The 62802-nt window shown below is 36.1% G+C and overlaps 3 protein-coding genes and 1 long non-coding RNA gene across 4 annotated transcripts; 3 read left to right on the forward strand and 1 right to left on the reverse strand.

Annotated features, from left to right (window-relative positions):
- The first annotated feature begins 44216 nt into the window (after positions 1 to 44216).
- LOC112004593 (NADH dehydrogenase [ubiquinone] 1 beta subcomplex subunit 3-B) lies at positions 44217 to 44556 on the forward strand. The gene has a single exon (XM_065779090.1). It carries the CDS (start codon positions 44331 to 44333, stop codon positions 44553 to 44555), a length of 225 nt encoding a protein of 74 aa, XP_065635162.1. The 5' UTR covers positions 44217 to 44330; the 3' UTR covers position 44556.
- Positions 44557 to 47914: 3358 nt separating this feature from the next.
- On the reverse strand, positions 47915 to 52351 carry LOC112036163 (uncharacterized). Its single transcript, XR_002885608.2, has 3 exons — positions 52013 to 52351; positions 50663 to 50739; positions 47915 to 48182 (listed from the first exon to the last, which is right to left on the reverse strand). It is a non-coding gene; the product is annotated as an uncharacterized LOC112036163 (long non-coding RNA).
- A 2257-nt stretch (positions 52352 to 54608) lies between these two features.
- On the forward strand, positions 54609 to 55436 carry LOC136069934 (probable 2' cyclic ADP-D-ribose synthase BdTIR). The gene is made up of 2 exons (XM_065779064.1): positions 54609 to 55093; positions 55227 to 55436. The coding sequence occupies exons 1-2, from the start codon at positions 54609 to 54611 to the stop codon at positions 55312 to 55314; spliced, it is 573 nt and encodes a 190-aa protein (XP_065635136.1). The 3' UTR covers positions 55315 to 55436.
- Positions 55437 to 58970: 3534 nt separating this feature from the next.
- Positions 58971 to 59701, forward strand: LOC112036177 (probable 2' cyclic ADP-D-ribose synthase BdTIR). The gene is made up of 2 exons (XM_065779065.1): positions 58971 to 59455; positions 59589 to 59701. Exons 1-2 carry the CDS (start codon positions 58971 to 58973, stop codon positions 59674 to 59676), a joined length of 573 nt encoding a protein of 190 aa, XP_065635137.1. The 3' UTR covers positions 59677 to 59701.
- The last annotated feature ends 3101 nt before the right edge of the window (positions 59702 to 62802 follow it).

Here is a 62802-nt window from a genome sequence, read left to right on the forward strand (position 1 = left end):
TACTTCAAATTCACATTATTGGGTATTCCATAGTCAACAATGAATTTGTTCATCATCTCATCGGACTCGACCAACTTTTTAAACTTACCCATTCCCCAAAGACAACTAAAAGTTCTAAAAGAGAAAAGGAAGAGTGAAATCAAGGAAATTTGGGGTCACTAGAAAAAGAAGACTTACAGAAATATGACGATACTCTTCAGATAGTGTGCAAGTCGAACCAGATTCAAACTATATGCATCGATAATTGTAAGCGCGAAAATGATGAAACCCTTAGGTTCAAACAGGTATTTATACTCCCCCTTAGGTTCCCCAAATGTAACCGTTTGCTCATAAAAGCAAAAGATCATGCCGTTGAAAGTGGGAAACGTGGTGCCGCCAAAATTTAATGTGGGCGCCCATTAAGTCTTGAAACGCTAAAAACGCGCATCGGGCAGTCAGAAAGCCGCCAGCATCAGTACAAACCGAAGTGGGGCAATTCGACCATGGACTCGCAGGTATCAAAACCCTCCTCCCCGTCCGAGGGAACGTGCAGCAGGGTTTTGAGGGGCTATTGTGGGGCCCATAGGCCTGATAGCCTCGGCCCATCATGTAGCAGGCCCGAGGCCCAGGCCGAGGAGCATAGGCTATTTGTGGCTAAGGTGGGGGAAAGCCTCTTTTCCCAATCCACGCCGAGGACCACCTTATTCTCGGTCTGATAAAGGTGATTTTGGGGAAAGACTGACCCCAAAGTAAGCTGTCGCTCTCACATTTAATGCACTCAACTAACCCCCCCTGGCCGCATTAATGGGGAGGTAACTCCTTGGCAGGATAACGTTGATCAGAGTGAACCACTCGAGTACCGATAAGGCCTCTGATGGGACGGACGGCCAGAAAAAAGGCAAATAGGTGATCAACAGATGGAAGGAGGAGATAGGAAGATGAAAACTATAAAAGAAAAGCTAGTAAAGTAAGAAAAGGGGGAGGGGGGAAAAAAGAAAAAGAGAGAGAACAATCAGGCCTCCTCGGCCACAGGCCGAGGAGCATTCCCCCATTTGTAAAGAAACTCTTAGCATTTTTTTATAAGAAAAGTTCATGCATGGTGATCGACGGCCAGCACCTAAACCTCTCAACCCACTCTCTATAAATTTATTGTTTGGGCTTATTGGGCTGAAAACCCATCACTCAGGGTCAACCCAAGTTGAGTCCCTACAATATCGATTATGAATAATCTGTAGTTAAACAAACAAACATCAATATCATACAGAGCAAAATAGTAAATAAGACAAAATATGATGATCTAGGAAAACCAATGAAACAAACTAGTTTCACAGTAAAAGACCTGAAAAAAAAAAAAAAAAAAAAAAAAATAAAAAAAAAAAAAACAAAAAAAAAAAAAAAAAAAAAAAAAAAAAAAAAAAAAAAACTACCCAAAAAGTAATTCACTATAGTAAAGAGAAGTTTTAAAATCTAATACAAAACTTTTATTCCTAGACTCTACAAACCCAGTAGATGAACTTACAGTAGAAATCTTCTATCGCATCAGAACTTCTGAACTCTCCAATATATAAATGCTCCACCCACAATCACAATTGGAACCTCCAATTGACTTCAAGAACCTCTTGAAGGTTTTCTTCACAATAGCAAGCCTGTGGTGGTTGCTATAACTTCAGCTTCTTCACCAATGAAATCTTTAGATCTACTTTGAAACTTTTTGGTTTAGTGAAATAAAGAAAACTTGGTTACAAAACCCTAGCTGCATAAACGTGTTAAGATCAGTGCTCTTAAATCTTATTGTATGATGCTATGTATAACATTATGTATGACTTAATGTTGTGATTAATAAAGTTATTTTATTATTGATAGGCCAAAAATGAATTGACCCTTTGTGATAAATTAACAAATTAATTTAGCAAGTGAATTAATTAAGTTAATTAATATGCAAATGCGTGGCAGCACAAACAAATCACCAATAAACTAATTATACAGTGGAAAATAAATAACGTGATGATTTGTTTATGAATAGGAAAAATCTAATGGCAAAAACCTCATCAGGTGATTTTCAAGTCACCACTCTTGAAACTCCACTATTATCACAACAAGTGGTTACAAGTAAAGGAATCCTAATAACTTATACCAACCTACAGTTGAACCCTTACCCCATTATCCAATTGGACTTGTTCTGTAGTGACAATTTCCCCTTTTGATGCACGACTCCTAAGTACGTAACTAACTAATGCGCGGATCCTAGTACGCAACTTCAATCACCAACTGTAGAAGATTGTTGGCTATAAAGTTCTTCAATTCATCCCAACAATGAAGATCAAGAATATGCTTGGTCACAAAATCCAAAGGTGCACATACACAGCAACTTCTTCAAGAATGATGAACTAGGGCAAAATTTTGTCTCCGGTTACAAATTGCCTGAACAGACTTTGCTCAATGCTTGTGCAACTTGTGTACACTTTGACAGCTTTTAAAACAATCATTTTATATGTTTAGGGTTAGGAGAAAAGAAGGCCCAAACACATAAACACAGATCCCAAGAAAACAGAACAGAAAAATTTGTTTTTCTTAAATCTCGACAGATAGGAGCTGTCAAGCAGCTGTCGAGCAGGTATCGAGCACACGGGACTAAACAACTTTCTTAAGCTCAATAGATACAGCTGTCGAGCTAGCTATCGAGCTTTAATGAACTTGCACTTTCTCAGCTCCTTTCTTGGACAAATTTGATGACTTCAACACTTGATCTTGAAACCTTGTTTCTTGAAGTATTAAAAACACCTAGATCTACCCAATTATAAGTAAAGTACATTTTGTCAAAGGATTAGTCAATAAAATCTATCTTAACACAAACTCTTGAAAAACTTTGTAAGAAGAGAGTTTATGGCAAGTAGACTTTAACAACCTGTATTTCTAAAACATTTTAAACAAAACTCAACAAGGTATCTTAGTGTGAAATAGAAATAATAGATTGCATACAATTATAAGAAGCATGCGTATAGAGAGAGAAAAGAAACAACACATGTAAGGGTTAGGTGAAAGAAAAACATACATCCACATATAAATAAGATAAGTACAATGTATGTGTAAAAATCTATCCTAATACAAACTCTTAAAAAACTTTGCAAGAAGAGAGTTTATAAAAAGTAGACTTTGACAACCTGTATATCTGAAACTCCTAGATAAGCACAAGAGGACAGGTAACCGGGACGTCACACAGTGACTCCCATCCGTGAATGACATAGGGAAGGTTGGTGTCGACAAAGCCTGCCAAAATGACTTGGCGTTCCGAATGAACACCTCTTTTAGAAAAGTTCTTCGAGAATGCCTTATGGGCATCATCATCACAGAACCAAAGAGAGAGAGAGGAGCAAAATCAGAAGATGAAAAAGCTTCGAAACGAAGAGGGTTCCGAGCCGGAATAGATTTACGCTTGCCATAGATACGACTAACGTAAACAGAAAGAGAGAGAAACGATCAAAAAAGCTCCAACAAAAATTCAAATATAGCAAGTATATTGAAAAGAATGTACGTATGCATGAAAAATGCATGAACATGTGACATGTAAAAGAAATTTCATCATGGGCTCAGCCCAATCTAATCCTACTAGCACATAAACAAATTGCACACATCTAAATGCATGAAAATACTGTTATAATGCGTATATGATGTAATGCATGAAGTTTTAAGATCATTGAAATGAAAACCCATCCCAAAATTTCAATAAACACTCATCAATTTTGAAAAACCCCAAAACCTAGGTTTCAAAACACAAAATGTATGAAGAATGAGAGAAAAGAAGCTTACCAAGTGAAGAAAATCTTGAGAAACCTTGAAGAAACCTTGAGGAACAAGATTGGAGTGAGATGAGAGTGTTTGGGAGAGAAAAGAGAGAGCTATCGAGAGAGAAATCGAGGAAAATGAGTTCCGGATTGCACGAGGAAGCTTAAATAGAACCATAGTAAATCTCGACAGATGAAGGTGTTGAGAGGAGTTGAGACATTTGTCGAGGAAGGTGTCGAGGAAATGGTCATCAACAAATGCAGGTGTCAAGAAGGTAACGAGGAACAAAACACCAGATACATAACAAAAGCTTGATCAATCGACCAGGTGTTGAGATGCTATCGAGGAGGCAGGAACTTTCTCGATCGATTCACCAGGTGTCGAGAAGCTGTCGAGATTGCGATAAGAAAAAGTTTAAGAAGCTCAACAGATAGCTAGGTATCAAGGAGGTGTCGAGCTAGCTTTAAAAAACAGTTTTTCAAGAGGAGAAACACACAGACATGAATGCAATTAGACATGCAACTCAACCAATAATCCAATCAACATATGAAGCTCTTAAAATCATCTCTCAACAAAATTTTAAGCACATGGATCTCAAAAAGACAAACACACACACTAAACAAGTCTAACCAATTTTATATTTCAAAAACAAGTCAAAACAGTTTAGTAAGCATATATTAACCCATGTAAAACCTTGTGATGACAAAATCACATTGTACCTACACATGTATTAAGAGTAGCAAAGAATATTGCATGTTGTGTGTAAAAAACATCACAAGATTGCATAAGTGTATACATATTATGATAATTTGAGATATGAGAAAATTACTTTAACTCACATACAATCATAACTGTTTGATGGGAACTATCACTTTTGAGGTACATCCTATAACTCCTACATCTCCTAGAATACAAGCTTACAATCATATTTAAAAGTATTTTTGATCTTTTTACTTTTTATTTTCTTTGCATTTTTCTTTTTAATTTAGCATATCATGCATAGGCATATAAGAGAGAGAAAAGAAAGACCTAATGATATTTGACATTTCAATTTTGCTATGCCGAAGCACACAAATGTCATTGACATTACACTTTTGCTATGCCGAAGCATACAGATGTCTTTAATGATTGGCGGGCAACAGTGGTGAAATGGCTATTTATGCCTTTCTCTTAAGATTTTCTAGTCCTTCCCAACAAAAAGAATGATACAATTGTTAAGTACAAGAAATAACTTAATCTTACTCATCACAAACAAAAGTCACAAAACTCACTTGCTTAGTTGTGCATAGAGATGCTCATCTAAGCTACAAGAGATACAAAGTTTAGAAAATTTTATTTCAATGGCTATCCAAGGTACACAAGTACCAATGTACATAAAATACGCATTGTTTTTTATTTTCTAATTTTTCAATTTTTTTTTATATGAAAAACAAAAATAAACAAAACTGAAAATAAACAAACAAAAACATGTTAAGCAAAGCATAAAACTAGACTCACTCAAAACAATAAAGCAAAACACACAGGTAATGCAACAAACAAAAACAAGAAGATAGAAGAAAGTGATATAATCACTTGGAACCATTTTCCTTCCACACCTTGGAAGAAACTTTCCGTTGATTAAACCCTTGAACCAGTGATGAGGGAGAAGAATTGAAACCGTTCAAGTTCGAAAGGAACATGAGGGTTTTGAGAAGATCTCCAAGAGGAGCAATAGATGATTGAAGCTGATTTTAGCTTCCAGATGCTATCATGCTATTACTCTGTTGAGTGGTTAACCACTTATAACAATTTGGTTGAGTATGAACAGCAGCTCCACAATGATAACAAAGATGCTGCTTCTTCTGTTTAGGCTTTTGAGAATTATCCTTCTTTGCCCTAGGGTTCTTAACATCTTTGATAGGCCACAAACTGAATGACCCATTGTGATTAAACCAATTAATTAATTAGCCAAGTTATTAATTAATCAATTTATCATGCAATTGCATGGAAGCACAAACAAATCACCAAATAACTAAATATGCAGCGAAAATTAAATGACACGGTGATTTGTTTACGAATAGGGAAAAATCTCGCGGCAAAAACCCCACCGGGTGATTTTCAGGTCACCACTCCCGAAATTTCACTATTATCAAATCAAGCAGTTACAAGTAAAGGAATCCCAAGTACCTTACCAACCTACAGTTGAACCCTTACCCCAATACCCAATTGGACTTGATCTGTAGTGACAATTTCTCTTTTGATGCACGGCTCCCAAGTACGTGACTAACCAATACGCGGATCCCAGTACGCGACTTCAAAACACCAACTAAGGAGGAAAGGTTGGCTGCAAAGTTCTTCAGTTCATCCTACACGATGTAGATCAGAAAGATGCTTGGTCACAAAACCCTTTAGTGCAAATACACAGCAACTTCTTCAGAGAAGATGAACTAGGTCAAGAATTTCGTCTTTTTTATCACAATTTGCTTGAACAGAGATTGCTCAATGCTTTTGCAACTTGTGTACAATTTGACGGCTCTTAAAACAATCCTTTTATATGTTTAGGGTTAGAAGAAAAGAAGGCCCAAAAGCATATTCACAGATCCCAAGGAAATCAGATCAGAAAATCTGAAATTATAAATCTTGACAGATAGCAGGTGTCGAGGTAGCTATCGAGCAGGTGTCGAGCTTTAATGAATTTGCACTTCAGCTTGCTTTTTCTTAGACAGACTTGATGACTTCAACACTTGACCTTGAAACCTTGTTTCTTGAAGTATTAAAAACACCTAGAACTGCCCAATTACAAGTAGAGTGCGTTTTGTCAAAGGATTTAGCCAATTTACATAAATAAGTGACATATGTTCTTAACAAGTGAAAACACATATGTCCTAACAATCTTTCTTATCTAGAGCAAAACCACCCATGGTCGCCTATCGTCGTGCAATATGACCAACACGAACATTCACCTGATACAACTCAGAGGAGAGTGCATCGAGGCGAGCATCCATGCGCTGCAGCTGCGCCATGATATCTCCAAGAGATACATCGCCCGTAAAGGAAGAAGGAGCAGATGTAGGTGGAGCAGAACTGGATGGAGCTGAACGAGAGGGAGGAGTGGAATCCATCTGTCGCGACCTAAACTGAGCCTCACTATGTTTTACCGTCGCGACATCTATAGCACAAATGTGTGTGAAGTGGTCGGACACAGGAAAGGGAATAGAAAAATGGGGTAAAATCCTCGTGATAACGGAAGGAAAGATGAGCTTATCATAGGACGCCGAATCAAGATGAACATCTATGATAGAAAGAATAAAATGAGAAGAAAAATCTATAGTAAGATGCTCAAGAAGAGATAACAAAAATCGAGCATGAGGCTCTGTGATGGAGTTGTAGTGAGAGAGTGGATGGAGTACAAACGTCATCACCATGTTTAGGAATCTAGGACCTTTAGCAAAAGGCCTACATGAGTGAAAAAGAGAGGTATTGAACGATCTATCCCGTGCATATTGGAGTAAAACTCCTAAATCAGCACGAGAGGACAAGTGACCGGGACGTCACATAGTGGCTCCCATCCCCTATTGTGAATGACAGAGGGAAGGTCAATGTCGGCGAAATCCGCTAAAATGACTTGGTGTTTTGAATGAACAATTCGTCGAGAAAAGTTCTCTGAAAATTACTTGTAGGCATCTCCATCACGAAACCGAAGGTTAAGAGGAGAAAAATCAGAGGAAGAGGAAGCTCCAGAACGCAGAGGGTTCTGAGCTGGAGTGGATTTACGTTTGGGTATCATAGACATTACAACGTAAAAGAATGAGAAAGAGATAAAGAGGAAGACAATCAGAAAAGACCTAACACAGTTCACATATATCAAATATATTGAACAAGAAGTACGTATGCATGGGAATGCATGAACATGTGACATACAAATTGAAAAACATCATGGGCTCAGCCCAATCCAATCCTACCAGCACACAAACATAGAGCACACATCTAAATGCATGTAAATATCATTCTAATGCACATGAAATGCAATGTATGACATTTTGAAAACATTTAAGTGAAAACCCAACCCAAAATTTCAAGAAAAACTCATTAATTTTGAAAAACCCTAAAAATTTCCAAAAATCCCAAAACCTAAGTTTCAAAACATGAAATGCATGAGAAAGGAAGGGACATAAGATCTTACCAAGTGATTGAAACCAAGGGAAGACCGAAAATAAAGTGGGTTTAAAGATTTTAGTGAGAAAAGGGTGTTTGGGAGAGGAACCGCCTCGGACAGATCGAGAGAGATCGAGTGAAATGAGAGAAAAAATCGTGACTGAGCTTATATAGAAACCTCAGTAAATCTCGACAGCTGAGGTGTCGAGAGGTACCGAGGATGCTGTCGAGGAAATGGCTGTTGACAGCTGAAGGTATAGAGAGGTGTCGAGGTATAAGAACCAGTTTCAAATAACAGAAGCTCGATCGATCGACCAGGTATCGAGAAGGTATCGAGGAGACAGGAATTTTCTCGATCGATCCATCAAGTGTCGAAGAGGTGTCGAGATTGCAATAAGAAAAAGGCTTGAGAATCTCGACAGATAACAAGGTATCGAGGAGGTGTCAAGGAGGTGTCGAACTAGCAGTTAAAAGCAATTTTTCGAGAAGTGAAAAACATAGCCATGAATGCAATCCAACATACACCTCAACCATTGATCCAATCAACATATAAAGCTCTCAAAATCATCTCTCAACAAAGAATTAAGCACATGGATCCTCAAAAACACACACACACATTAAACAAGTCTAACCAATTTTATTTTTAAAAACAAGTCAAGACAGTTTAGTGAGCATACATTAGCACATGTAAAACCTGTGATGGCCAAATCATATTGTACCTGCACATGTATCAAAAGTAGCAAAGAATATTGCGTGTTGTGTGTGAAAAACATCGCAAGATTGCATATGTGTATACATGTTATGACGATCTAAAATATTAGAAAATAACTTTAACTCACAAACAATCATAACTTTTTGATGGGGACTATCACCTTCGAGATACATCCTATAACTCCCACATCTCCTAGAATACACGCTTGCAACCATATTTGAAGCATTTTTTATCTTTTTACTTTTTATTTTCTTTGCATATTTTCTTTTATTTTTAGCATATCATACATAGGCATAAAAAGAGAGAAAAGAAATACCCAAGATGTTAAGTATTTGACATCACACTTTTACTGTGCCGAAGCATACAAATGTCTTTGACACTGCACTTTTACTATGCCGAAGCATACAGATGTCTTTGACACTGCACTTTTGCTATGCCGAAACATACAGGTGTCATATTATGATTGGCAGGCAACAGTGCTGAGATGGTTATTTATACCTTTCTCTTAGGATTTTCTAGTCCTACCCGTCAAAAAGAGTGATACGAGTGTTAAGTTTAAGAGATAACTTAATCTTACTCATCACAAACAAGAGCCACAAAGCTCACTTGCTTAGTTGTGCATAAAGATACTCATCTAAGTTACAAGAGATACAAAGTTTAGAAAACTCTGTTTCATTGGCCATCCAAGGTACACAAGTACCAAAGTACACAAAACACACACTGTTTTTGTATTTTTCTGATTTTTTTAATTTTTTTTATTTATTTTTTTATTAAAAAGAAAATAAACAAAACTGAAAGTAAACACACAAAAACATGTTAAACAAAACAAAGTATAAACCTAGACTGACTCAAAAAAAATACAAAACACACAACCAATGCAACAAACAAGAAAAATAAGAAGGGAAAAGAAAGTGATGAAATCACTTAGAGTCTTTTTTCTTCCACACCTTGGAAGAACCTTTCCTTTGATTGAACCCTTGAACCGGCGGTGAGGGGGAAGAATTGAAACCATTCAAGTTCGAAAGGAACATGAGGGCTTTCAGAAGATCTCCAAGAGGAACAAGAGAGGATTGAAGCTGATTTTGGCTTCTAGATGCTATCATGTCATTGCTCTGTTAAGTGGCTAGCCACTTATAGCAATTTGGTCGAGTATGACAAGCAGCTCCACAATGATGATAGAGATGTTGCTTCTTTTGTTTAGGCTTTTGAGAGTTAGCCTTCTTAGCTCTAGGGTTTTTAGCATCTTTCTTATCTTGCTTAGGGGGTGCTCCTAAGATAGATTTACCCTTGTCTAAGTTCTCACTAGCTAATTCAGTTTTAACATCAGTGTTCTCAATTTCAGTGTCATTAGCAGGAGAAACAAAAACAGTATTACTAGTAGAAGCAGTATTAGAGAAAGAAAGACCGTACCCTAAGCCTGTTCGATCCGAAGCAGATTTCTAATTTCTAAGCATCTCATCAAGATTTGCACTTGAAGTCCTCTCCAATTGAGCTCTGACTTGAGATAGCTCTGCTTCAAGCTTCTTGGTCTTCTCAGCCAAAAATTTGTTCTCAAATCTCAGTGCTCCAATAGTTTGATTTGCCTCATCAAACTTTGCAGACAACTCTTCACGATCAGGTTCTACATCACTGAGCTTCTTGGTGGCCAACCTATACAATTTCTCATGCTTCTCAGAGAGCTTGTAAAACTTCTCATAAGTTGAATGGATATCATCTTGATCATCCATCTTCTCAAATTTGGACTCCACTAGTTCATCTTCTTCATCCACTTCTTCAATAATCCCTTCAGTAGGATTGATTGTGGTAGTGAAGGCATTTAAGATTCCGTCATCCTCATTGTCGGAATCATCTTCTGGCTCAGTGTCACTCAAAGTTGCAGCAACTGCCTTACTCTTCCCAATGCTCTTGAGATATGTCGGGCATTCATGCTTCATGTGACCGAATCCATGACATCTAAAACACTTTGGTCCTACAGGAACAGTGTACTGACCGCCATCCTTAGCATCCTTCTTCCCTTTGTCTTAACTCTTAAATTGAGAAAAACTGGATTATCTACGGTCCTTGTCGAAGTTCCTCCCATTGGCATTGTTCATAAACTTCTTGAACTGCCTTGTAATGTAGGATTTCATCTTGGAATCTTCATCATCGGAAGACTCATCTGTATCACTGCTCTTTGCCTTCAAGGTCATGCTCTTGCTTTTACCCGTTTTGCCAATCCTAGATAGTCTTAGCTCGTAGGTCTGCAAGTTTCCAACCAGCTTAGTCAAAGGAATTTTGTCAATATCCTTTGATTCTTCTATTGCCGTAATCTTGGCATGGAATCTTTCAGGTAGAGATCTGAGCACCTTTCTTACAACCTTAGGTTCAGGGATGGTTTCCCCAAGATTGAAGGCTGAGTTCACTATGTCCTTGAGCTTGGCATAGAACTCATCAAACGACTCATCCTCTTCCATCTTAATTTCTTCAAAGCTTGTAGTGAGCCTCTAAAACTTTAACTCTTTGACAGCCTTTGTTCCTTCATAGGTTGTCTAGAGGATGGTCCAAGCCTCCTTAGTAGTTTCAGTTAAGGATATCTTCTTGAACTCCTCATTGGTGACTGCACTAAATAGGGCATTAAACACTCTGCTGTTGAAGTTAGCCACCTTGATCTTTGCGTCATCCCACTTAGTCCAGCCAATCTCTACAGCTTGCCACACATTTTCATCTAAAGACTGCAAGAAGCTCTCATGCGTACTTTCCAGTATGCATAGTTAGTGCCATCAAATAAAGGAGGTATGATTAATGACTGTCCTCTATCAATGACAAACAGGAGTCAATGGATCAACACAGCAAAGATTAAACCTAATTAGAGTGCGCCTGCTCTGATACCACTTGATAGGCCACAAACTGAATGACCCATTGTGATTAAACCAATTAATTAATTAGCCAAGTTATTAATTAATCAATTTATCATGCAATTGCGTGGAAGCACAACAAATCACCAAATAACTAAATATGCAGCGAAAATTAAGTGACACGGTGATTTGTTTACGAATGGGGAAAAATCTCGTGGCAAAACCCCCACCGAGTGATTTTCAGGTCACCGCTCCCGAAACTCCACTATTATCAAATCAAGCGGTTACAAGTAAAGGAATCCCAAATACCTTACCAACCTACAGTTGAACTCTTATCCCAATACCCAATTGGACTTGATCTGTAGTGACAATTTTCCTTTTAATGCACGGCTCCCAAGTACGTGACTAACCAATGCGCGGATCCCAGTACGCGACTTCAAAACACCAACTAAGGAGGAGAGGTTGGCTGCAAAGTTCTTCAGTTCATTGTACATAATGTAGATCAGGAAGATGTTTGGTCACAAAATTCTTTGGTGCAAATACACAGCAACTTCTTCAGAGAAGATGAAATAGGTCAAGAATTTTGTCTTTTTTATCACAATTTGCTTGAACAGAGATTGTTCAATGCTTTTGCAACTTGTGTACAATTTGACAGCTCTTAAAACAATCCTTTTATATGTTTAGGGTTAGAAGAAAAGAATGCCCAAAAGCATATTCACGGATCCTAAGGAAATCAGATCAAAAAATCTGAAATTATAAATCTTGACAGATAGCAGGTGTCGAGGTAGCTATCAAGCAGGTGTCGAGCTTTAATGAATTTGCACTTCAGTTTACTTTTTCTTGGACAGACTTGATGACTTCAACACTTGACCTTGAAACTTTGTTTCTTGAAGTATTAAAAACACCTAGAACTACCCAATTACAAGTAGAGTGCGTTTTGTCAAAGAATTTGTCCAATTTACATAAATAAGTGACATATGTTCTTAACAAGTGAAAACACATATGTCCTAACTCCTAACAATCTTTCTTATCATACTTAGGGGGTGCTCCAAGGATAGATTTACCCTTGTTTAAGTTCTCACTAGCTAATTCAGTTTTAATATCATTATTCTCAATTTCAGTATTATTAGTAGGAGAAACAAAAACAATAGCACCAGTAGAAGCAATATTAGAGGAAGAAATACCATACCCTAAACCTGTTCGATCCGAAGCATATTTCTAAATGTTGAGAATCTCATCAAGTTTTGCACTTGAAGTCCTCTCCAATTAAGCTCTAACTTGAAATAGCTCCGCTTCAAGCTTCTTAGTCTTCTCAGCCAAGAAATTGTTCTCAAATCTCAGTGCTCCAATAGTCTAATTAGCCTCATCAAACTTTGTGGACAACTTTTCATGGTCAAGTTCCACATCACTGAGTTTCTTGGTGGCCAGCCTATACAGTTTCTCATGCTTCTCAGAAAGCTTGTACAGTTTTTCACAGGCCGTATGGATATCATCTTGATCATCCATTTTTCCACACTTAGAATCCACCAATTTTTCTTCTTCGTCCACGTCTTCAACAATCCCTTCAGTAGAATTGACTGTGGCAGTGAAGGCATCCAAGATTCTGTTATCCTCATCATCGAAATCATCCTTAGGTTCAGTGTCACTCAATGTAGCAGCAAGTGCCTTGCTTTTCCCAATGCTCTTGAGATATGTAAGATACTCCTGTTTCATGTGTCTGAAACCATGACACTCAAAGCACTTAGATCCTGCGGGAACAGTGTACTGACCGTCATCCTTTACATCCTTCTTCCCTTTGTCTTGGCTCTTGAATTGAGAAGAAATAGATTGCCTACTGTCCTTGTCAAAGCCCTTTCCATTGGCATTCTTCATGAACTTCTTGAACTGCCTTATAATGTAGGACTTCATCTTAGAATCCTCATCATCTGAAGACTCATCAGTGTCACTACTCTGGGCCTTCAAAGCCATGCTCTTGCCTTTATTCGACTTGCCAATTCTTGATAACCCTGGCTCGTAGGTCTAAAATTTTCCATCCAGCTCAGTCAAAGGAATCTTGTCAATATCCTTTGATTCCTCTATCGTCGTGATCTTAGCATGGAATCTCTCGGGTAGAGATCTAAACACTTTCCTCAAAATATTAGGTTTAGGAATGGTTTCCCCAAGATTGAAGGCTAAGTTTACTATGTGCTTGAGCTTGGCATAGAACTCATCGAATGACTCATCCTCCTTTATTTTTATCTCTTTAAAGCTTGTAGTGAGCCTCTGAAACTTTGAATCTTTGACAACCTTTGTACCCTCATAGGTTGTCTGAAGGATGGTCCATGCTTCCTTAGCAGTTTCAGTGGAGGATATCTTTTTAAACTCCTCATTGGTGACCTCACTGAATAGAGCATTCAATGCCCTGGTGTTGAAGTATGCCGCCTTGATCTTTGTTTCATCCCAATCGGTCGGCACTTCCTTTGGCTTAGTCTAGCCAATCTCTACAGCTTGCCACACCTTCTCATCTAAAAACTGCAAGAAAACTCTCATGCGTACTTTTCAGTATGTATAGTTAGTGCCATCAAATAAAGGAGGTATAATTAACGACTATCCTCTATCCATGACAAACAAGGGTCAATGGATCAACACAGCAAAGATTAAACCTAATCAAAGTGTGCCTACTCTGATACCACTTGATAGGCCAAAAACGAATTAACCCATTGTGATAAATTAACCAATTGATTTAGCCAAGTGAATTAATTAAATTAATTAAAATGCAAACGCGGGGTAGCACAAACAAATCACCAATAAACTAATTATGAAGTGAAAAATAAATAACACGGTGATTTGTTTATGATTGGGGCAAACCTAAAGGCAAAAACTCCACCAGGTGATTTTCAGGTCACCACTCCCGAAACTCCACTATCATCACAACAAGCAGTTACAAGTAAAAAAATCCTAGTAACTTATACCAAGCTACAGTTGAACCCCTACCCCATTACTCAATTGGACTTGTTCTGTAGTAAAAAATTTTCCTTTTGATGCACAGCTCCCAAGTACATGACTAACCAATATGCAGATCCCAGTACGCATACTTCAATCACCAACTGTAGAAGATTATTAGCTGCAAAATTCTTCAGTTCATCTTAACGATGAAGATCAAGAAGATGCTTGGTCACAAAACTCAAAGGTGCACATACACAGTAACTTCTTCAAGAATGATGAACTAGGGCAAAATTTTGTGTTAGGTTCCAAAGACTTAGTATTTGATGTATTTAGAACTTTAATGTGTAATGTTGGCAAACCATGATCAAAACAGGTTGTTTAGTCTTGTTTAGACTTGCTTAAAGTTGTGCGTTTATGTAAAGTTGGAATCAAGTGGCTGCAGAAAGTATTAGTGACTTTCGGCCTGGCTTGATCAATCGAAACTTAGACTCGATTGATCGAATCTCGGGTAGAATGTTTTTTTCTGCAGAATTTCTAACTAAACCTAAGCCCATTAAGGATTAGGGTTTCAGATTTAATTCTCCTAGTATATAAAGAAAACCCTAGCCACGTTTTGGAGTGCAATCCTAGTTGCTCTGGTTGTATTGTTGCTCATACTTTGCGGTTTGTGTGAATCTCTTGTGAAATCTTTGAGGAGCTTTCCTTCACATAAACTTAGGATTTTCAAGGTAGAGATTACTTCAATACCTTAATGATCAACTCAGTTGCTGCTATTGAAGCTTAAAGAATAACAAGCGTGGATGCTTGTATCTTGTAGAGAATCCAAGAAAGAAGGAGTCCGGGGGTTCGGAGTTTGCACGTGATCGTGTCAGTAAGTTTTACTGGTGGGTAGAATTAGGAAGTCAAGCAAGGAGCTTATAAGTCCTTTTGTATGAATTTCGATTCTTTGAAGATAGTGGATTCAAGTTTACCTTGAGGATAGCTAGGTCAAATCCTCCCCAGATTTTTACCGTGTGGTTTCCTGGGTCATCATATCTTGTGTTATTTACTTTTTCGCTGCTTTATATTCTTGATATGATTGTGTGTTTATGATAACCTAGAATTGCATAAATTGACTAAGTTAATCACTTGGCTAATTAACTAGATTAATCTGGTTGGTTTAAGAGGTCTAAAATCATTCAAGTGGTATCAGAGCAGGTAGCTCTTTGCCTGTAGATCTTTTGATCTCTGAGCTGATCCTTGACCCCTGTTATCATGGATAATTTGAAGTGTCTTTCTACTCATGTTTGTGATGATTTGAATAAAAAGGACACTGTTGTTTTTATTGATTTTATTGATGCCTGTGAAACTCTCCGTAAGGAATTATTGAAATATATGAAAATTTCTAAGAAATTCAAGGAAGAGTTAAAATTAGCTAATCCTAAAAAAGAGGAATTGATTGTGTGATTGGATGAGTCTAATAGAAAGAATGAATTTTTGAGAAATCAAATTTCCTCTCAAGATGAGAAGATGAAAAGCTTGGAACAAGAGTTAGCTGAATCTAAAGCTAAAATTGAAAGTTTGACTAGTACCAAGCCTGTTGATGATAACAGAAGTGTTTCTGTTTCTCTTAAGCGTAAAGCTGAAAAAGTTTATATCTCCCCTTTCAAGAGAAATAATAAAGAAAAGGCTTATTTTGCTAGGTTAGACAAAGATATAAGTTCTTGATCCATCGAGATCTTTTTGCTGTGGACACCTCTCGACAGATCCTAGACAACTCTTCGACAGCTATTTCATGCATTTTAAATCTCGACACCAATCGATTTGTCGAGATTTATGATTTTTCTATATAAAGGGTCTACATGAATTTCTCTTCATTTCTCCCCGATCTCTCTTGACAAAATCTGTCTCTTCAACTCCCAAACACCCTCTTCTCTCTTTGAACCTCCAACCCACATGATTTTTGGCATATTCTAGTCTCAAATCACTTGGTATAATCTCTCTATCTCTCATTCTTCATGCATTTCACGCATTTAGACCTAGGTTTTGGGTTTTCTTGAAAGCTTTTGGGGTTTTCCAAAATTGATGAAGTTGTTGTGAAATTTTTGGGATGGATTTTGTGTAAATGATCTTAAATGTTCATGCATTGCATCACATTTACATTTTAACTATATGTTCATGCATTTTAGATGTGTGATTACTATGTTAAACTGTTGTGTGCTAGTAGGTTTGGATTAGATTGAGCCCATGATGCTTTTAAGTTTGCATGTCACACATTCATGCATTTTCATGTATACGTACCTTAAATTCTTTATATTCTTTTATATTGATTTGTTTGGTGCTTTTCTGCGTGTCTCTCTCTCTCTCTCTCTCTCTCTCTCTCTCTCTCTTATGTTAGTTTGCTCTATGGCACTTAAACGCAAATCCACTCTGTCCCAGAACCCTCTCCATTTTAGGGCATCCACTTCTTCTGACCCTACTCCTTCTCACGTACGGTTCCATGATGTAAAGCCCGAAAGGACTTTTTAGTGAACTTTTCTCAACGAGGCATTCATTCCAAACGCCAAGTCATCCTATCGAATTTTTTAGATACTAACCATCCCACTGTCATTTACAATCGAGATTGAGAGTCACTGTGTGGCATCCCGGTCACCTGTCTCTCTGTGATCATATAGAAGTTTTACTCCAATATGCACAGATTCGATACTTCAGTACCTCATTTTGTTACTCGCATTCGAGGTACACGCATTATAGTTACTCTGGGTACTGTATCCGAGGTACTACACATTCCTAGGGTAGCGCATCCTGACTACCCTAGTTGCGATTGTCTGAGGACTGTGTCCAAAGATGAACTATTGTCTCTATTTTGTGAGACACCTTCATCTTGGGGTGACCATCAAAACACCCCTTGCTTGGGCTCTGCAAAAGGTCCGAGATTCTTTAACATGGTGATGACATTCATTCTTCATCCTTTGTCTCACTATAACTCTATTACAGAGCCTCATGCTCGATATTTGTCATCTCTCTTAGAGGACATTTCCATTGACTTCCCTTCTCATTTTATTCTATTCCTTATAGATGTCTATAGGGATACGACAACTCGTGATAAGCTCATTTTTCCTTCCGCTATCACGAGGCTTCTTTGCCATTTTTCTGTCTCCTTTCCCAAGTCTTCTTATTTTAGCGACTCCTCCAGCTTCTACCGCTCCATCCACCTCCGCTCCTTCATCTTCTGCAAGTGAAGTGAGTCTCGAGGCCATTATAGCATAGCTTATGCACATGAATGCTCGTCTTGACACACTCAATGATGAGTTGTATTAGATGAACACCCGTATTGGTCGTATCGCATGTCGACAGGCTGTCATGGGTAGTTTCACTACTTATACCTCTCCATCTCCACCAGCTTCAGAGGATGAGAGTGATGATGGCTCCGGCAGTGATGATGCTGACGAGGACGATGATGCTAGCTCGCCCAACGATGATGAGATGTCTACTTGATGTACTTACCCTTTGTCACTTATGACAAAAAGGGGAAGTAGATTTGATCTGAGAGTAGTCATATACATAGAGGGAGAGTTAGCACATGAGATTTTTATGATAGAGGGAGTGTTTATGAGGGATGTAGTAAGGTTTTTAATTTTTATGTATTTTCTTTTCTTACATTTACCTTATGTACATTAGTCTTTGACCATTTGAAATACATTATACTTATATTTGGTTTATATCTACTGATGTATGTTATTCACCTATCTTTATATGTGTTGTTTCTTATCACTCTTTATGCACATAATTCTTATATATTGTATGCAATCTATTATTTTTATTTCACACTAAGATGTCGCAATGAGTTTTGTTTAAAGTATTTCAAAAATATAGGTTGTCAAAATCTTCTTGCCATAAACTCTCTTCTTGCAAAGTTTTTCAAGAGTTTGTGTTAGGATAAATTTTATTGTATTCAACAAGTGAGTATGAGTTGAGTGATTTATGACTTCTCTCATATGTTTATTTATTTGTTGTGGTTTTGTCACTAATTACCAAAGGGGGAGATTGTTAGGACATATGTGATTTAATGTTAAGAACATATGTCAATATAGAATTAGCTAATCCTTTGACAAAATACACTTTACTTGTAATTGGATAGATCTAAAATGTGTTTAATGCTTCAAGAAAAAAGGTTTCAAGATTAAGTGTTAAAGCCATGCAAGTCTGTCTAAGAAACAAGTGAAGAAGTGCTGGATTTTAAATCTCGACAACTAGTATCTTTCAAGGTTTAAAAAGCTGCTAAAGCCTAATACTTGACATCTATCTCGACAGATAAGCTATCTATCGAAATTTATAAAATTCAGTTTTTCAGAGCTGATTTCAATCCAATCTGTGAATATATATTTGGGCTTTCTTTTCTCATAACCCTAAACATATATAAGGATTTTTTTAAGGGCCATCAAAGGTTACGGAAGTGTGAAACAAAGTTGTGTTCATGCAAATTATGATCGGAAATAGAATTTGCCCTAGTTCATCTTTCTCTTGAAGAAACTGCTATATTTATACACCGTAGGGTTCTGTAACCAAGGAACTTCGTGATCTTTATCGTGTGATGAATTGAAAAACTTTATAGCCAATATATTTCTCAAGTTGGTGAGTAAGCCTCGTACTGAGATTCGTGCATCGAATTGGTTAGTCATATACTGGGAGTCGTGCATTACAAGGAGAGATTATCACTACAGAACAAGTCCAATTGGGTATTGGGGTAAGAGTTCAACTGTAGGTTGGTATAAGGTACTGGGATTCTTTTACTTGTAACCGCTTGTTGTGATAATAGTGAATTCTCAGAAGTGTTTACCTTAAAATCACCTGATGAGGTTTTTGCCGTGTAGGTTTTCCCCATTCGTAAACAAATCACCATGTTAATTTATTTTTCCATTGCATTTAGTTATTTGGTTATTTGTTTATGCTACCACACTTATTGCTTGCAAATTGAATTAATTAATTAACTTGGCTAATTAATTAGTTAATTCATCACAAGGGGTCAATATATTCTTGGCCTATAACGTTTGATTTTTTTTTTTTTTTAAGAACAAATTCAAACTTTGGAACAAATCAGAGACTTTTGATATAGATGAATTAGTGATATGAGACATTTTTTGAAAAAAAAAATTTAAGATAGAAAGCTTTATTGATTCATAATTGAGATACATACATGCATCATGGACTATATATAAAGAAAAAAAAAAAACACTAAGGGCCTGTTTGTTTTGGTGTTAACTCAATTTTCATAGCTCAACACTCAAACTCATTACTCAATTCCCATATCTCTAACTCAATTTTTCCATAACTCTATTGGTAGTGTGTTTGGCTAGAAATTCTCAGTGGTATTTCAATTCAAAAACTCAATCTCAAGAAAAGGTGTGGGACCCACAAAAATTAATGCTCAGCAAAATGCATCCTCTCCACTTCACATCTTCATCTCTTTAAACAAAACCCAACGGCTACAACCTGAAGATAAAAGAAGAATGCAAAGTGAAAAAAAAAAAAGAAGCTTTGATGTCATAAAATAAACCCAGAAAATGAAGCCAAAGGATCTCAGTTTTATGGGTTTGGTGTTGATATTTGAAGCTCTGATCATGTCATAAACCCAGTAGATGGCACAAACATCACAAACTTAGAAGATGCCCAAAAAAAACTAAAATAATCTAGTCCAAAAATCAAAGCCAAAAATGCCCAAAAAAGACCATAACAACCCATCAAGAAAAAAGAATGAAAAAAAAAAATCAGTGTGAAGAAAGAAAGGAAAAAATCGGTGTGAAGAGATGAAGAAAAAAAGAAGCAGCAGCTATGAAGAAAGAAAGAAAGAAAAGAGAAGAGAAGAATGGCGCTGGAGTGAAGAAGGAAGAAAGAAAAAAAAAATAGAAAGAAAGAGAGAACCAGGCATGTGACCTGAAGAAGAAAGGAAGAAAGAAAGAAAAATAAGAAAGAGAATTGATCTGACAAGACTTTAGGTGGGTCCCATTATTTTTATGTATTTACTAAAATGTCATGTAACTCATAACTCAGAAATGTGAAAACACCAAAATTGTGTTTTCAATTTCCATCATCCAAACTCAAAATTTTGAGTTTTTGAGTGATAGAAACAAACATCCAAAACCAAGCCAAACACTGCATCACTTCTGGGACCCGTGAGTTTTGGATGATGGATCATGAAAACTGAGTGATATCACTCAATTTTTGGACTATCCAAACAAGCCCTAAGGCATTGACGCACGGTATCTATAAAGACCTTGGACATAATTAGCTATAGTTGTTGCAACAAAATTCCCTAAGAATAGCTAACCGTGATTATCCAATAGAGACCAATTAACTTAAAACATCTTTTGCATTTGAGGAGGAGTAATGTTTCATCTACAAAATGTTTTACAACATTTTTATTAGTTCTTATCTTGACCCACCACTAGCTTCGCATTTTTATTTACTAAAAATTATTTGGAAAATGCTAAAACCACATTAGCTGTTTGTAAAAATGTTATAAAATAGTTTATGTCTAAATCATTACTCTTGGGAAAGAGAATGAAATCACATCCAAATCGTACATAGAGATCATATACACAACGAGAAGTGCTACATTTACAATATTTTCAAAACAAATCATAGATAGTAAGTTCTTATTGGTTTACATTTAAATCTACCACTGCAATTACATTTTTGCTTACTAATAATAACCTATATCAACCTACCACTTATAATTTATTGTGAAAGTATTGTGAAAACATTGTGAACATAGCATTTCTCATACGCAACAGATTGAACAACTTGGCATTGCAATCTATTAAGTAATTCAAAGAACCAAGAAAAATCAATAGAAACAAGATCCCCAAGCTCACACACACTTTCTCCATGAAAGGATAAAATTTGGTTGTAGGAACATAACCAAGAGTTTATCCTAAGGGGGCCAAATCATGAAAAAAAAATTCATAGTTTTAAGAATTAGAATTATACAAAAAAAAAAAAAAAAAAAAAAAAAAAAAAAAAAACAACAACAACAACAACAACCACTTAAGGTGGTCGATACCATACCGGTGACGGCTAGTATGTACCGGCCTGGTACGTATACTGGTATCAAAATGCCAACATTTCATACTGGTTTAAATACCAGCTATGTACCGGCCAATACAAAAATAGCTTCTTTTTTTTTTTTTTTGTAATTTTTGAATTTTTGTAAGGGTAGAATGGTAACTTACTAATTTTTTTTTTTTTAAGTATGCAATGAACAATTAAACTTTTTATTTTTTATATTGTTTTTTTTTTCTTTTAATTGATGCTAAAGTTTAAAACCATGAATAACTTGTTCTAAATTGAGGTCATGTTTTATAGTAAACTTTTTATTTATTATAATAAATATATTTATAAACATAGATTCTTTTTATAGAAAGATTAGAAAGGCTTTTATAATTTTAAACTTTAAAACGCTACTATACATACCACAAAATAACTAATTATAAATGATAAGGTGGTACAACAGATTCTATTGACTATCATTATTTTGTTGAAAGTGTCTGGCACAAATTTGTTATTCTTGGAATTAAACCCTTTAGGTTGATACCACTTAGTAATAGGCCACTTATACAGGAATTAGCTAATCATTTTGATACATCTTTAATTTATTTTTTTTTAATAGATACAATATTATTTGAATGTAGGACTCACTCTATGATGATTAAACTTTATCATCAATTAAAAAAATAACTCATTAATATTTTTTGTAAGCACAATTCAAAGTCAGATTTCCTACTCGAATTAATTGAATTAACGGAAACCCAATAAAACATTTTTAACTCGATTCTTGATATTTCAAAGTTCCTTAGATTATGGACTTTCTTTATTTTCCAAAAATATCCGATTATGGACTAACTCGAAAAACATTGTCACTTTGAAAGAAATTTTTTATATAACTTTGTAGAAATAGTACACGAGTTGGAGTTCATAAAATACATACTTTATATACACAAAGACAAATGATATTGGTATGGAAGAATATCCTTCCACCCAATAATCCAACACTAAACGTACACACATTGACTTGGCTACCCTTATAAGCTAATACTACCATTTTGGGGGATTATAACCTATCTAGATAGATAAAGGCAAGAAAAAAAAAAATCTAAGGTTGCGTTTATATATTTGAATGTAAATTTCTATAAATATTGGAGGTATATCTTATAAAGTTCTAAATTTTATGGATTTAGAACTTATTTTAAATTCAAGGATCTAAAATTCTTAGCGGTTTATTAAATCAAAATTTTTGACACTTTTTAAATTATCCAAAAATAAATATTTAAATTTTAATCATCCGAATCCAAATTTATGTGTTCAAACCCTGTCATCCAAACAGAGAAAAGAGAAAAACGATGGAGATGTTGAGCAACAAATGGGTAGCGACGGTGGCAAGCATGTGGATTCAGTGTAGCAGCGGTGTATACACCTTCAGCGTCTACTCCTCTGTTCTGAAATCAAGCCAAGGCTACGACCAATCTACTCTTGAAACCGTGGCAGTTTTAGAGTCAAAAAAAAAAAAAATGGCCAAAAAATTTTAAAAAAAAATTGAAAACCATCATCCTGGCATGATTTCAAGCCATTATGGGTCGGGTCAGGCCGAGAAACGGAAAAAAAAAAAGTTTTCGATCCGAGTAGTTTTTACCCGACCCCAACTAGAGAATTCCGAAAAAAATAGCAAAAAAATTCAAAAAATTGAAAAACATCATCCGGGTATCATTTAAAGCCAAAACGGGTCGGGACATGCTGGGAAAGGGAGAAAAAAAAAGTTTTCGATCCGAGCGGTTTTTCCCCAGCCCGAACTATAGAATTTCGAAAAAAATAGCAAAAAAATTCAAAAAATTGTAAAACATAATCGGGGCATCATTTAAAGCCAAAACGGGTTTGGGCATGTCGAGAAAGGGAGAAAAAAAAGTTTTCGATCCGAGCGGTTTTTCCCCGACCCGAACTAGAGAATTCCGAAAAAAAAAATAGCCACAAAATTAAAAAAATTGAAAAACATCATCCTGACATTATTTTAGGCCAAAACGGGCCGGGCCAGGCCGAAAAAGGGGAAAAAAAAGTTTTCAATCCGAGCGGTTTTTACCCAGCCCAAACTAGAGAATTCCGAAAAAAATAGCCAAAAAATTCAAAAAATTGAAAAGCATCTTGGCATCATTTGCAGCCAAAACGGGTCGGGATAAGCTGAGAAAGGAAGAAAAAAAAATTTTCGATCCGAGCGGATTTTACCCGACCCGAACTAGAGAATTCCAAAAAAAAATAGCAAAAAAATTTTAAAAAAAAATTGAAAACCATCTTCCTGGCATCATTTCAAGCCATAACGGGTCGGGCCAGGCCGGGAAAGGGAAAAAAAAAAAAATTTCGATCCGAGCAGTTTTTACCTGACCCCAAATAGAGAATTCCGAAAAAAATCGCAAAAAAATTCAAAAATTGAAAAACATTATCCGGGTATCATTTAAAGTCAAAACAAGTCGGGACATGCCGAGAAATGGAGAAAAAAAAGTTTTCGATCATAGCGGTTTTTCCCCGACCCGAACTAGAGAATTCCGAAAAAAATAGCAAAAAAATTCAAAAAATTGAAAAAAATCATCCGGTCATCATTTCAAGCCAAAACGGGTGCTTTATGATGAAGTCTTCATTTAATGTAATGGACACATGTTTGTGGTACCTTAATAGTGGATGCTCAAGACACACGACTGGAGACCATTCTCTCTTTAAGGTTTTCGAGTCTAAGAAAGGTGGAAATGTCACTTTTGGTGATGGGAGCAAATCACAAATAAAGGGAAGGGAACTATCTCTCTACCTAGATTGCCAGACATTACAAATGTGTTGTGTGTAGAAGGTTTAAAAGTGAACTTGTTAAGCATAAGTCAGATATGTGATCAAGACATGATGGTGCTGTTCTCAAAAGGGAAGTGTCTCGTTTTGAGTGAGTCTGGAAAGAAACTCATAAACGGAGTCCGCACTCTGGATAATTGCTATGGATTGGTACCTGACGCTGATGTTGTGTGCAATAGTATTCGTTTACCAAATAAAGACTTATGGAACCAAAGAATGGGACATGCTAGCTACAAACATCTATCAAGTGTATCTAAGAATGAATTAGTGTTGGGAATACCAAAGCTCAACAAGGTTAGCAATGTTGTGTGTGGACTGTGTCAGCTTGGGAAACAGACGAAAGCAAAATGTCTAGGAGATTCATTCCAAACCTCAGTCATTATTGCAAAAAACTTGCCTTTTTTATATCTCTGAAAACTTAGCTGCGTACGTAGGAGTGTGCCTGCATCCGCATGCTTTGGCCCACATATGCAAGCTATTGCCCACGTACGCAAGTCGAAGGCCACTTTAGTTATTTTATTTCTAAAAATAGATTTTTACTCATTTAACAAGTTATATTTTCCATTTTAACACTCCTTCAGTCAATTTGATATTTAATTGGGCTCTAAACTGGCCTTGGCCTTAGAGTTTAGGCATTAGTGGGGAACGGAGGCTTGAGTCGTAAGGGATATGAAATGCGATGTCTACACCAAGGATTGTAGAAACCAGGTGACATAATCAGTATCTACCATAACGAAACCCTCGAACGAGCCTGGCTCATAGGCAGGGTCGTCTAAAATGACCTCGTGACAGGATAACTAGGGAGGTGGATCCCTAGGCACTCTAAAAATTGGCATGACCTGATGGATGGTTCTCTCAGCTAAGAAAAACTTCAAGCTCAATAAAGCCCAGAACCAGCGCCGTACACGCGACTCAGTTATAGCAAGGGTGACCTCATGCCTAGCCAAAAACTGCCCATCATAGGGGTTGTTGAGTATCTCGCCCTAGGTGACACAATCTAGCGTAGCACTAATAGTAAACGACTGTGTCAAAACAACTCTGGTGATCGTGCAAAGGGAAAAGGCATATGCCCTAGGATATATTGTTAAAGACAGACTAAAATACAATGTACGCAGGGCCGAGATGTATTCATATGCCCACCACGTCAAAATCTTCTAACAACCTTCAAGGCTCTTGAAGCCCTGTCGTGAAACTTGCCTCAGGAAAGCAATAAAGAATCCATAAGAAAGGGACCCCCAATCATAGGCCCTTGTATCTGACACTACTCTCATGGTTCCCAACAGCCTACAAGTCAGCACTGACCAATTGTTGCCCAGCAGGCAACTATCGATGAAATAGAAAAAGAACCGCTTGAGATCATTGTTGTCTAGCTCCATCCTCCAAGGTATATTCATCTTCAGCCACTGCATGCGGATCTTAGGCTCATTGGTAGGCCCAAAATACCATCTCGTCTCCCAGGTAAGGGGATAATGGATGCCTATGCTCGCAACGTTAAAGTCCATAAACTTGGTTAGGACCGGATGCCCACCAAATCTAAGGCCCAAGATGGCCATCTAGTCAAAGGAAAGGTGCCAGTCTCTGCGTGGAACTACTACACCAAAGTCTCTGCAATTGCATGCCTCATGGAATAAGATGAAGTCCTTAAAGCCCTGCTCAATCAAAAATGCGCAGTAGCGTGCATTAGTCCTAGAGTTAAACAGGTGAATAAGGAATGAAGACCAAGCCCCTCGACCACGACTCCTCTCAGCAGCCTGCGCTCAAAATTAGAAAAGCTACCAGTTAGCATACATATCTACATATCCAAAATTGACAAGTGGAAGAGAAAAAGGAACATACCTAACCCTTCCAAGCCTGAGCAGAAGGATGCCTCTTCAAACCATGCTAAAGATGAGTATCATCTATGCTATCATCAGCTTCTCCAGCGTAGGCCTCGGCCCAGGCCTAACAAGGCAAAAATCTCGGCCTACAACTATTGCACCTCAGAGCGCCTGGACCCAGCCCGACCATGTTGTCGGCCTCCAAATCCACATCCAGATCGAATATGAGCTCATCCTCTAGCTCCACGCCCCTTGGGCCCTCTTCCTCCTCAATTCGAGGATATTACAAAGAACCGCCAGTAAAACCAGTACGGGACTAGGATGAAGCACTAGCCATCTCTACCAAGCGTCGACCCCTGGTATGATGCGCAATGGACACACCGCCAGAGGGCATAATGTCATCACACCCTCGATCGAAGTGACTCTAAAGAATTCGAGCCGCCTGCTCGCCAGCTAAAACGATGTCATTGTCACTGCTAGATGAATCTCCTCGAGATGGAACAATGGTGGGAGCCTTCTTGTGATCTTCGCTAGATCTCGCCCGTCGAGACATAATCTGCAAAAGAAAATTTAGATTTAATCAGTAAGCCTAAATCAAATGGTAATGTAAGCAAATAGACAAGTATGTCTAATCCTACTACCTAACACATATCATGCAGGTTCATACCAAGATGTCATGTTTCCTAAAATGTCAAAGTTTCCAAAATACCCCTATCTGAGATTTAAATTCGGCCACAACCGTTCATCTCATCGGGATTTCAATTCAGCCACAACCGTTCATCTCATCGGGATTTCAATTCGGCCACAACCATTTATCTCATAAGGATTTCAATTTGGCCATAACTGTTTAATCCTATGCCCTCTCCGAGATTCAGATTCGGCCATGACCATTCATCTCACCGAGATTTTGATTCGGCCACGACCATCTAATCTTATGCCCTCTTCGAGATTCAAATTCGGCCACGACAATTCATCTCACTGGGATTTTGATTTGGCCATGACCATCTAATCCTATATCCTCTCTGAGATTCAAATTCGACCACAACTGTTCATCTCATCAGGATTTCAATTCAGCCACAACCATTTAATCCGATGTCATCTCATCGGGATTTTGATTCAGCCACAACCATTTAATCCTATGCCCTCTCTGAGATTCAGGTTCGGCCATGGCTGTTCATCTTATAGGGATTTCAATTCAACCATGACCATTTAATCCTATATTCTTAAAGCTACTCACCCCTCAAAGTTATGTTATCGTTATGACTACAAGATCTCAAGGTTCCCAATCACTAAGCTTTTTCTCTTATGTCTACTTTGCATTTTATTTTGGTATCCATGGCATCCAACATTTTCATGTTCATCTATGTGGCCTAAAAATTAAGTTTCCTCACATGAATTGGTGTAAACGTAATTATGCATGTATGCAGTTCACACACACACACACGTATGTATATATATGAATGTGCACTCTTGTGCCTATGTTTATGTACATGTGAAAGCATGCAAGTATGATTATGCGAATACCCAACGTGTGAAAAAAAAAAATTCCAATAGCATCATGACATAAATAACCAATATATATATGCAAAATACCAAAAATAAAATAAATACTAGCATGATTTCCTAGTTGTTGTGCTACTAACTTATTTACAGAAAATAAAGAGTAGAAAAATGGACACAGACCTCAAAGTGCAAAAAAAAAAAAGGCTGAACTAGACCCGCTAGATCGTAACTCACCCTAGAGAAATTTTTAGAAGTGGGATTTCAGAAAAATAAAATGGACATGGCCAAAATGGGCCCTTAGGGCCCCTTTATAGGCCATTGTATGGCCTAGACAACCCAGCACACCTTATGTGGCCGCCAGGTCTACCCATTGTACATACAAAGGCCGTTGGTCAGCATTGATCCAATCAACGTTGAACGGTTGACCTTGCACCAAAAAAAAAAGAAAAAAAAAAAAGAAACAGAGTTTCTTGCCCAGTTCCAAGGACCAAGTCAAAAAATTTCTCCGAACCAGCTGTAGCAGCTCAACCTTGCCAGGTAAAACCGGTCTCAATTCACGAATAGCGGAGTTTTCGCACAGAATTTTGGGGCAACAAAATGTGGAATTACGTTCTTTATCCAATGCCTCTCACTACACTCAAGATATCAGATAAAGAAGCAGCTGAGATACCGTATTCTATCTGCCCTCAATTTGTGTGCCAGACCCTAAAAATTCCAAAAATATTACCTTTTCTCCATAAGGCCGTAGAAACATCTAGATTGACATGGTGCAACCTGTTTAGGCATCGGAGCACTCAACGTGCCTTTTTCGATCAAATTGAACAAAATGCCCCAAGTCAACCTTGAGTTGACCGAAAGTCAAACGAGGTCAAATTCCTCTCAAAATGACATTTTCATGATTTTACATCAAACCTAAGCCACTTATAGATTTTTGTCAACTTTGACCAAGTTTGACTTGACGTTGACTACCAGGCACCAGAAACCTTAACTTTTATTTGACCATCAGAATGGGTTGAGACTGGTGCCATTGCAAATATTATCAAATTCCCTTTCCAATGACTATTCATGGGTCAAAATCAGAGTTAAAACATTTGTGATATCTAGAAAACCATACAAAGCGCATTAGCATGCTTCTCGAGGCCATAACTTTTGATATGACCATCGGATTTCTAATTTCTTTAGTTTTTGGAAATTAGACATTCAGAGCTTTCCACGGACACCAAGATCAACTTAATCCAAGTTTAGGGAAGACCTTCAAATATGCATCTGAATCTAGACCAAAAAAAGCCAAAACTCCTAATGTCAGCAGAGGTGGCCGGCAGCCACTCAAGGACTGCTGGAAGTCGTAGGGTTAGATTTCAACTATAAATACTCCCAGACACCTCATTTTGTAAAAAAAGAGGATTTGGGGCAGTTTTTTGGGTAGATCCTTACTCTTTTCCCCTCTAACTTCTCTCCCAAACATATCTAAACACATCCAAACACCTTTGATTCTTCTCTTTTCTCTAGAATCACAAGATAATGTTCTTGTACCCAATATTTCTCTCTTTGGTTCCATATCTTGGATTTGAGATTTAGGGGTGTGGACGTTGCTTTTTAGCAACAATCCACACCCTTTTCTTTTCATAGCTTTTTCTAGTTTTTTTCTTGCTCAATAATATGCTTTATTGCTTTTCCTAGCATGTTCTTGCTTCTTCTACTTTCTTTCTTTCTTTCCTTCCTTTTTTTTTTTTTTTTTTTTTTTTTTTTTTTGGGTTCCTAGCATGTTTTATGTTTTTTTCTAGCATGTTTCCTTGCTTTTTGGCATGATTTATCGCTTTGATGTTCTTGGACTAGCCTTTTTGGGTTAGGATATGTCTAGATCTATATGTAATCTATATGTTTATGCTTAGATCTACACGCCTATGCTTTCTATGCCATGCTTGTGCTTAGATCTACACGCCTATGTGTTCTTTGCCATGTTTATGCTTAGATCTACATGCCTACGCTTTCTATGCCATGCATGCGCATAGATCTACATGCCTATGTGTTCTTTGTCGTGGTTATGCTTAGATCTACATGCCTATGTTTAGATCTATGTCTCTTTGGGCCCTATGTCATGCCTATGTTTAGATCTATGTGTTTATGTGCTCCATGCCATGTTTGTGTGCTTAGATCTATATGTTGGTTGCTAATGTCATGTGCTTCTATAGCCATTTTGTCTCTTGATATCTCTCTTTCTTGTGTTTTGGCCCTTATTGGCAGGGTGTAGATCTAGATCCCATGTTCTAGGCCTATATCCACACACCTAGGCCTATATCAAAGGGTTTGAATCATTTCTCTATATGCATGTGCATGTTTGTTTTCTTCTATGCTTTATGTCTATGCTTGCCTCTCTAGATCAAGCCTTTGCGATGCTTTATGCCTCCGGTGGGCTTATTCTTGTGTGGTTGCATTCATCCCCCTCGTAGCCTATTGGGGTGTAACCACTTATGAAAGGCATCCCCATGATGCCGGTTTTCTCGATGTGTACCCTTTCTCCACCCTATTCGATGTTGCTTGCCATGCCTACTTTGTGCCACCCGTTTGGCTTTCTTTGCTTCTATGCATTCTTTTTGCATGCTTGCCTATATGTTCATGCATGAGTCTTTGCTTTTTTGTGTCATCAAGCCTAATTCCTACTATCTCGTGCGGGTTCACACCTGTCTTTGATACACGAGACCCAGATTCCCTTTTAAGAATTTTGCTTAACGGCATGTGTATCACCCATATTGCAATCTAATAGAACTATGGACATTTGATCCAAACCTACATTTGTCCTTCTAGGACACCCCCTTTTGTTTGCTTCTTTGCTTTATTTGCCCTCGTTTGTCTCTCTTTGTTAGTATGTTCTTTGCATGCTCTCTCTATATCCTTTGTTTCTTTCTTTGCTTGTCTATTGGCTTGTTTCCTTTGTTTCTTTCTTCCACACTTGATCATTTCATCGTCCATCGTGGGAGGAAGCACTTGCAAGGCCAAGCCGTGCCACCTCTAGGCATACTTATAGAAAGATTCCCCATTCTTCTTTTCTGTCCTCTAAAGAACTGTGCGGTCGGGAACTATCTTAGTATTGAACCGATAATACTCCAAAAATGCATTGGCCATCTCTCTCTAACTGGAGGTTTTTTCCAATCTCACATGCCATGTGGCCGTAGGGCCAATCTAGCTATAAGGGAAAATCTAGCAGATTAAAGGATGATTGTCTCCATATGGTGCCATCTTTCTACAGAACATGCATAAATGGGCGCAAGGATCTCCAATTCCATAATACTTGACAAAGTCAGGTGACTTGAACTTGGGAGGCATAATGACCTGAGGAAAATTGGTCAGGTTATCTAAATTGACACTCCCTCGAGCACTGAAGCCCTTTATGATACGTATCTTCTCAATCAGGGTCTCCACTTGACTTTAGACCTAACCATAGCCAAACTCTGTAGTCTTATCCTTAGGAATATTCAATACCTAGTCACCCCCTTATAGGACGAATGGCGATGCGATTTAGCCTTGATTTGGTTCTATGGTGGCTGGGCCTCATTTTCAAACTTGGGTGCAAGGTCCTCTAGAGTGGGACCAAACGAATCTCAACCTCCTCCTACAACTAGCTGTTGCATCATGCACATCATTTCTGCCATCTGCTCTCCCAGAAGAGCGATCTCATTAATGTATTACCAATCCTAGGCTAAGAGAAATGGCATTTTTCCTAATCTAATATGGATGGGTAAAAAATCTTGATTCTTGAGTTTGGAAGTCTGGTTACGTGTGGGGAAGGTGTTAGGCGCCCCACAATGTCTGTCCGTAACCAACCTTTATTTTGGTAAAATCTTAATTTAAAGACATTGGAAATTAAAAATGAGCTATTGGCATTAGCTTTCGAGGCTTTAAATGAATTAGGCTTTGAGGTTTGATTTCAGAAAGGGTGTGGTCTTGAGCGATGCTTCCCTAGTGTGTTTGAGATTGGTGCCAAATTTCCATAATGAAAATCTGGTAGAATTTCACCTTATTTTTGTGGCAGAAAATCGGTAGCGCTTCACCTCAAGTGCGTCATTACACACAAAACGCTATTCTCATCAAGCTTTCACTGTGAGAATATAGCAATGGAGGTGCCTCATTTGCACAACGAAAATCTGGCGGAGTTTCATGTTTGGTGCGCTTTGGCGCACTGGCAGGATTTCACACCTTTGTATACGGCGCGTGCCAACATGCTCGTGCTAGGATGAGCCAGAGCCCTTCAAAGCATCAAGCATAGTAAGGCATGATGCATACATGGAGAAACCGATGTCACTCAAGTGACATGGATCAAGACAATCACACCACAATAATCATGCACACAATATAGCATGAGCATGCACCTACAACAATTGCCTTAAGCACATACCCACACTGCAAGATCAAAAGCAATCATGACTAGAGAGGGTCGCTCACATAGCCATGAGAGTCCATCATACAAAGTGCACGATCGCCCACATACAAGCATATATATATATATACACACACACACACACACATATCATGCACAATGCTATCACGTAGAGCAGGAAAGTAAAACACACATTCCAACGTTCTAAGGGTACAGCCCTGCAAGGTATAGGAAATATAAAATAGACATTGTCATACCTAAAGAACATGGCCCAAGCAAAGTGTAGGAAAGATAAAGTACACATGGAGAGGGAACCCTAATACATGATTCTAAGGAAAGGCTAAGAGAAAGGGAGAGAAAAACCACTCAAGGAGGCCAGGCCTCCTAATCTACTGAAGATTGTCCTTTTTGGGCTTGCGTCTTCTTGCTTGCATCCTTTACCCTTGTTGCTCACACCTAGGAAGTCACACCTTCACTCCAAGCATGTACATGCAACGAACAAAGAAATCAGCAAGCAGACGAGCAAAGGGGAGCATGCAAAGAGACACATTAGCAAAAAGGGCCAAACAGGGGGCAACAAACATGTTAAGCACACGAAAGCGCAAACAAACATGTTATTAGACAAAATGGAGTGTCCTAGGAGGACATATGTAGGTTTGGATCAGGTGTCCATAGTTCCATGAGATTGGAGTATGGACGACACACATACCATCAAAGAAAATTCCTAAAAGGGACTCGGGTCTTATGTATCAAAGACGGGTGTGAACTCAAATGAGATAGTAGGAATTAGGCTTGATGACACAAGCAAGCAAGGACTCATGCATGAACATGTAGGCAAGCGTACAAAAATGCAAAGAAGCAAAGAAAGCCAAACGAGTGGTATAAAGCAAGCAAGGCAAGTTGAACGTCACGCACGGAGCAAAGAAGGGGTGTGCATAAAGAAAACCAACATCATGAAGATGTTTTCTTACAAGTGGTTACACCCAAACAAGCCACAAATAGGACGGATGCAACCACACACAAGCAAATGGCCCCAAATACCAACAAGCACAAGCCCCCGAAGGGCACCAAGCATAGTAAAACCGAGATCTAGGGAGTCAAACATGGATATAAAGCATAGAAGCAAGCAAGCATACACATGCATAAAGGAAATGATCCAAACCTTTTGATACAGGCCTTGATGTATGGATGTAGGCCTAGACCACAAGATCTAGATCTACACCCTACTTAAAGGGCCAAAACATAAGAAAGAGATATAACAAGCGATAGAAAGGGCTACAGAAGCACATGGCATAGCAACCAACATGTAGATTTAGACACATAAACATGGCAAGGAGCACACCAACATATAGATCTAAGCATAAGCATGGTAAGGAGCACATAAGCATATAGATCTAAGCATAGACATGGCAAAAAGCATCTAGGCATAGGGATCTAAGCACAAACATAGTATTTAGACATATCCTAGCCCAAGAAGGCTAGGCCAACATCATCAAAATGATAAAATATGGCAAAAAGTAAGGAGACATGCTAGGAAGTAAGATAAAGCAAGAGATATACTAAGGAAAGCAATAAAACATGTTATAAAGCAAAGGGTCTAGATTGTAGCTAAAAAGCTACATCTACACCCTTAAAACCTCAAATCCAAGGTCCTAAGACCAAGGAGAAGAAAAATAGTACACGAACATTACCTCTTGATTGTTAAGAAAAAAGAGAAATCAAAAGTTTTTGGATGTGTTTGGGAGAGAATTTAGAAAGGAAAAGAGAGAGAATCTACCCAAAAAAGTGCTCCAAATTGCCCAAAATCTTTTTATTTTTTATTTTTTATTTTTTTATTTTCATTTTTATCTGAGGGGGGTCTAGGGATATTTATAGACGTTTTAGTGACTATTCGGCTTCCCGCAGCCACTTAATGGCTATCAAGTTTGATGCTGACATCAACAATCTCGACTTCTTCCCAGGTTTGACTTCGGATGCATATTTGAATGACTTCCCAAACTTCGATTGAGCTGATCTTGGTATCCCTGGAAAGATATGGATGTCTAGTTTCCAGAACACTAAAGATATTAATATTCCAATGGTTGAATCAAAGGTTATGGCATCAAGAAGCAAGCTAACACTCTTTGCATGGTTTTCAGGATATCTCAACCATTTTAACTCTGATTTCGACCTATGAATAGTCGTTGGAAAATGAATTCAATAATCTTTGCAATGAAGCTAGCACCAATCCGTTCTGAAGGTTAGATCAAAATTAGAGTTTTTGGGACCTTGGGAGTCAACTTCAGGTACACTTGGTCAAAGTAGACGAAAATCATCGAATAGCTTGGGTTTGATGTAGAAACAAGAAAAATGTTGTGTTTGGGATGATTTTGACCAACTTTTACCTTCGATCAACCCAAGGTTGACCAGGGACATTTGGTCAATTTGACCTGAAATGGCATTTCAAGTGCTCCAATGCCTGAACAAGTTGCGCCACTTCAAGCTAGGTGTTTCCGTGGCCCCATAAAAGAAAGTTAATATTTTTGAAATTTTCAGGATCCGTCACACAAATTGAGGGCAAACAAAATACAGTATCTACATAACTAAAAATAGTTCTTCAAAAAACAAAAAACAAAAAAACAAATATGTAAGAGAATTAAAGGATTCAATTGAAGGAAATTCTTTCCTGTTTTCATTTAGGGGTTCTTGTGTGTTATGATCTCACTTCAGGCAAGGTGGATAAAAAAATTATGAAATTGAAGGGCAAAATTAAAGGAAAAAAATTATATATAATTATAAATTAAAGTGTTATATATATATATATATATAATTATATATAATAGATACACGTTTTGGGGTCATCCACATATTTTACGAAAACAAAGGTCATTGAATGCAAAGAAAAATTTATAGAATTTCAAAAAGTTTAAGAAGCCATGGCCAAGTGGCCCTCCCGGGCTCCTATTAAAAAAAAAAGTGAAAAGAAAATTAACATGAAAATGGTCAGTCTTATAGTTCCTTGGTATTATTTGCTCTCCTTTATAAGTAAATCAAGAAATATTTGGGCTCAAATCCTCCTCTTTTTTTGTTGTAATTATCAAATTATACACAAAAAAAAAAAAAAAAATGCCACTCATTATCTCTATACAAGTATTTTTCCTATCCAAAAAAAGAATTAATTATTTGGTGAGAATTGGCTTGCTATGAGGCAGTAAAATAAAAGAAAAAAAAGAAAAAAAGAAAAAGAAAAAAAAGAAAAAAGAAAAAAGAAAAAGGAGTATCAAGGCCTGTTCCAGGTACAAAGTGCGTTGACCCACATCTGAAAGCAAGCGCGTTAAGTCCAACCCATTTTGTGCCTACTTTGCTCCAGAACGGACGATTTCATTTCGATATAAATATACGTCCAGAGAAATTTTGACTACTTTTGGAGAAATGATATATCTATAATATTTTTACAATAAATTTTATATGACAAATTGTTACAGATTGTTATTAATAGAGTAAAAAAGTAATTTCAATAATAAGTTCAAATTAGAGTAAAAAATAACTAACCACTTACAATTTATTGTGAAAATATTGAAAACATAACACTTTTCTTTCGCTCCATGGATTTTTAATGATACGCTCAATACATATTATGTATTGAACGTAGAACCAGACTGAATCTAAACTCGTTTCTCTTTACAAAATATAAAAATAAACGTAAAATTATTTATGACTAGAGACCGGAAGATTTTGGTTTCCACGCATTTCTTTTTTGGTATATCAAATTTGTTTTTGTTCAACCATACTCAAATTTTTGTGCTTATATATATATATTTTATTTGTAATACTTTGATGTCATCTGCATAGAGATATCTCACGTGGCATATCAAGATTTTTTTCTCAATTATTTCTTTTAACAAATATAATAATTCTAGTAACACGTAAAAATAAAACACTTGCAACAATTGTCTATATGAAAAAATTGCGAGTGATGAAGAAAAAAAAATGTGAGTCCATGTAAATGTAATAAACAACTATTCATAATCTGTTATATAAAATAGTTTGTAGAAAGTGATACTAAAACCTAGAATAAGTGAATAACCATTTTGCTTGTGAGACTGGGGCATCTTGAAAGTGGCAGCCATCATGTCAAAAAATATTAAATAATTAAAATTCATTATATTATACAACAAAGTATTCCACTTTTTTACCATCCTCTTGGAGCATGCACATGCTCTAAATTAAGAGTTTTAAAAATTTTAGCATTTAGTATCTAAAATACTAATTTTATAGCATTTAACACATCACTTTACAATATACTCCAAAATCAAAATTTTTATATTTTTTACTGCTTCATTTAAATATTTTTTCTTTATTATTTTTATTCTTCCTCTCTCTCCCTTTGTCTCTCTCTCTCTCTCTCTCTCAACCCACCACCCATACCACAACCACCACAAAACTACCACCCGTGCCACAACCAACAACATCTCTCTCTCTCTCTTTCTCAACCCACCACCCATACCACAACCACCACAAAACTACCACCCGTGCCACAACCAACAACAACCTACCGTCGCCTTCATTCACCACCACAAACCACAGCAAAAAAATTAAAAAAAAAAAAAAAAACCCACCATCACCTCCACCAGCCACATTCACTGTGTCTCTCTTTCTCTAAGGCAACCCCACTACTTCTCAACCCCTAGCCATTGCCAAGCCAACTACCCAAAAAAAAAAAAAAAAAAACCACCAAACAGCAACCACCACAGCTACAATAACTACTACTATCACCACCACCCACAACCACAGTCCCCAACCACCAAAATCACAAACCTTCAACCTCATCACCACCAACAACTGGAAAAAGAAAAATAACCCACTATCTGTGCCTCTCTATTCTCTGAAGTAACCCAACCAACAAACCTATTTCTTCTCAACCTAGAAAAACCCACATCCACACACCCACTACTAGCCACCAACAGCCACCACCATAAAAAAAATAAAAAAATAAAAAAAGAAAAACCCAACCAACCAACCAACCACCACAACCCACTAACCACAAAACCCACTCAACCCCTACCATAGCCACAACAACCATTGCCATTGTCACCACCGCCCAAAACCTCAACCCCCAACCACCAAAATCACAACCAAATCTCAAACCCAAACCCACAACTACATCACTAACAACAATCGGAAAAAGACAAAGAAAAACAAAAGCCAATCACAGATCAAACCATCGTTAAAAATCAGAGAGAGAGAGATGTGGGTCGATTTGGGTTTCTAGATTCGACAATCTCACTATATGTGGCGGGTTGATGGAAGTGGTGACTTGATGGAGTGTGTGGTGAAGAAACAATGGCTAAGAGAGAGAGAGAGATGTGGGTCGAGTTTTGAAGGAGAGATGTGGCTAAGAGGGAGAGAGTGATGGAGAGAAATTTAAGAGAGAGCAAAGAGTGTGAGATTTGAGAGGAGAGAGAGAGAAGGGGAATAAAAAATAATAAAAATTGAGTAGCAACTTGCTACGGTATGGTGTTAGTAGTAGCATCTTAGAGCATTCACAGTAGTGAATCTAAAATTTTAGCTATTTAGCTACACAAAAGTCACTTTTTCTATTTTACCTACACATATGCTGCAGCAGTGGATCTATTTTAACTTTCAACACAATAAAATAATATAAACATCACAATAAAATAATATATCCCCTATAATAAAATAATATATCCCTTACCCAAAAAACATCACAACATCAACCACAACCACCTCTGCCATCAGCCACAACCACAACCACAACCACCACCACCACCACCACCACCACTACCACCATCAGCCACAACCACCACTCTACTTTGGCAACCACAACACAACATAGGAAAAAAAAAAAAAAACCACAACCCCATCACCTATTGTCACCACAAACCCTCAAACCCAACCCAGTAACTGAAACTTAAAAGGCACCACCAAAATCAACTATCAAACCTAACCCCAGCAACCGCCGAAACCAACTCTCAAATCCAACCCCAGTAACCGAAACTTAAAGGCACCATTGAAACCAAGTCTAGCACCACCAATTCAAACCCAATCCCCAGCAATTAATACTACAAGCTACCATTGAACAGCCCGAACCTCAGTACCACCAAAACGATTCAATACACAACCATCGATTCAAAGCCACAACCACCATCGATTCAAAACCAATTCAAAGCCACAAGAACATTGATTTAGGCGTGGATCGGCGGCTTGGGGCTTGGGTCGGCTTGGGCCGGTGACGTTGAGGCTGGCGGAGGCGTGGGACGGAGACGTTGAGAGAAAGAAAGGTGAGAGTGACTGAAAGAAAGAGAGGCATGGATTGGGCGATGGGGCTTGGGGAGGTCGGCGATGGGGCTTGGGGTGGGTTGGCGGAATAGATCGGCGATGAGAGAGCTGGCTGGCGAGCTGAGGGATGAAGGAGATGAGGGAGCTGGTCGGCGAGGTAGAGAGAAAAAAAAAATTGAGAAAGAAAGAAGAAAGAAGAGAAGCCAGAGAGAGAGAGAATAAGAAATGTTTATTTAATGAGAGAAGAGAGAGAAATGTAATAATTTTTTTTTTTTAGATGTGAGCTATAGTGCACATCTAAAGATAGATGTACACTGTAACTGAGGAGCTAAATCTTTTAGATTTAAAAAATTTAGCTCCACTGCTGCGTCATATTTTTTTGTTATTGAGAGCTAAAAAATACCATTATACCTATATAGTACCACTGCTGTAAGTGCTCTTACTATAGTAAGGTGCTAAAAAATTTTAAGTTTAGTACCATTGATGTAGGGACTTTTTTAGTGGTTTTATTGCTAAAAATAGTTTTTAGCATTCATCACACCTCTGGTGTAAATGCTCTAAGGAACCTGATGAATTTATTGCAGTATAATTTCTCTCTCTCTCTCTCTTTTTTTTTTTTTTTTTCTCTTTTTTTTATTTATTTTTATTTTATTTTTTTTAAGAGTTTTTTTTTTTTTTTAACTAAACATCTCATTTTATTTTAATTTCCACATTTTGTTTAGTTAGTAAATGATGTGACAGTATCTTATTAAAACAAAAGAAAACTCTAATTAAAAAAGTACTAGAAGTAACTCAAACATTTTTTTTAAACACCTATATTTATTTAAGTGTAAATCTAAAAGGGAAATGCTAATGAGTGCCCTGATTAACCATCCATTTTAAGAAAGTTTTGATATCACTTTTATGAGAAATAAAAAACGTTGTTAAAACATTAATTGTTTTTTTTTTTCTTTTCCCATAAAAATTTTCTTTAACTAGCTTATTAACTAATGTCATAAGGGTACTCGTTAGCATGACCCAATCTTAAATATATTTCCTTAAATAATCGTATCTTTTTTTTTTTTAAGAGAAAAATATTGTATCATGTTTCTTAATTGAATTCAATTATATAAATGATACGCCACAACAATAAAAACAAACCCCAATGCAAAATTAATTGTTTTACATGATTTTTTTAGATTATCATGCTATTTTATTAACTTTTATTTATTGACGTGAAATATCATGTTAACCAGACTTCAGAGTTATTAATAATTACTTCTGCACAAAATGGCATTTTATTTTATATATCTGATAGATGGCAGCACTTTTACTCCTCCATGGGTTAATATCATTAAAAAAGGTCATGTCAATATTTTGGGAAACCTTATGTATGCCCCAGTTAAATTGTGCTGTTCATTCAGCAATTAATTGTGTTGTAACGATGAAAGACCCCACCTTCAATGCTTCACCTAACCTAGAGTCAACTGGAAAATCGGCTACGATTACCTTTGTTGTACCATGTTATGTTGCAAAATTTCAATATTATTTTGAATCTTGTTAGACCACTCAATGATCAAACATAGAGAAAATAAGTATACATTAAACAGTAAACACAGCACAAATTTTATTCATTCTCTTTATTTTCACCATATTAGGGCCGGCCCTAGATCTAAATCACTTAGGCCATGGCTTAGGCCCCTTGCTAGAGAAAAACTTTCAAATTAAGGTTGTTCATATTTGACCGAAACCCGCCAAACCGACAAATTTGATGAGGCCTGAACTAAGATACGATTGACCTACTCGATGCGATGTTTGGTGGCAGTTGACTCCTTTGAAAACATTGACAACTTCCAGGTTGAGTGACAAATCATTCCAAGAAAACTCGATTCCAACTTATCCAATTGATCTCTCTCGTTACATGTGATTTCGGTCAAATCTAGCGAGATGTCGGCAAATTCAACTAGATCTACTCTCTTGCTGTTATACCAACATCCGCCACTTGTAGAGACTTGACGAAAGGTTCCGTTCTCCCCACTCGAAGTGATCGAGTGAAGTCCAAGTTGAGCACAAACCCGACTCAGACCAACCTATATGAGGGCAATAAGTGATTTTTTTTTTTATACAAAAAATGTGATTTTTTATTTACAAATTTATATGTGAGTTGCGCATTTTTTTGTCCACTTCTAAGATAACCCAAAATATTATGGATTAATAGGAATCCATCTCAATCATTATTAAGAGAATTAGTCAATTAGAAAATAAGAATGATTAATGAATTTTAAATAATAAAAAAGTTTATAATATACTACATTAACTAACTATTATTTAAGTAATATTTAAATATGAAAAAATTATTATTTAAAATTGTGGCCTAGGACTTATACTGTATTGAGCAGACCATACACTATATAAAGAGATCATTAGATTATAAGTATATTTGTATTCTATACAAATCTCCATGGGGTACCGGGGTGGTAGGCACATTGATTTGAGAGGTTTCAAGTTCAATCCGTTGTACTATTGGTCTATGAGATTTCTAGAGTGTCTCATTGGCAGGGTATAGAATATAGTATATCAAAAAATAATAATAAAAAATAAAAACCTGCACTCCTATTTAAGTTTTCCTTGTGGCATATTCCATGAGGGTGTAAGCACATGAGCGATCATACCCAAGGATGGAGTTAGAACTCTGAGTTAGGGGGAGCAGTTTTATTGTTGGTTATGTGCAGTGGTTTTAATCTCTGATTCTGATACTTAGTTGTTGAGATTTTTTTTTTTTTTTTTTTTGGGTAAGAACAAAATTATTTTTGTTCAGAAATTTTTAAAGGACAAGGTTATTTATTTTGGATGAAATTAGTTAATTGAGCCTTTTTTTTTTTTTTTTTTTTCAGTTTTACTTGTAATTTTTATTGTTGAGTTTTTTTTTTTTAGATCTATAATTTTTTTTTAATGGTCACTAAAATGAGGAAAATGTTAGAGCTTTAAGTTTTTTTTTTTATAAATTACTGATGTGATAAGTGGTTACTAGTAAGTAAAAAAAAATGTGAGTGGTGTGTCTATATGCGAGCCAATAAGAATTTGCTACCAAAACGGTTTGTAAAAATGTTATAAAAAAGTTTGTGAGTATAACATTACTTTAAAAGAATCAATGATATTGTTAAAGGGAAATAAAATGTAATTTTATAGAAAAAAAAACTTGCTAAAATTAGTATACATATATAAATAATTTTTTTTTTTTTTTTAATTTAGTGGGGGTCATTGCCCCTAGTCCAAGGGTAGTTCCGTCCCTGACCATACCTTTTATATATTTATCATAAACAGTTAAAAACAATGCTTAAATTTCATTGCAATTGAAACGAAATTAATGCGTACTTAGAGCATTCACATCAGTATGTGTATTTTACACATCTATTTTTACACTAAAAACCTACTTTTTCTATTTTACACATCCACTTTTACAAAACACCTACATCAATTCATTTATTTTACAAGTTATTTCAATAAAATATACATTATACTCTATTTTTTTATTATTTCTCACCAACTCCTACCAACTCTCTTAAATACGCGCCTCTCTCTTTCTCACTTCCCATTTTCTGATTTCTCACTCTCTCACTCTCTCCATCTCTCTGTGGCCTTCCTTTCCAGATCACAAACACCACTCCGCTCCGCTCCGGTTATCTCTCTCCCTCTCGGTCATCTCTCTATAGCAATCTATAGCCATCTCGTCTCCCTCTCGGTTATCTCTCCATACCCATCTCGTCTCCCTCTCGATCACCTCTCCATACCCATCTCGTGTCTCCCTCTCGGTCTATCTCTCCACAGCTCCCATTTTTTCTAACTCCGATCCACAAGCCGGTCTCCCTAGCTTCGATCCACAAGCCGGTCTCCCTAGCTCCGATCACGCTCCGATCTCCCTAACTCCGATCCACAAGCACCGGTCTTCCTAGCTCTGATCACAAGCGCCGATCACAAGCACCGATCCACAGCTGCACCGATCCACAGCTCCGATCTCCCTAGCTCCGATCCACAGCTCCGATCTCCCTAGCTCATGTATCTCTATTTTTTTTTTTTTTTTTTAAGCAAGTGTATCTTAGTTGAGTTGTCTGTATGGATGTGTTTGTGTGTGAGATTGTTTGTGTGCATCTGAGGAAAAGAAGATGAAGAGGAGCTGAGGTTGTTGAGCACAGGGAAGAGAGAGAAAAATTGGTGCGAACGTATATATTATTTTAATATATACACGAGCTACAGTACCCGTGTAAATATACACGGGTACTGTAGCTCTTGGAAAAATATGGCCGAATTTACAAATTTTTACACCCACTGATGTGGGCGTTTTTTCCTCAAAATGTGTAAAATTTACACTGTTAATGTATTTTAGAAGACTATACCTGAGCTGATGCTAATGCTCTAACATAAAGGTAATACCATTTTTTTTACACATTGGTTAATATTTTCATGGTCCGTAATGGGCTAGGTTGGCTACTCTGCCTTGTTTTTACTTAGCCCATGGGTCTAGTGAGTTAGATCAAACAGGCCATTAACCAGTCCACGAGAAGGGAAAACTCTAGCCCATAACTCTGTCCCACTAGGCTACCCACATACCTCTAAAATATCGGGTTGGGTCACCTATTAGCCTAGTAGGCTACTGGGTTGGCCTATGGATCATAAACTATCTGATTACTCTTAATCTCTTATATCAACATTTATTATACCTCACCAATTTTTAATTACATTAAATGCAATTGAACTAATCCACTATTTATATCATTTTTTTTTTTTTTTGGTTGAGGAACTACTATTTGTATCTTAAACACTCCACCTAAGGATACGTCTTGTGGTTGACTTAGGGGAACGACCCTTATCATGCTCAAAAGCCTAATTTTGGGTGATCATCCATTCCTACCAAAAAAGTATCCGCATCCTTCCTATTTATGCTTACCAAGGTATGTCATCTCTATACTGTTTAAAAACGTTTTAGTACTTGTTTAATCATTGGAGTATCTTTGATCAACAACCATAGGTCGACATAAGCTGCACTAAGGGTTTGTCTCTCCTAGACACAAATGAACATAGCTTCTCGAAATGGATCAATCTTGTTCAATTGAGCAAGAAAATCTTTATAAAATGTATCAAGGGGACTATTTGAGTAACAAGGAAATTCCCAAAAGCCTATTACCAAAATTAAATAAATCTGTGGGTATGTTGGAGACAAATGCAATTAAGGTTGAAGTTCAAATGATAACTTAATAGTAATTGATAGGACCAACGAATCTTCTTGCCTAGACGATCTTATCAGCCACCTTCGTCCACCTTTACACATCATGGATGAAGTAAGGTGAGCCATTAAAGAAAGGATTTAGTACCTCGGACAATTATAAGACAAACTGTCAGAACGTTGGAAGCTCATCAAAACCTACATTAGTGAGCCAAGAGGCGTTACAAAAAGGCAATAAAGCCACCATAAATGCCACAACGGCTAGAAGCAATGAAGTTATATATAAACACCCCTCAAGACCAAACAAGGTACATATTCTGATATACAAATACGTCGTAACTCTGATATTTTTCTAAAAGCTTCTATACGCTAACTTTATTATTGAATATTCTGTGACAAGCACCACACCGGTATCCATCTAAGGAGGGCTCTTCGAGACAATTGCAGGCATCAAGGACGAGATTGTTGACTCACCTGGATGAACCTACTTGACTGACGATTTCCACATCATCAGTAATAACATTATTTATGGTGTCTCATATAAGTAATTCGAACTTTATATCTCTCCTTCTATTGTCTTTCTATCACTAAAAAAGGTTGAGGCTGGATAAATGAAAGGATTAATTGAAAACACTTTAAATTTATATTATAAAGTGAAAAAAAATAAATATAATTTTAAGAACTATATGAAAAACATATCACAATTAAATGGTATAATTCGCAATTGTGCAAATAAATAAATAAAGAGAATTCATTGGGTTTGTTCAGCCCAACCAAGTACGCAAAGCCCAGAACCAAACCAAACCAACAAAACCAAATGCTAGCTAGCTAGTATATTGATATCATCATCATCCACTAACAATTCTCATTTCCATTCTCAAAGAAAGAAGAAGAACAAACAGTGTAGAGACTAGAGAGAGAGAAAGGAATGGCGAAGAAGCCACTGGGACCCACGGGAGAGTTCTTCAAAAGGAGGGACGAGTGGAGGAAGCACCCGATGCTGACGAATCAGTTCCGGCACGCCACTCCTGGCCTCGGCATCGCCCTCGTTGCCTTCGGCGTCTACCTCGTCGGCGAGCAGGTCTACAAAAGGATCCTCGCTCCCTCTCCTTCTCACCACCACCATCAATCTACTTCCGCTGCTTCTCACTGAGGTCAGTCCCCTTCTCATCTCTCATATATTTCTTCGATCCTCTACTTTATGTTGATTTTGACACCAACCCATTTGAGCTTATGCTCTTTGGTGAAATGGGTTTCCTGTATTGTGATTGGTTTTGGCGAATTGGGTCCCAAACCCCTGAAATTGTTTAGGTGTTTGTTCTGTTAAAAATTGGTTTTTGTGAAATGGGTCTGCCTCCATCTTGTACTTTATGCTGATATTGACGTCGAATCATTTGAGCTTATGCGTTTTGGTGAAATGGGTTTCTTGTATAATGACCGGTTTTGGAAAAATGGGTCCGAAATCTCTGAAATTGTTGGGTTTTGTTCTGTTATAGATTGGTTTATGCGAAATGGGTCTGCTTCGATTTTGTGCTTTGTGCCGATAATGACGTTGACTCATTTGAGCTTATGCTATCTGTGAAATGGGTCTCCTTTGATATCGTCTTTAACTAAACAGAGATCCTAATATTGTATCTCCACATCACTTTGTTGAAATGGTGATTTTACAAGCTAACCCTCGATTGATTCAATATTTTGTTTAATGTAAGGTAATTGATTGATAATTTTTGAGAGGTATCTATTTTTTTTTTCCATGTAATGGAGAGATGATGCTGTTCCTCATTTGTGTAAGAAGGTCTGAGATAGTGCCTTGTACTCTTTTCTACTAAATGAATGTGGGGTTGAGTTTTTACCGTTGGGATAGATGTCAGCAATTCGTTGCTAGTTGATAGTTCTGTAGCAGCATTCGGGAGCCTCAAGTTATCATCCATCAACTTACATGCTTAAGCTCAAAGTTTTAATTGGTATTGCAAAATGGTTGAAGCACTTGTGAGGCTGGACATGATTCTAATTTCAAGAATGTCATTGACCTCAATGGGCTCATGTTTTTAATTTCAATTGATATTGTAGTTGCAGAAGAGCACCTGTAACTTAGAGTTAATCATAACAGTAATTGACAGGGCACTGGGCGACTGAAGTCACTTGACTAATGAATTATAGACTGTCTAGCTTGCTGTGGTTTTGAGTAACTATAGTAATGTTAATAGTAATAGATGATTTAGCATTAAAGTTTATAATCAGCACATCACATGGTGATTGGCTACTAATAAAGGAAATGTCATGATATATCATCAACATTGTTATCATAAAGATTTTTTGTTGTTTTTGTTTGGTGTGTCTATCTTTCCTTATTATCATCATCATTATGTAGTTGAAATAGTATTCTCCTGGCGTGGTTTTTCCCAATGTAAATGAACTTTTACCTTGTAGTTGAGTCTTGCTTTTATTTATTTATTGATTGGTGAGTTACACTTGCATCTAGTGGGTTCAGCACCTCACCTTCTTCTCATTTTTATAGGTGAGGGAAGTGCCATTTCAGTTAGAACTCATTTGCTGGTTGAGATTCACTTTTCTATAATCAAATAATTAATGTACTTGTATGTTGTACGTCTTTTATGCTAATAAGCTCTGGCTGAAATGGCAGCTCCTTGGCCCCATAAGAAAGGGTGGAGTGCAAGTTTGTGGATTCACAACCCACTACCAATGCATAAAACTGAAATAAAAATCTTGTACATGTTTTCTGTTGGCGGTGCCTTCTATGCATGAATTGAATTAAAGTATTCCTAGAATCAAAGAGAGCCCCGTTGTAATATGAAAGTAATCATAGAGTTTGACAGAGTGAATGTCATTTTTCTGGTTGTGACGTGTTTTGCAAGAATCCAGTTTGTCACATGCCCTAGCAAGCAGCACTGCAAGAGCATCTCAAAAGAGGAAAAAAAGGGGGTGGGGGTTTTTTTTTTTTTTTTTTTTTTCAAGTACATAACTTTCTCCTCCATTTTGCTTTCATGACCTATTGCAAGCTAAACAAAAATCAATATTAGATGCTGGACTGGATCTAGTTTATGCATGCAATATAGACCCCACAATAATCAACCAAAATCAAACAATCAAATTAATATAATACAATAAAAAAATTTCTAGCTATATTAATTGTTATGCCCAATACAAGACATTCCAAATGTCTAGAATGTCATATCAAAGTTGTAAACTATTTATACAGATAGTGCAACAAGATAAATTAAATAATAGTCCTCAAATCAGGGAAAAACCACAAGTGGCATATTTCCGAATGAGATTCCTCTAGAATGGTCACTCGTATCATCACCAACCTAAATATTTAACAACAAAGTTACTAAATAATACAATAAAACTAATCCATTACGAATTGAATACATTATATACATATTCTAATAACAATATCACATGAAAGATGACTCTGATACCAAATGTAAGAATAAATTTAGAGTTGCAGAAGAAAATAAACATACCTCCAACTATGGTTGTTTAAGTGTTTTAGAAAAAAGAATACTTAATATAAGATAGTATATAGATAAACCTTAAAGTTACATATGTTAGAATATATTAACAACTAGGAATGCAACCCATAACCTCATATAACAATTATCACAACCAGAAGTCAAGTAATCCAATCTCATAACTCATGGAGGTAATTTACCAAACACTTGGCATGCAACAAGCATTCAAGGGAAGCAGGATAAGAGAAAATGCCTGACATTTTTCACTTGTTTGTCTCCTATGAGCTCCACAACTTCCTCAATACCATGCCTCAATTCTTGGTAAAAAAGAACCAAAGTACACACACATGTTAAAATGAATTTATGGAAAAACTTCATCACCAAAATTCAAAAGAATTTTCAGGATGATTCTTCTGCTACAAGAATATAGGAATGGCAACGGGTCGGGTTCGGGCCGGGTTTTTCCATACCTGGACCCGACCCGCGGGGCAAGACCCGTGGCCCGGACCCGGCCCGTTTAGAGTATCAGGTTTTTTCACAGGGCCCGGACCTGTCCCAGCCGAGCCTCGCGGGCCCCGTTTAGGGATTGGGCCCAATTCGTGGCCCAACCAAATAAAAAAAATATTTTAAGCCCAAATTTATTTTTGCCTACATTCCCGCGGGCCCGGTTGGGGATTGGGCCCAATTCGTGGCCCAACCAAAAAAAAAAAAAAAAAAAAGATTTTAAGCCCAAATTTATTTTTGCCTACATTCAAGATTGCATATTCTAATTCAAGCCTAGATAACGTGGCCCAAATGCCAAATCAGTCCAAATCATAGGCTACTAATCATAAATCAATAAATCACTTGTTAATTATAAATCTATAAATCAATAAACCATAACTAATATCATAATTATAATTCAATAAATCATAACTAAGATTTTAAATCAATAAATTACCTAGCTAAGATAACCATTTAATCATTAATCAAGAAAATCATAACTAAAATCACTAGCTAAACATAAAAGTAAAATAAATCCAACAAGTCCAAGAAATAAGTATCAAAAGTCCAACGAGTCCAAGAAATTAAAAAGCTACAAAATAAATCCCACAAGTTTAGAATAATTAGAAATCAACAAATTAATCCAACAAGTCTAAAAAATTAAAAAAAAAAAAAAACTACTAAATTAATACAAAATGATTAATCTTCCACAATTGTGACACAACTCCCATCAATTGTGGCACAACTCCCATCATCTTCATCTAGCTTTCCATCATCAAGAATGGATTGAAATGTACTATCTCCAGATATAGTTGAAGAACCTACAACAACGATGAATTAAAAAATGGAATAAACTTCATCAAATTGTAACTAATAAATATAAAAACACAATTATGATTTTATAAATAGAAATTAGACAATTGCTAACCATTGATTTCACTCCATAACCATCTCTGATTTAGACTCAGCATTCCCAACAAACACAAAAAATGCAAGTATTGAACAATAGATCACATTAAACAAGAAATGCATTTGGACAAAATAAATGCATTTGGACATCACAAAATAAATGCATTTAAACAAGAAATGCAAGAAATCTATTGTTAGAATCAAAATAAATGCATTTGGACATCACATTTTCACAATAAGAAAACAAGAAATGCAAGTATTGAACAATAGATCACATTAAACAACACTATTTAGCTTCATAGCCCTAGACATACATATATCAACAGTGAAAGTGCAAAGTAGAACAGAACACATAGATCAGCTTATTCATTACATTACAATTCAATGCTCCTTTATAGAAAACATGTGAAGTGTTTTCCTTGGTGGACATCATTCTTCTTTATTTGCTTTACATATTCGAGTGAAAATTTCGATGATAAAAAGCCTAAAATCCATAACTAAACTGAATGGATTTTTCCATGAATATGGAAAATAATATGAGGTGTAGCTGAAGAATATATATTTTGCAGAGATGCAACTAGGAAAGAAAGTGTTGGACCTCCATGTCTTTGAGTAAGTGTACCAAATAGTGGGTGGTTGCAAAATTCTATTGGAATATGAAGCAGAAATGTGCAACTCTATGCTAAAGAAAATTATAAACACACAAGATGACCAAGAACTTTTCTTTTTTATTGATAGGATATATATGTAACCATTGGGTCTTAAACCCAAAACCTCACCCTCTATCAGATTATTTTGGAAGAGGAGATGTCATTTGAGCTAGATCTCATTGACCATGGTGACCAAGAACTCATGTTCATTATCTGTAGAATTCGAAGTACATTATACCTCCCAACAGCTCTAACATACAACCAATTGGCAACACAAACTTGAGATGAACCAAGTGTGCTATGAAAATGCATAAAAACTATCTCTTAATATTAACAAGTTGAGCATCAGCAATATTTTTTTACAATCAAGTGGGAAAAAAATATAGAAATGGAATGCAAAGGAGAGACAATGCCAATGTAATATGATGTTGGAGGGACTGAAAGCAAACTATGAACCCAAAATTACAGGGAAAGGTTGATAGAGCACAAATGTGACGAAATCAATAATATACAAAGAGTAATCGGAGAGTGGGAGAACTTGTTGACACAGTATGACAAATTAGATTTATAAAGTAATAACTAAGATGTGGTTAAGCGTGAGAAATACAAAAGACTTGCAACGCAACTAATTGTTTCTTAAGAACAATACGTATGCGCATTATTCTATAGAATGCGGATCACAACAGAATGTGTAGTACCAAAAATTCAACTAGTACCAAAAATTTAAGCTTCCTCAAAAATGTTTTCTAAACTAAAAGCTTCCACCAACTAATATTTTTTTAGCATAAATATACTCATTAGAAATCAAGGGTCTCAGTATAATGAAAAACACTTTGTTTTCATATAGAATAGGAAAAAGCTTTGAAGAATTTTTGTTCCTGATGGGATGACAAAAAGGGAAGGAAGATCAGTTTATTCAGTTCAGACTTCAAAGTGAGTACTGAGGCTGTAAGGAAGATCAGTTGATTCAGTTCAGACTTCAAAGTGAGGGAGGCGTGACTGAGGGAGTGAGGCTTCGGAGTGAGGGTGAGGAGGTGAGGGAAGCGTGATTGAGGGAGTGCCAGAGTGAGGGAGTGTCGGAGTGAGTTGCTGAGGGAGAGGGAGTGTCGGACTGAGCTGAGGGAGAGGGAGAGGGAGAGGGAGAGGGAGAGTGAGTGTCGGCTGAAGAGTGAAGAAATGAGGGATTAGGGATTTAGGGTTAGAATATAGGAATATATATATAGTAGGGTATTTTTGTAATTTTAGGCTACTGGGTTTTTAACTGGGCCGGGTCTCGGGTCGGGTTTCGGGTTTTTTTGATAAAACCCGGACCCGCTTCGGGTTTTTTTTTTAAGCCCATACCCGACCCTATTCCTAATCGGACCGGGTAAAACCCAGCCCATTAGGGTCAGGCCGGGTCGGGTACCCACGGGTTGGGCAAAAATTGCCATCCCTACAAGAACAAGACATAATTTGAAAAGATCAAAACTATATTCATTAAGGATAAAAAATTACACAATCTTAAACTAAGTCTACACAAATTAGGTCTACAAACTAAGTCTACACAATAATAATCATCAATGAAACTCAACCTATTTTATCCAAATATACACAAAACACAATACACAAGCAACACTCCCAAAATCAATGTATACCACCATATTGCTAGCTACCTGCTTGGTCCAAATAAACAGTTCACCACAGCAGAAATTTTAAGCATTCATTATAGAATAGTACGATATTATGAAGCATAATTTACTCACCATTTAGAATTTTACTGGCCACCTTTGTATAAGAATCCCTAACTTACCACAAGTTGATGCTGCTTATCCTACAAAAGCTAAGCATAATTTACAAAGAATTTATCAAGCCAACTCAATAATAATCATCAATGAAACTTAACTTATTTTATCCAAATATACACAAGTCACAATACACAATATATTACAGTTGACATTTTACTTACGCTGCAAGAAAAAAAAATCAATAAAAACAATTAACAAATAAAACCCACAATTGCAAGTAAGATTTTATTAATCAATATTTAGGGGAGATTAAATTCTCTTGCAAATTGAAAATCTCATAGACTTTTAGGAATTGATCATTTGCTTTCCATTGATAGTTGTTGCTATAGTATTCTCATCAATAGATAAAAAGTCATCTTGATTAAGGCATCACCAAACAAAGAAATCAATGCCTAAGATTTCTCATCAATATAACATTCATATTGATAAGACAAAATAAAAATCATATCAAACCCTTTTTTCATAATAAGTTTCCTTTACCCCTCGGTCTACTTTCAAGGTAGTCCATTCATTATCAACCATGACCTAAATAATTTAAGATTGTCTAACCTATAGGAGCATCAAACAAAAAGAGTTCATGATGACCATTTTTTAATTTTTTGCTGTGTAAATTTAAATTATTTAAGAACATGAAAAAGCAAATTACAGAAAGAAGGGATTGGAGGAAAGAAATGGGAAATATTTCCTCAAGATCACACAAAAGAGCCCATTTGGTTAAATTATGAGCCCCAAAATTCATCTTCTTATGGGTGTGATTTACAAAATATATATTCTAAGAAGTTGTTTCTAGGGAACTCATACCTTTAATTATTAGTTGTGTTTTAATTCAGGTTAAGCGCATAAAAGAAAAATTTAGATTAAGTGTTTCATATAAAACGATTAAACTAGAAGCCCAAACTAACCTCTCTTTTCTATGTCGATCAAAATTCCAATATATTTGGCTCTTCCTCTATTCCACCCACTTTAGCCATTTTAAGAATTTAATTTAATTAATTGATTATAAATCACCACATTTTCAAAATCACTAAATCAGGTAGATTGAAAACAACAACCAACCAACAAATTAACGGAACCTATAACCACAAAATCCCATGTCTGCATCTATTCAAGTATATTCAGGAATTAGAACAAGCATAAATCACAGCCAAAGCTACATTCACCACAATTCATCAAAACCCAACAAGTACAAACCTTATGAAACACAAAAACACAACCATTAAATTACAACTAGAGCTAAAAGCAACAAAAATGAAAAGGAATTATTAGATTGCATCATTTTGTTTAAAAAATAAAGGTGCAGAAAAATACCACAAGCATGTATGTAAGGTGGCTGAGAGGGGAGGAGATCAAGGACGGCCACAGAGGCTGGCAAGGGAGGTAATGGCAGTGGTAGAGTGGAGAGAAGGGACAAATCAGGCCAGCTTTAGAGGAGAGAGTAAATGTGTGAGGTGAGACTAAAGGGAACGGAAGAAGAGGGAGATCGGCGGTGTGGAGGGTGGACGATGATGGTGGCAAGCAGGCTAGAGATCGGTGGTATGGAGGCTGAAGGTGTTGGCAATGGTAAGGGTAGGTAGATTGGAGAGAGAGAGAGAGAGAGAGAGAGAGAGAGAGAGAGAGGGTTTTTTTTTTTTTTTTTTTTGATAAAGGAGAGTGATATTTGGGTAAAAAGGGGGTCTGAAATTTTAGTGGGAAGGTTGAAATTTTTTTAGTGGGAAGCCCAAAAATGTTTAGTAGCACTTATTGTGGTAGAAATTGAGACTTATTGTGACAATTTTAAAACCACCGTAATAAGTCTGCTATTGTGGCAAAGTCTTTTCATCCCCGATTTTAATAATACATGCTATTACTTATTACGGCGGTTTTAAAAACCGCAACTATAGGTTTGAATACTCGTAGTGGTAGTTTTAAAACCACTGTAATAGTCTTTTCATCCCCCACTTTAGTAATACAGTTTATTACCTATTATGACGGTTATTAAACTGTTGTAATAGGTCTTATACAAAAACAAATTCATAAATCAAAAGCCTATATCAGCGGTTTTAAAATTGCCCTAATAGGTCAATTAAATTACAAAAAAATAATCATAAGAGTGAAAATATTAATTTCAAACCTATAGCGACAGTTTTAAAACTGTCCTAATAGATCTTCAATATGAGCAAACCTATAGCGGTAGTTCTAAAACCGCCATAATAGGTTAATTACATTACAAAAATAATAATAACACAAATAAAAGTAAAAAGATTAATTTCAAACTTGTAGCAATAGCTTTACAAACTGTTTTAATAGGTCATCAATATGAGCAAACCCATAATAGGTAATTTAAAAAAAAAAAAAAAGAGTTTCAAACCTACAATGGCGGTTTTAAAACCGTCGTAATAGGTCTTCAATATAAGCAAACTTATAACAGTGGTTTTAAAACTGCCGTAATAGGTCATTTAAAAGACAAAAAAAAATAAAAATAAAAATAAAAAACACTAATTTCAAACTTATAGTAGTTTTTTTAAAATGTTGTAATAACTCTACTTATTGTAGCAATTTCTTAAAGTGCTGCAGTAGGGTATCTATTGCAGCGTTTAAAAAGTGCCGGATTTAAGCTACTTTAATAGGTTAGCCTATTGCGGTAGTTTCTGAAAGTGTTGTTTTAGGTCTCCCATAGTGGCGGTTTTCAAAACCACTGAGAAAAAAAAGTGACTATAGAACCAATTTATTTTGTAGTGTAATACGTTACCAATCTTCCACGTACATTTAATTTATGAGTTTCATAATCAAAATAATTAAGATTTTTTACTCTTGTCATCTGCTCAACGAAAACTGCCCATATATGCATGCCTTGACTATTTATTGCCTAACCACACCCCCCCCCCCCCAACTATAATCTTTTACCGGAACCCATGCCAAATATTTTCGTAATTTCTCATCAAAGTTGCAACTTACCATTTTCCATTTTTCTGATTTGAGTACTTTTACAGCTCCACTTTCTTAGCAAAATAACAATAAATTAAAAAGATGTTATAAATGCACATAAACTAATGGAAAATATAACATGTTTACTTGTGTACACTCTATACACATAATGTTTATAATTTCACTCGTGTTATTCACATTTTGTTTTTTAGCTTCGTCACATTTAACATACATGAAATAGGTAATGTGTATAGAGAATATACAGTAACAAGTGTGTAATAATCAATGGTATAAACTAATTAAAGGGTATCAAAATTAATTAAGTAAACAATATATTGTCAGTTCTAATTAGTTTAACTGGTAAAATATCCTATATATGGTTGAATAAGAGATTTGAGGTTCAATTTTCACCTGCACCAAAAATCAATTGGTGTCTTGATCTGATGATAAAGAGTTATTATCAAAAGTGGACGTCATAAGTAAATACTTTCTAAATAAAAAAAATTAGAAAAAAGAAGAAGAAGTAAACAATATATTAAAATCTCGCCGCAAAGCCCCGTCCCGAAAGGTGCTTACCCACCAATTGTCCTATTAAAATAAACCATGCAAAAAGCATATACGTGACCATTTCAGCGGTTTCCCAAGGCTAATAACATAATCAACGTGTTTGAAGGTTTAAGCAGTTTCACATAAACCTAGAGCGTCAATATATTCAAAATGTTTACTCATTTTGCTGTGTCCTGTCAAATGAAGTACCACGCAAGTTTCTTCCAAGTCAGACCTAAATTTAGAATTCTACCTTGAAAATCAAACTCCTTCGGTCATTAATCAAAAGGTCTTAAAAACTTATATATACCCGTATAGCTCCCATATCTTACAGCTACAAACAAAAGGAATTAAAAACAGAATAGAAACTTTGTTTCTTTTTTATAAACATTTACGAGTGCAAATTGCCATTTTAATTTTAATTTTTTTAAAAGCTTAGCTTCTTGAAGGAGCCATGCAGCGTTCACCAGCTTTGATCAAGAGTTTAATTTCCAGTAAAATCCTTCATTCCCTTCCCAAGAGCCAAACCAGAACAATATCACGTTCATGCGACGTGTTCATAAATCACCGAGGGATCGATACCAAGAGAACCGTTGCCGGGTTGCTCTACAACCACCTTTCTGGGATGGGGCTTAAGCCTTTCTTGGATAGCCAAAACATGAAACCTGGAGACAAGTTGTTTGACAAAATTGACAAAGCCATCCTAAATTCCAAGCTAGGTGTCGCCGTGTTCTCTCCTAGGTATTGTGAGTCCTACTTTTGTCTCCATGAGTTGGCTCTCATCATGGAATCCAAGAAAAGGGTTATACCTATCTTTTGTGATGTCAAACCCTCCCAGCTTCGGGTTAAGGACTATGGAATTTGTCCAGCCAAAGAGCTCCAAAGATTCACCTGGGCACTTGAGGAGGCTAAATACACGGTTGGACTTACCTTTGACACGTCAAGAGGGTACATTTCTATTTCATTTTTTTTATTTTTTCCTGAAAACTTTGATTGTTCTTTTTAATCATTTAATAAATACTTCACATGCATGTTTTAATTCCTTCTTTTTTTTCTTTTTCTTTTTTTTTAGGGATTGGTCAGAATTCCTAAGAAATGCTTCGGATGCAGTCATGAAGAATTTGCTGGAGGTAGATGTGATGGAGAAGATCCTTAAATGAAGCTGATACATGTACAAATGTACATCACAATCACAATGAAGGAGGCCGAGAAGTGGTTTCGTTTTCGTTGTTAACCGAAGATATATTAATTCCTTTATTTTTTTATGTATAGGAAGAAACAATTGGAGATACACACTTGCTAACACATACTTAATGGTACTAAATCGTTGGTAATTGATTTTGACTTAAAATAAATTGTAAAATTCTTCTTTTATTCAATTGTGTATTCAAAGATGTGTAGACGATTCAATAATATATAAAGCATGTACACATTCTTGGAGACCTTCTGTAAGAAATTCAAGTTTCTATATATTATGAAGTTGATTAATTATTTCCTTTTTCATCTCATGTTGTTACAATTGTAGTACAAATGATTAAGTAAGATTACTCTCTCGCTCTCTCTTATCTCTTCACAATGCGGATACATATGATCAAATTTGATAGAGTAGCACCTTAAGATTGATCTAAATGGTTTAAGCAAAACCATAAAATATGAAAGTAGGCCAATTTTAACTTGAATTAGTGAAAAAATTATTTATATTTTCCTTATATTTATACAACTACAAATTTTATATATTTGAAAAACAAAACTTTTATTTTTGGGTAAAAATAAGTGTTGAATCTATAATATCACTCAATTATCTATTTTATAAAATATTATTAAAGTAGTGTTGAATGGTTTAGATGGTTGATTGCTTTTTTTTTTTTTTTTTTATTGCTGCTCAATCCAAAGACTTCTTGGGTCCCTGTTGTTTTACATGTTTTCTTTCGGTGTTCGTTCTTGGATAATTCACACCTCTTTTCAATGTCATTTGTCCATATTATGAAGACACATGGGCAAAAGCATGAATTGTCCAGTGATTTTCCACAGACAAATTATTGTCTAAGGAATTATGTACGTAATTTTTTTAAGATTGTTTTTTCAATCGGATATGGTCAGGCGTTGAAACTTGAAACAATATAATTGATCTATAAGTCAACAAAAAAAAAAAAAAAAAAAAAGAAAAGAAAGAAAGAAAGAAAGAAGAAGCAGAAGATCAATAGATGAGGTTTCTTAAATAGATGAAAAAGAAAAAACTATTTTTTATTTACAACCTAAACATTCATAATAATCAACTTAGTGATTTAGGTTTATACTAATAACTATATATTTTTATCTTGAATGAGGTTTTTTTTTTTTTTTTTTTTTTTTTTTTTTTTTTTTTTTTTTTTTTTTTTTTTTTTCTCTTAAATAACATCTTGGATGAAGGTTGGTTGATGTAGGATAGAATATTGTGTCAATTTTTGTCATTCGTTAATTAATTACATTTTTATATAATTTTCATATTTGACATTTTTTTATAATTTCCTTATATTCACTTAGAATAATACATGAATGTCATCCTCTAATCAAGCTAGTCAACTATAATAGAGGCCCCCCTTCAGGACTTTACACCTCCTTTGGCCTCCCCGTCTCAAAATGGCTGCATGTAAATTGCAAATCTGGACTAGTCTCTCGGCATCAAGGCATTCCATGGCCTACTCTGTTTCTCTTTGGTCTATGGTCCATATGGACTAATAGAAACTGTGTCACTTATCAAGCAAAGCAGCCAAATCAACACCTTCAGAAAGATTGTGTAGCTAAAGCCCTTGAATTTCACTTCTTGATAGCCACGAGCAAGCCATCTTGTGCAAGGGCTCGACTAAATGCTAAGTGGACCAAACCTCACTGGGTTGGCACAAGCTTAACACTGATGCTTCTGTCACAAATGGCCATGCTAGTGCAGGTGGTCTAATCCGTGACTTGAATGGAAACTGGGTCCAAGGATTCTTAAAATCAATAGGCACCACTTCGGTCTTAATGGCTAAATTATGGGCTTACGTCTCCGCATAGCAAAACATCTGATATACAGAGTCTTATTGTGAATGTGGACTCCTCTGATGTAGTTAATCTCATATCCTCCCCTGCTTCCACTAATAGACTAACCTAGCCTTTGGTGGCTGAATGCAGGGACACTCTCCAAGCTTTCCATTAGGTCCGGCTCAACCACTGCTTCAGGGAAGCCAACCAAGTAGCTTAGTCTCTAGCTAGGATGGGTAGCTCTCAGCATGAGGCTTTTGTGTATTATATTACCTCTTATGTTGGATATTTTATCTTTTGACAATGCTAATAGCAGCATTCTGATGTTAATGCTACGACTTAAACTTTTGTAATGACTGAAACCCATTCCTTCTTGGGTTAGTTTTAATAGACTCTCTGTTTAACCACCCCACTCCCAACCCCCCCTACCCNACTTATTGTAGCAATTTCTTAAAGTGCTGCAGTAGGGTATCTATTGCAGCGGTTTAAAAAGTGCCGGATTTAAGCTACTTTAATAGGTTAGCCTATTGCGGTAGTTTCTGAAAGTGTTGTTTTAGGTCTCCCATAGTGGCGGTTTTCAAAACCACTGAGAAAAAAAAGTGACTATAGAACCAATTTATTTTGTAGTGTAATACGTTACCAATCTTCCACGTACATTTAATTTATGAGTTTCATAATCAAAATAATTAAGATTTTTTACTCTTGTCATCTGCTCAACGAAAACTGCCCATATATGCATGCCTTGACTATTTATTGCCTAACCCCACCCCCCCCCCCCCAACTATAATCTTTTACCGGAACCCATGCCAAATATTTTCGTAATTTCTCATCAAAGTTGCAACTTACCATTTTCCATTTTTCTGATTTGAGTACTTTTACAGCTCCACTTTCTTAGCAAAATAACAATAAATTAAAAAGATGTTATAAATGCACATAAACTAATGGAAAATATAACATGTTTACTTGTGTACACTCTATACACATAATGTTTATAATTTCACTCGTGTTATTCACATTTTGTTTTTTAGCTTCGTCACATTTAACATACATGAAATAGGTAATGTGTATAGAGAATATACAGTAACAAGTGTGTAATAATCAATGGTATAAACTAATTAAAGGGTATCAAAATTAATTAAGTAAACAATATATTGTCAGTTCTAATTAGTTTAACTGGTAAAATATCCTATATATGGTTGAATAAGAGATTTGAGGTTCAATTTTCACCTGCACCAAAAATCAATTGGTGTCTTGATCTGATGATAAAGAGTTATTATCAAAAGTGGACGTCATAAGTAAATACTTTCTAAATAAAAAAAATTAGAAAAAAGAAGAAGAAGTAAACAATATATTAAAATCTCGCCGCAAAGCCCCGTCCCGAAAGGTGCTTACCCACCAATTGTCCTATTAAAATAAACCATGCAAAAAGCATATACGTGACCATTTCAGCGGTTTCCCAAGGCTAATAACATAATCAACGTGTTTGAAGGTTTAAGCAGTTTCACATAAACCTAGAGCGTCAATATATTCAAAATGTTTACTCATTTTGCTGTGTCCTGTCAAATGAAGTACCACGCAAGTTTCTTCCAAGTCAGACCTAAATTTAGAATTCTACCTTGAAAATCAAACTCCTTCGGTCATTAATCAAAAGGTCTTAAAAACTTATATATACCCGTATAGCTCCCATATCTTACAGCTACAAACAAAAGGAATTAAAAACAGAATAGAAACTTTGTTTCTTTTTTATAAACATTTACGAGTGCAAATTGCCATTTTAATTTTAATTTTTTTAAAAGCTTAGCTTCTTGAAGGAGCCATGCAGCGTTCACCAGCTTTGATCAAGAGTTTAATTTCCAGTAAAATCCTTCATTCCCTTCCCAAGAGCCAAACCAGAACAATATCACGTTCATGCGACGTGTTCATAAATCACCGAGGGATCGATACCAAGAGAACCGTTGCCGGGTTGCTCTACAACCACCTTTCTGGGATGGGGCTTAAGCCTTTCTTGGATAGCCAAAACATGAAACCTGGAGACAAGTTGTTTGACAAAATTGACAAAGCCATCCTAAATTCCAAGCTAGGTGTCGCCGTGTTCTCTCCTAGGTATTGTGAGTCCTACTTTTGTCTCCATGAGTTGGCTCTCATCATGGAATCCAAGAAAAGGGTTATACCTATCTTTTGTGATGTCAAACCCTCCCAGCTTCGGGTTAAGGACTATGGAATTTGTCCAGCCAAAGAGCTCCAAAGATTCACCTGGGCACTTGAGGAGGCTAAATACACGGTTGGACTTACCTTTGACACGTCAAGAGGGTACATTTCTATTTCATTTTTTTTATTTTTTCCTGAAAACTTTGATTGTTCTTTTTAATCATTTAATAAATACTTCACATGCATGTTTTAATTCCTTCTTTTTTTTCTTTTTCTTTTTTTTTAGGGATTGGTCAGAATTCCTAAGAAATGCTTCGGATGCAGTCATGAAGAATTTGCTGGAGGTAGATGTGATGGAGAAGATCCTTAAATGAAGCTGATACATGTACAAATGTACATCACAATCACAATGAAGGAGGCCGAGAAGTGGTTTCGTTTTCGTTGTTAACCGAAGATATATTAATTCCTTTATTTTTTTATGTATAGGAAGAAACAATTGGAGATACACACTTGCTAACACATACTTAATGGTACTAAATCGTTGGTAATTGATTTTGACTTAAAATAAATTGTAAAATTCTTCTTTTATTCAATTGTGTATTCAAAGATGTGTAGACGATTCAATAATATATAAAGCATGTACACATTCTTGGAGACCTTCTGTAAGAAATTCAAGTTTCTATATATTATGAAGTTGATTAATTATTTCCTTTTTCATCTCATGTTGTTACAATTGTAGTACAAATGATTAAGTAAGATTACTCTCTCGCTCTCTCTTATCTCTTCACAATGCGGATACATATGATCAAATTTGATAGAGTAGCACCTTAAGATTGATCTAAATGGTTTAAGCAAAACCATAAAATATGAAAGTAGGCCAATTTTAACTTGAATTAGTGAAAAAATTATTTATATTTTCCTTATATTTATACAACTACAAATTTTATATATTTGAAAAACAAAACTTTTATTTTTGGGTAAAAATAAGTGTTGAATCTATAATATCACTCAATTATCTATTTTATAAAATATTATTAAAGTAGTGTTGAATGGTTTAGATGGTTGATTGCTTTTTTTTTTTTTTTTTTAATTCTATAATTAGGAGATAAGGGATTTGATCCCTAATATTTCTATTGAGAATAACTAGGTGACAATTGAGTTACAAACCTCTTGACGATTGTTGATTGCTCAAATAGTTGATTTTAAGATTGATGGTTTAAATTCGTTTGGTCTAACATTTTGTTATTGTTACACTTACATCAGTCAATAACTATCAATTTAATTAATATTTTTCTCATAAAAAATGAAATTAATATTTCGAAAATCTTAGTGTCAGATTACACATTCCTAGTATATCTAACATTCATACCAAATTTTATACTAATTGAATATTTTTTACTATATGATCAATAAATTTTGTTATGTTTTGAAAATATATATTAAAATTTATATATTTATAAATAACAGTTATTAATATCCAAATATCAAAATAAGTTTTAAAATAATGTTATTAATGCCCAATTGTCAGAATAAGGTTGGACACAATGTTATTGATATCCAATTGTCAAAATGTATAGGAAAACAATGTAGCTCAATATAAGTTTGATCTAATGTTAATCGTATGAAGATTTATTTACAGTTATGACATTATAACAAGAACCAAGATTCTCTCTCTCTCTCTCTCTCTCTCGTGCAATGTATAGCAAAAGGTTTGACAAAAATGTTAACGCATGAAAATTGATTTACAACTGACATATGACAATGAGAGTCTCTCTCTGTATCTCAATTGATTTCTATACGCATACTTGTCATATTTTTCAAGGAATGGAATAACAGGAAATTAAGAATTTTTTTGTTTGATAAGTGTTATTACAGTTATTTTATACCCCCCCCATAAAAAAACCAAAAAAAAGAGAGAAAAAACACTATAATAGAGTAACACTAGTAATTTTTAGGTTAATAACATTTCTAGTGTTTGCAATGGAGGCGTTTAATATTTAAATGGATTCTCAATTTTGTGCCACATGTCGCATTTAATTTTTTTATTTTGTGCCAATTGAATTATTGAGGTTTAAAATCGAAAAGTCCAAATCCAATTAAATTCTAAAATAGATTTTAATTGGAGTCCAATTTTCCGCCATTTGTTTATCTAAGTTTGTAATTTTTGTTGCAAGTAAATTATTGGGTGCAAAAATAGAAGAGACTAAAACCAATTAAATTCTAAATCATATATATATATATATATAAACCTACAAAACGACTGATAATACCCATGAAAACTCTAAAATGACTCAAATACCATCTAGAAAACCTCCAAAATGACTAAAATACCCCTAAAACATCCAAAATTGTCAAAATACACCTCAAATAGGCAAATTAACCGAAATATCTACAACAACTCCAAAGTTACCAAAATGTCCACTAAAACCTCCAAAATGACCAATATATCCCAAAATCCCTCCAAAATAAAGAAACTGCCCTCAAAATGTCAAAAAAATTGCTAAAATACAATTGAAGTCTAAAATGACTAATAAACACTTAATCCAAAATAACATAAATAGCCCCTGAACTACTGAAAATGACAAATATACCCTAACAAGTTCAAATGAGCACAATGCTCCTCAAAACCTCTAAAATGATCAAAATTCTCTCAAAACATCCAAAGAACCAAAAATACCCTTTATAATTATTTCCAACCATTCCCTCTTAAACCCTATTAAAATGGGAAGAAATAATGCAAAATCCTCACTACTTAGGATTTAGCCATGTATAGCACCTACTACTCAATCCCTCCTTACTTGATACTGAAAGCTCGAAAATGTGTTAAAACACAAGAGTTGTTTAGACACCCCAAATTATAATAATAGCTCGATTGATTTTATTTAAACTTAATACTAAGTGCAGAATAGAGTAAATGCGAGCGAATAAACAAACAAACTAATCTAACCCATAATCATTACAACACAACAGTAAAATGAAAGGCAAAAGAGTAGGGAAGAAGAATGCAAACACAAAATAACACGCTCATGTGTTATCAAAGAGGAAACTAAAGAACTTGGCGAAAAACCTCTCCGCTGCCCTCCAAGCGGTAATTGATCCATTAAACAATCAGTTGGGATACGTGGGTTAGCAAGAGACCCTCCAAGCCTAATTTACTCGATGCACCTAAGCCCTCCAAGCTCCTACTCCAACAAGGCTTTTCGAAACCGTGTCTTGTCTAGCTCTCTGAATCCCACAATATGCCTGATTGCATCCGCTAAAGCCTACTTTCTTCCAATGCTTTCTAGCAGTACCATAACCTGAGTTGACACTCTGAAAGGGTGTGGTAAGTGTTTGAGCTATTAACCTCTCAATGGTATGGAAATAGAAAGGTAAGAGTCGAGGAAATCCACAAGCAATTGTGTAGAGAATTGTGGGTATAACAGTCCTCAAACTCTCAAGGCTTGTGGCTAGGGTTTTCTCTCTGAAGCACTCCTCAACATATGTGGGTAATGTGGGTA

The sequence above is a fragment of the Quercus suber genome, unplaced genomic scaffold (assembly GCF_002906115.3).
Source record: "Quercus suber isolate HL8 unplaced genomic scaffold, Cork oak 2.0 scaffold_198, whole genome shotgun sequence".
Taxonomy (NCBI): domain Eukaryota; kingdom Viridiplantae; phylum Streptophyta; class Magnoliopsida; order Fagales; family Fagaceae; genus Quercus; species Quercus suber.

Excerpts from the sequence above, each read along its gene's own strand:
- LOC112004593 (XM_065779090.1), top strand. The coding sequence starts at position 44,331 with ATGGCGAAGAAGCCACTGGGACCCACGGGAGAGTTCTTCAAAAGGAGG.
- LOC136069934 (XM_065779064.1), top strand. The coding sequence starts at position 54,609 with ATGCAGCGTTCACCAGCTTTGATCAAGAGTTTAATTTCCAGTAAAATC. Across the intron at positions 55,094-55,226 it reads GTTGGACTTACCTTTGACAC|GGATTGGTCAGAATTCCTAA; the intron begins GTCAAGAGGGTA and ends CTTTTTTTTTAG.
- LOC112036177 (XM_065779065.1), top strand. The coding sequence starts at position 58,971 with ATGCAGCGTTCACCAGCTTTGATCAAGAGTTTAATTTCCAGTAAAATC. Across the intron at positions 59,456-59,588 it reads GTTGGACTTACCTTTGACAC|GGATTGGTCAGAATTCCTAA; the intron begins GTCAAGAGGGTA and ends CTTTTTTTTTAG.